This window comes from Somniosus microcephalus, unplaced genomic scaffold (assembly GCF_052327205.1).
Source record: "Somniosus microcephalus isolate GS21.2 unplaced genomic scaffold, FLI_Smic_1.0 unresolved_chr9, whole genome shotgun sequence".
NCBI lineage: Eukaryota > Metazoa > Chordata > Chondrichthyes > Squaliformes > Somniosidae > Somniosus > Somniosus microcephalus.
The window spans coordinates 13,754,326-13,818,011 of record NW_028225187.1 but is presented as its reverse complement, the minus strand read 5'-3'; the positions used below and the strand labels follow the sequence as shown (position 1 = coordinate 13,818,011).

At 55.3% G+C, this 63,686-nt stretch overlaps 1 protein-coding gene across 1 annotated transcript; it reads left to right on the top strand.

The window, feature by feature from the left end:
* Positions 1-6,385: 6,385 nt before the first annotated feature.
* LOC147084790 (beta-2-glycoprotein 1-like) lies at positions 6,386-60,272 on the top strand. The gene is made up of 5 exons (XM_085979506.1): positions 6,386-6,496; positions 26,272-26,348; positions 44,206-44,385; positions 57,812-58,009; positions 59,895-60,272. The coding sequence occupies exons 3-5, from the start codon at positions 44,256-44,258 to the stop codon at positions 60,002-60,004; spliced, it is 438 nt and encodes a 145-aa protein (XP_085835632.1). The 5' UTR covers positions 6,386-6,496; positions 26,272-26,348; positions 44,206-44,255; the 3' UTR covers positions 60,005-60,272.
* The last annotated feature ends 3,414 nt before the right edge of the window (positions 60,273-63,686 follow it).

Sequence of the window (63,686 nt, the reverse complement as noted above, 5' to 3'; positions counted from 1 at the left end):
CCCACAGTTTGGAGACTGAGGGAGGGGAGGGAGTCCCAACAGTTTGGGGACTGAGGGAGGGGAGGGAGTCCCACAGTTTGGAGACTGAGGGGAGGGGAGGGAGTCCCACAGTTTGGGGACTGAGGGAGGGGAGGGAGTCCCACAGTTTGGAGACTGAGGGAGGGGAGGGAGTCCCACAGTTTGGAGACTGAGAAGGGGAGGGAGTCCCACAGTTTGGAGACTGAGGGAGGGGAGGGAGTCCCACAGTTTGGAGACTGAGGGAGGGGAGGGAGTCCCACAGTTTGGAGACTGAGGGAGGGAGGGAGTCCCACAGTTTGGAGACTGAGGGAGGGGAGGGAGTCCCACAGTTTGGAGACTGAGGGAGGGGAGGGAGTCCCACAGTTTGGAGACTGAGGAGGGGAGGGAGTCCCACAGTTTGGAGACTGAGGGAGGGGAGGGAGTCCCACAGTTTGGAGACTGAGGGAGGGGAGGGAGTCCACAGTTTGGAGACTGAGGGAGGGAGAGGGAGTCCCACAGTTTGGAGACTGAGGGAGGGGAGGAAGTCCCCACAGTTTGGAGACTGAGGGAGGGGAGGGAGTCCCACAGTTTGGAGACTGAGGGAGGGGAGAGGAGTCCCACAGTTTGGAGACTGAGGGAGGGGAGGGAGTCCCACAGTTTGGAGACTGAGGGAGGGGAGGGAGTCCCACAGTTGGAGACTGAGGGAGGGGAGGGGAGTCCCACAGTTTGGAGACTGAGGGAGGGGAGGGAGTCCCACAGTTTGGAGACTGAGGAGGGGAGGGAGTCCCACAGTTTGGAGACTGAGGGAGGGGAGGGAGTCCCACAGTTTGGAGACTGAGGGAGGGGAGGAGTCCCACAGTTTGAGACGGAGGGAGGGAGGGAGTCCCACAGTTTGGAGACTGAGGGAGGGGAGGGAGTCCCACAGTTTGGAGACTGAGGGAGGGGAGAGAGTCCCACAGTTTGGAGACTGAGGGAGGGGAGGAGTCCCACAGTTGGAGACTGAGGGAGGGGAGGGAGTCCCACAGTTTGGAGACTGAGGGAGGGGAGGGAGTCCCACAGTTTGGAGACTGAGGGAGGGAGGGAGTCCACAGTTTGGAGACTGAGGGAGGGGAGGGAGTCCCACAGTTTGGAGACTGAGGGAGGGGAGGGAGTCCCACAGTTTGGAGACTGAGGGAGGGGAGGGAGTCCCACAGTTTGGAGACTGAGGGAGGGGAGGGAGTCCCACAGTTTGGAGACTGAGGGAGGGGAGGGAGTCCCACAGTTTGGAGACTGAGGGAGGGGAGAGGGAGTCCCACAGTTTGGAGACTGAGGGAGGGGAGGGAGTCCCACAGTTTGGAGACTGAGGGGAGGGGAGGGAGTCACACAGTTTGGAGACTGAGGGAGGGGAGGAGTCCCACAGTTTGGAGACTGGGGAGGGGAGGGAGTCCCACAGTTGGAGACTGAGGGAGGGAGGAGTCCCACAGTTTGGAGACTGAGGGAGGGGAGGGAGTCCCACAGTTTGGAGACTGAGGGAGGGGAGGGAGTCCCACAGTTTGGAGACTGAGGAGGGGAGGGAGTCCCACAGTTTGGAGACTGAGGGAGGGGAGGGAGTCCCACAGTTTGGAGACTGAGGGAGGGGAGGGAGTCCACAGTTTGGAGACTGAGGGAGGGGAGGGAGTCCCACAGTTTGGAGACTGAGGGAGGGGAGGGAGTCCCACAGTTTGGAGACTGAGGGAGGGGAGGGCGTCCCACAGTTTGGAGACTGAGGGAGGGAGGGAGTCCACAGTTTGGAGACTGAGGGAGGGGAGGGAGTCCCACAGTTTGGAGACTGAGGGAGGGGAGGGGAGTCCCACAGTTTGGAGACTGAGGGAGGGGAGGGAAGTCCCACAGTTTGGAGACTGAGGGAGGGGAGGGAGTCCCACAGTTTGGAGACTGAGGGAGGGGAGGGAGTCCACAGTTTGGAGACTGAGGAGGGAGGGAGTCCCACAGTTTGGAGACTGAGGGAGGGGAGGGAGTCCCACAGTTTGGAGACTGAGGAGGGGAGGGAGTCCCCACAGTTTGGAGACTGAGGGAGGGGAGGGAGTCCCACAGTTTGGAGACTGAGGAGGGGAGGGAGTCCCACAGTTTGGAGACTGAGGGAGGGGAGGGAGTCCCACAGTTTGGAGACTGAGGGAGGGGAGGGAGTCCCACAGTTTGGAGACTGAGGGAGGGGAGGGAGTCCCACAGTTTGGAGACTGAGGGAGGGGCCGGAGGGAGAGTCCCACAGTTTGGAGACTGAGGGAGGGAGGGAGTCCCACAGTTTGGAGACTGAGGGAGGGGAGGGAGTCCCACAGTTTGGAGACTGAGGAGGGGAGGGAGTCCCACAGTTTGGAGACTGAGGGAGGGGAGGGAGTCACACAGTTTGGAGACTGAGGGAGGGGAGGGAGTCCCACAGTTTGGAGACTGAGGGAGGGAGGGAGTCCCACAGTTTGGAGACTGAGGGAGGGGAGGGAGTCCCACAGTTTGGAGACTGAGGGAGGGGAGGGAGTCCCACAGTTTGGAGACTGAGGGAGGGGAGGGAGTCCCACAGTTTGGAGACTGAGGGAGGGGAGGGAGTCCCACAGTTTGGAGACTGAGGGAGGGGAGGGAGTCCCACAGTTTGGAGACTGAGGGAGGGGAGGGAGTCCCACAGTTTGGAGACTGAGGGAGGGGAGGGAGTCCCACAGTTTGGAGACTGAGGGAGGGGAGGGAGTCCCACAGTTTGGAGACTGAGGGAGGGGAGGGAGTCCCACAGTTTGGAGACTGAGGGAGGGGAGTGAGTCCCACAGTTTGGAGACTGAGGGAGGGGAGGGAGTCCCACAGTTTGGAGACTGAGGGAGGGGAGGGCGTCCCACAGTTTGGAGACTGAGGGAGGGGAGGGAGTCCCACAGTTTGGAGACTGAGGGAGGGGAGGGAGTCCCACAGTTTGGAGACTGAGGGAGGGGAGGGAGTCCCACAGTTTGGAGACTGAGGGAGGGGAGGGAGTCCCACAGTTTGGAGACTGAGGGAGGGGAGGGAGTCCCACAGTTTGGAGACTGAGGGAGGGGAGGGAGTCCCACAGTTTGGAGACTGAGGGAGGGGAGGAGTCCCACAGTTTGGAGACTGAGGGAGGGGAGCGAGTCTCACAGTTTGGAGACTGAGGGAGGGGAGCGAGTCCCACAGTTTGGAGACTGAGGGAGGGGAGGGAGTCCCACAGTTTGGAGACTGAGGGAGGGGAGGGAGTCCCACAGTTTGGAGACTGAGGAGGGGAGAGAGTCCCACAGTTTGGAGACTGAGGGAGGGGAGGGAGTCCCACAGTTTGGAGACTGAGGGAGGGGAGGGAGTCCCACAGTTTGGAGACTGAGGGAGGGGAGGGAGTCCCACAGTTTGGAGACTGAGGGAGGGGAGGAGTCCCACAGTTTGGAGACTGAAGGAGGGGAGGGAGTCCCACAGTTTGGAGACTGAGGGAGGGGAGGGAGTCCCACAGTTTGGAGACTGAAGGAGGGGAGGGAGTCCCACAGTTTGGAGACTGAGGGAGGGGAGGGAAGTCCCACAGTTTGGAGACTGAGGGAGGGGAGGGAGTCCCACAGTTTGGAGACTGAGGGAGGGGAGGGAGTCCCACAGTTTGGAGACTGAGGGAGGGGAGGGAAGTCCCACAGTTTGGAGACTGAGGGAGGGGAGGGAGTCCCACAGTTTGGAGACTGAGAGAGGGGAGGGAGTCCCACAGTTTGGAGACTGAGGGAGGGGAGGGAGTCCCACAGTTTGGAGACTGAGAGAGGGGAGGGAGTCCCACAGTTTGGAGACTGAGGGAGGGGAGGGAAGTCCCACAGTTTGGAGACTGAGGAGGGGAGGGAGTCCCACAGTTTGGAGACTGAGGGAGGGGAGGGAGGTCCCACAGTTTGGAGACTGGGGGAGGGGAGGGAGTCCCACAGTTTGGAGACTGAGGGAGGGGAGGGAGTCCCACAGTTTGGAGACTGAGGGAGGGGAGGGAGTCCCCACAGTTTGGAGACTGAAGGAGGGGAGGGAGTCCCACAGTTTGGAGACTGAGGGAGGGGAGGGAGTCCCACAGTTTGGAGACTGAAGGAGGGGAGGGAGTCCCACAGTTTGAGACTGAAGGAGGGGAGTGAGTCCCACAGTTTGGAGACTGAGGGAGGGGAGGGTGTCCCACAGTTTGGAGACTGAGGGAGGGGAGGGTGTCCCACAGTTTGGAGACTGAAGGAGGGGAGGGAGTCCCACAGTTTGGGGACTGAGGGAGGGGAGGAGTCCCACAGTTTGGAGACTGAGGGAGGGGAGGGAGTACCACAGTTTGGAGACTGAGGGAGGGGAGGGAGTCCCACAGTTTGGAGACTGAGGGAGGGGAGGGAGTCCCGCAGTTTGGAGACTGAGGGAGGGGAGGGAGTCCCGCAGTTTGGAGACTGATGGAGGGGAGGGAGTCCCACAGTTTGGAGACTGAAGGAGGGGAGGGAGCCCCACAGTTTGGAGACTGAGGGAGGGGAGGGAGACCCACAGTTTGGAGACTGAGGGAGGGGAGGGAGTCCCACAGTTTGGAGACTGAAGGAGGGGAGGGAGCCCCACAGTTTGGAGACTGAGGGAGGGGAGGGAGTCCCACAGTTTGGAGACTGAGGGAGGGGAGGGAGTCCCACAGTTTGGAGACTGAGGGAGGGGAGGGTGTCCCACAGTTTGGAGACTGAGGGAGGGGAGGGTGTCCCACAGTTTGGAGACTGAAGGAGGGGAGGGAGTCCCACAGTTTGGAGACTGAGGGAGGGGAGGGAGTCCCACAGTTTGGAGACTGAAGGAGGGGAGGGAGCCCCACAGTTTGGAGACTGAGGGAGGGGAGGGAGACCCACAGTTTGGAGACTGAGGGAGGGGAGGGAGTCCCACAGTTTGGAGACTGAGGGAGAGGAGGGAGTCCCACAGTTTGGAGACTGAGGGAGGGGAGGGAGTCCCACAGTTTGAGGACTGAGGGAGGGGAGGGAGTCCCACAGTTTGGAGACTGAGGGAGGGGAGGGAGTCCCACAGTTTGGAGACTGAAGGAGGGGAGGGAGTCCCACAGTTTGGAGACTGAGGGAGGGGAGGGAGTCCCACAGTTTGGAGACTGAGGGAGGGGAGGGAGTCCCACAGTTTGGAGACTGAGGGAGGGGAGGGAGTCCCACGGTTTGGAGACTGAGGGAGGGGAGGAAGTCCCACAGTTTGGAGACTGAGGGAGGGGAGGGAGTCCCACAGTTTGGAGACTGAAGGAGGGGAGGGAGTCCCACAGTTTGGAGACTGTGTGAGGGGAGGGTGTCCCACAGTTTGGAGACTGAGGGAGGGGAGGGAGTCCCACAGTTTGGAGACTGAGGGAGGGGAGAGAGTCCCACAGTTTGGAGACTGAGGGAGGGGAGGGAGTCCCACAGTTTGGAGACTGAGGGAGGGGAGGGAGTCCCACAGTTTGGAGACTGAGGGAGGGGAGGGAGTCCCACAGTTTGGAGACTGAGGGAGGGGAGGGAGTCCCACAGTTTGGAGACGGAGGGAGGGGAGGGAGTCCCACAGTTTGGAGAGTGAGGGAGGGGCAGGAGTCCCATAGTTTGGAGACTGAGGGAGGGGAGGGAGTCCCACAGTTTGGAGACTGAGGGAGGGGAGGGAATCCACAGTTTGGAGACTGAGGGAGGGGAGGAAGTCCCACAGTTTGGAGACTGAGGGAGGGGAGGGAGTCCCACAGTTTGGAGACTGAGGGAGGGGAGGGAGTCCCACAGTTTGGAGACTGAGGGAGGGGAGGGAGTCCCACAGTTTGGAGACTGAGGGAGTGGAGGGAGTCCCACAGTTTGGAGACTGAGGGAGGGGAGGGAGTCCCACAGTTTGGAGACTGAGGGAGGTGAGGGAGTCCCACAGTTTGGAGACTGGGGGAGGGGAGGGAGTCCCACAGTTTGGAGACTGAGGGAGGGGAGGGAGTCCCACAGTTTGGAGACTGAGGGAGGGGAGGGGAGTCCCACAGTTTGGAGACTGAGGGAGGGGAGGGAGTCTCACAGTTTGGAGACTGAGGGAGGGGAGGGAGTCTCACAGTTTGGAGACTGAGGGGAGGGGAGGGAGTCCCACAGTTTGGAGACTGAGGGAGGGGAGGGAGTCCCACAGATTGGAGACTGAGGGAGGGGAGGGAGTCCCACAGATTGGAGACTGAGGGAGGGGAGGGAGTCCCACAGTTTGGAGACTGAGGGAGGGGAGGGAGTCCCACAGATTGGAGACTGAGGGAGGGGAGGGAGTCCCACAGTTTGGAGACTGAGGGAGGGGAGGGAGTCCCACAGTTTGGAGACTGAGGGAGGGGAGGGAGTCCCACAGTTTGGAGACTGAGGGGAGGGGAGGAGTCCCACAGTTTGGAGACTGAGGGAGGGGAGGGTGGTGAACTAAATCGATAAACGTCATTCCGTTTGATTGCAGCTGAGCTGAAGCATTCCGGGCCCTGCGGAAAGCCACCAGAGGCGGCCGATGGTTTCTACGAGGGTTTGGGGTCAAGCGCCGACCGTGAGGTTCAGTATAGCTGCAATCCTGGGTAAGTCCCGCGGTGGTTGGATCAATGTGGGGGTCCTCTGAGATGCGAACACTGGGCCGCCCCCCTGTCGTCAGTCCCCACTCCTGTCCGCCCGAGCTCTGATCGCCTCAACACGAGACACCATCCTCTCACCCCCTCCAGGGTTGCAACCCCATCCCCAGAGGGAGGGGCGATGTTGTCTCCCTTGTAACATCTCCCTGTGATATTTGTGACCCGTCGCTCTGACCTTATCAACCTTGGGAGTGTTTGATGGGACAGTGTAGAGGGAGCTTTACTCTGTATCTAACCCGTGCTGTACCTGCCCTGGGAATGTTTGATGGGACAGTGTAGAGTTAGCTTTATTCTGTATCTAACCTGTGCTGTACCTGCCCTGGGAGTGTTTGATGGGATAGTGTAGAGGGAGCTTTACTCTGTATCTTACCCCGTGCTGTACCTGCCCTGGGAGTCTTTGATGGGACAGTGTAGAGGGAGCTTTACTCTGTATCTTACCCCGTGCTGCACCTGCCCTGGGAGTGTTTGATGGGGACAGTGTAGAGGGAGCTTTACTCTGTATCTAACTCCGTGCTGTACCTGCCCTGGGAATGTTTGATGGGACAGTGTAGAGTTAGCTTTATTCTGTATCTAACCTGTGCTGTACCTGCCCTGGGAGTGTTTGATGGGATAGTGTAGAGGGAGCTTTACTCTGTATCTTACCCCCGTGCTGTACCTGCCCTGGAGTCTTTGATGGGACAGTGTAGAGGGAGCTTTACTCTGTATCTAACCCGTGCTGCACCTGCCCTGGGAGTATTTGATGAGACAGTGTAGCGGGAGCTTTACTCTGCATCTAACCCGTGCTGCACCTGCCCTGGGAGTGTTTGATGGGACAACGTAGAGGCAGCTTTACTCTGTATCTTACCCCGTGCTGTACCTGCCCTGGGAGTGTTTGATGGGACAGTGCAGAGGGAGCTTTACTCTGCATCTAACCCCGTGCTGTACCTGCCCTGGGAGTGCTTAATGGGATAGTGTAGAGGGAGCTTTACTGTATCTAACCCCGTGCTGTACCTGCCCTGGGAGTGTTTGATGGGAAAGTGTAGAGGGAGCTTTACTCTGTATCTAACACGTGCTGTACCTGCCCTGGGAGTGTCTGATGGGACAGTGTAGAGGGAGCTTTACTCTGTATCTAACCCCGTGCTGTACGTGCCCTGGGAGTGTTTGATGGGACAGTGTAGAGAGAGCTTTACTCTGTATCTAACCCCGTGCTGTACCTGCCCTGGGAGTGTTTGATGGGACAGTGTAGAGGGAGCTTTACTCTGTATCTAACCCGTGCTGTACCTGCCCTGGGAGTGTTTGATGGGACAGTGTAGAGGGAGCTTTACTCTGTATCTAACCCGTGCTGTACCTGCCCTGGGAGTGTTTGATGGGACAGTGTAGAGGGAGCTTTACTCTGTATCTAAGCTGTGCTGTACCTGCCCTGGGAGTGTTTGATGGGACAGTGTAGAGGTAGCTTTACTCTGTATCTAACCCGTGCTGTACCTGCCCTGGGAGTGCTGGATGGGACAGTGTAGAGGGAGATTTACTCTGTATCTAACCCCGTGCTGCACCTGGCCTGGGTGTGTTTGATCAGACAGTGTAGAGGGAGCTTTACTCTGTATCTAACCCGTGTTATACCTGCCCTGGGAGTGTTTGATGGGACAGTGTAGAGGGAGCTTTACTCTGTATCTAACACGTGCTGTACCTGCCCCGGGAGTGTTTGATGGGTCAGTGTAGAGGGAGCTTTAGTCTGTATCTAACCCGTGCTGTACCTGCCCTGGGAGTGTTTGATGGGACAGTGTAGAGGGAGCTTTACTCTGCATCTAACCCCGTGCTGTACCTGCCCTGGGTGTGTTTGATCAGACAGTGTCGACGGAGCTTTACTCTGTATCTAACCCGTGCTGTACCTGCCCTGGGAGTGTTTGATGGGACAGTGTAGAGGGAGCTTTACTCTGTATCTAACCCGTGCTGTACCTGCCCTGGGAGTGTTTGATGGGACAGTGTAGAGGGAGCTTTACTCTGTATCGAACACATGCTGCAACTGCCCTGGGAGTGTTTGATGGGACAGTGTAGAGGGAGTTTTACTCTGCATCTAACCCCGTGCTGTACCTGCCCTGGGAGTGTTTGATGGGACATTGTAGAGGGAGCTTTACTCTGTATCTAACCCGTGCTGTACCTGCCCTGGGAGTGTTTGATGGGACAGTGTAGAGGGAGTTTTACTCTGCATCTAACCCCGTGCTGTACCTGCCCTGGGAGTGTTTGATGTGATAGTGTAGAGGGAGCTTTACTCTGTATCTAACCCCGTGCTGTTCCTGTCCTGGGTGTGTTTGATGGGACAGTGTAGAGGGAGCTTTACTCTGTATCTAACCCCGTGCTCTACCTGCCCTGGGAGTGTTTGATGGGACAGTGTAGAGGGAGCTTTACTCTGTATCTAACCCCGTGCTGTACCTGCCCTGGGAGTGTTTGATGGGGACAGTGTAGAGGGAGCTTTACTCTGTATCTAACCCCGTGCTGTACCTGCCCTGGGAGTGTTTGATGGGACAGTGTAGAGGGAGCTTTACTCTGTATCTAACCCGTGCTGTACCTGCCCTGGGAGTGTTTGATGGGACAGTGTAGAGGGAGCTTTACTCTGTATCTAACCCCGTGCTGGACCTGCCCTGGGAGTGTTTGATGGGACAGTGTAGAGGGAGCTTAAGCCTGTTCCACCTTAAGAGATGTACTACTTTCTCAGGCTGCTGTAGACGTAATACCGGGGGTGAACACACCGGTATATAAGCACTGTGCAGTAATCTTGTATTCAGTGTCGTCCCTACCTCCAACCAGTAAAGACCTGTTTTATTGTTACTGATTAAGTCTGAGTATTAATTACTTGAACAACTCACAGACTTAACAGTGTAGAGGGAGCTTTACTCTGTATCTAACCCGTGCTGTACTTGCCCTGGGAGTGTTTGATGGGATAGTGTAGAGGGAGCTTTACTCTGTATCTTACCCCGTGCTGTACCTGCCCTGGGAGTGTTTGATGGGACAGTGTAGAGGGAGCTTTACTCTGTATCTAACTCCGTGCTGTACCTGCCCTGGGAGTGTTTGATGGGACAGTGTAGAGGGAGCTTTACTCTGTATCTAACCCGTGCTGTACCTGCCCTGGGAGTGTTTGATGGGACAGTGTAGAGGGAGCTTTACTCTGTATCTAACCCGTGCTGTACCTGCCCTGGGAATGTTTGATGGGACAGTGCAGAGGGAGCTTTACTCTGTATCTAACCTGTGCTGTACCTGCCCTGGGAGGGTTTGATAGGATAGTGTAGAGGGAGCTTTACTCTGTATCTAACCCCGTGCTGTACCTGCCCTGGGAGTGTTTGATGGGACAGTGCAGAGGGAGATTTACTCTGTATCTAACCCCATGCTGCACCTGCCCTGGGAGTGTTTGATGGGACAGTGTACAGGGAGCTTTACTCTGTATCTAACCCCGTGCTGTACCTGCCCTGGGTATGTTTGATCTGACAGTGTAGAGGGAGCTTTACTCTGTATCTAACCCCGTGCTGTACCTGCCCTGGGAGTGTTTGATGGGACAGTGTAGAGGGAGCTTTACTCTCTATCTAACCCGTGTTATACCTGCCCTGGGAGTGTTTGATGGGACAGTGTAGAGGGAGCTTTACTCTGTATCTAACCCGTACTGTACCTGCCCCGGGAGTGTTTGATGGGACAGTGTAGAGGGAGCTTTACTCTGTATCTAACCGGTGCTGTACCTGCCCTGGGAGTGTTTGATGGGACAGTGTAGAGGGAGTTTTACTCTGTATCTAACCCTGTGCTATACCTGCCCTGGGAGTGTTTGATGGGACAGTGTAATGGGAGCTTTACTCTGTATCTAACCCTTGCTGTACCTGCCCTGGGAGTGTTTGATGGGACAGTGTAGAGGGAGCTTTACTCTGTATCTCACCCGTGCTGTACCTGCCCTGGGAGTGTTTGATGGGACGGTGTAGAGGTAGCTTTACTCTGTATCTAACCCGTGCTGTACCTGCCCTGGGAGTGTTTGTTGGGACAGTGTAGAGGGAGCTTTACTCTGTATCTAACCCCGTGCTGTACCTGCCCTGGGAGTGTTTGATGGGACAGTGTAGAGGGAGCTTTACTCTGCATCTAACCCGTGCTGTACCTGCCCTGGATGTGTTTGATCAGACAGTGTCGAGGGAACTCTACTCTGTATCTAACCCGTGCTGTACCTGCCCTGGGAGTGTTTGATGGGACAGTGTAGAGGGAGATTTACTCTGTATCTAACCCGTGCTGTACCTGCCCTGGGAGTGCTGATGGGACAGTGTAGAGGGAGCTTTACTCTGTATCTAACCCGTGCTGTACCTGCCCTGGGAGTGTTTGATGGATCAGTGTAGAGGGAGCTTTACTCTGTATCTAACCCCGTGCTGTACCTGCCCTGGGAGTGTTTGATGGGACAGTGTATGTTGTGTCTGTAACCTGTTCCACCTTAAGAGAGCTTAAGCCTGTTCCACCTTAAGAGATGTACTACTTTCTCAGGCTGCTGTAGACGTAATACCGGGGGTGAACACACCGGTATATAAGCACTGTGCAGTAATCTTGTATTCAGTGTAGTCCCTACCTCCAACCAGTAAAGACCTGTTTTATTATTACTGATTATGTCTGAGTATTAATTACTTGAACAACTCACAGACTTAACACTGGCGACGAGTCAGGTTCTTACCCTGCGGCAGTTATTCCACGGCGGCTTCGTCCACAGACAGGACGTTGAAGAGAGGTTTCAAATCTCACCACCCCACTAGAAGCGACAGGCATTAGGGCCCTGAAGCCTCCATCAGCGACTGAAAACTGGAGGACAGAAGACATCCTGCAGCTTCTTTTTCAACCTCGGTGGTGGGTAAGCCGAGCAGCGTTGGCTGCAAAGACAGGGCTGGGGGAAGTCGGAGGTAGAAGGGCCATCGATCGCAATCCCTGATAAGGGCCGCACTCGGGCTGAAAGGCGCAGCGTCGGCATACACTGAAGGCGCGAGAGCCGCGGTGAAAAGCGCGGGCCATCGATCGCGGCGAAGATAAGGGCCGCACTCGGGGCTGAAGGGAGACGGCATCGGGGGACGGGTGAAGACCGCCAAGTGCGGGAAAACCGCCATTTTGTGGGCGGAGGACGACGGCAAGAGCGGGAAGCCGCCATCTTGGATAGCAGTAAAAAAAAAAAAAAATCTGAGAAATTGCAAATCTGATAAAGTACTACAATGCCTAAACACGGGAATATTAGCAACTTTGATAGTGACATCGAAGATTGGGCCATATCTGTTGAACGAGTTAAAAATTATTGTAAGGCCAATAAAATTCGTGAGGCTGATAAAGCACTAACATTATTAAATTTAATGGGTGCGAAGACATACGGGCAATTGAAACACCTGTTATCACCAGATGAACCGGCGGATAAGACGTTCGATGAGATTGTTACTGTCCTGAAAGATCATCTAAACCCCACGCCGCTGATGCTAGCGGAACGATTTAAATTTTACGACAGAAGGCAGCTACAGCATGAAAGCAATGCTGAGTATTTGCTGGAATTGCGTAAATTAGCGAAATATTGCCAGTTTGGAACGGGACTGACAGATGCACTACGAGACAAATTTGTGTGTGGTTTATTTAAACAGGATACACAAAAGCGACTGCTCGAGGAGAATGAGCTGACGCTTGAGAAGGCGGTCACTATGGCAGCAGCACACGAAGCCGCAGCGAGAGGCACGGCAGTAATGCAGCTATGGTCACCGGAGCTCAGTGCACACAAATTGGGTGTGAGTTCTGGCAAATGTTATCGTTGTGGAAAGACAACGCATGATCAGAACCAGTGTTGGTTTAAAAACCAAGAATGTAGAACTTGTGGTAGGCTTGGACATATAGCTAGAGTATGCAGGTCAGGGAAGAAGACCAGCAACAAGAAGTCACCGCAAGGAAAATACGCAAAAGTACACAAGGTGGCCGAACAGGAGTCCGATTCAGACGCTAGCAGTAATGAACTGGCTGGCTTAAGCAGTATTGAACTGGCTAGCTTAAGGGTACTCAACGTTGGTAAGGGTGCAGACCTCCAAACAATTTGGGTTACTCTTCAGATAGAAGGAGTCCAAGTAAAAATGGAATTGGACACTGGATCGGCATTGTCGGTCATGAATAAGAAAGATTACAGAAGGTTATTCCAACATATTCCCCTACAGGATACGGAGATTATATTGACAACCTACATGGGGCAGAGAGTGTACCCCATCGGGACAATAAAGGTTGCAGTGGCCAACAAGGGCGAAGGAAGTCAAATAATGGACTTATATGTGCTACCGGAGGGAGGTCCACCACTACTAGGCCGGGAGTGGTTTAGAAACATAAATATGGACTGGCATTCGCTAAAAGCCATAAAGAGTGAGAACTCGGTGCAGATAATCAGCCCAGACTCTAGAACTGATGATGGTAAGACCAACCCATGTGCAAAAGACAAAGTTTCAGCACAGAATTCCACTGAGCAACAACAACATAGTTTAACAGAGAATTCTGAGTCTGTCAAGTCTACTGATATGCACATTTTTGAGGGACACTGGGCTCGAACTCAACTCCATTTCAAACTACAACAGCAATTAGAACAAATGATTCGCCGTTTTGAGCAAGAGATGAATGAAATAAAAAAGTTCTTTGTTACAGAGTGGGAGAATCTGGAAAGGCAACAGAAGCAACTGATGGAGAAAATGGAGCAGGAGCACACCAACCATCTGCGCGAGGAGGCCGAACGAATCAAAGCTGATTCAGGTTCTGAAGGTGCGTGCCATAATCTGGTGTCAGAAGAGTTAACGGTCAGCCAACTCCTTCATATGCTGAGGGACAAGACTCTGAAATGGGAAAAACTTGAACACGAGCTGCGATCTTCAAAGGAAAAGGGTTCGGAGCTCTCAAAAGTCATTGAGATGGCTGATGTGACGACACAGACTGAAACGACTGCAACAGAGCAGCCATTGGATGCCAAAAGTACGCTGACTCACGTCAATGTAGAACAACAGACCGCTGAAACAGCTGCTCCGGTAGAGGGATTGCATAGTCCGATCAATCAATCTCCAAAGGAAGTTGAAGTATTAAAATCACAAATGAGGTCACTAGTAAACGACTTGCTGAAAGCCCAGAAAAAGCTGGATGCAGAGGTACACATGAAGAAGTCTCTTCAGGAAAGATATCTGGATTTGGAACAAGAGCTGGCTAACGTCCAGCTGGGTATGGAGGAAATAGACGACCCTCTCGCTGACCTGTCGGACGACTCCGAATATTACTATGTCCTGTCCTGCCCAACTTGTAACTTCGACTCCCACCATACAGAAATCATGGAGGAGCACCGAAAGTCTATGGAACATCGGGAGAAGGTGGCTCTACTACGGAAAAAGGAGGAAGAGAAGGAGGAACTGCGCATGCAGCTGGCAGCTGTGGCAGCTGACAGTGGAGCCCAGAGAGTCTCCAAGAAGCAGAAAAGGAAAAGTCGAAACAGAAGATGACCCATCTGAACCATTATTACCTCTACCAGATCACACACGTGGTCCCTCCGAACGGAGCCAAATCAGTTCGGAAGTTCAAACTGTTAAATCCATGGAAGGGCTATTGAATGAGTCACTCCAGCAACGTGAACCGACTACACCACAGAGACTGAATCTGTGAACTGTTTTCCGCAGAGACTGAATCTGTGATATGTTACGTTAAACATGAAGTTATATATGTATATATGTTATTACGTTATGTTAAATGGGGGGGATGACTATAAAGCGAAGAAGGGAGGAGTGTTGTGTATGTAACCTGTTCCACCTTAAGAGAGCTTAAGCCTGTTCCACCTTAAGAGATGTACTACTTTCTCAGGCTGCTGTAGACGTAATACCGGGGGTGAACACACCGGTATATAAGCACTGTGCAGTAATCTTGTATTCAGTGTAGTCCCTACCTCCAACCAGTAAAGACCTGTTTTATTGTTACTGATTAAGTCTGAGTATTAATTACTTGAACAACTCACAGACTTAACAGTGTAGAGGGAGCTTTATTCTGTATCTTACCCCGTGCTGTACCTGCCCTGGGAGTGTTTGATGGGACAGTGTAGAGGGAGCTTTACTCTGTATCTAACTCCGTGCTGTACCTGCCCTGGGAATGTTTGATGGGACAGTGTAGAGGGAGCTTTATTCTGTATCTAACCTGTGCTGCACCTGCCCTGGGAGTGTTTGATAGGATAGTGTAGAGGGAGCTTTACTCTGTATCTTACCCCGTGCTGTACCTGCACTGGGAGTGTTTGATGGGACAGTGTAGAGGGAGCTTTACTCTGTATCTAACCCCGTGCTGTACCTGCCCTGGGAGTGTTTGATGGGACAGTGCAGAGGGAGCTTTACTCTGTATCTAACCCGTGCTGTACCTGCCCTGGGAGTGTTTGATGGGACAGTGTAGAGGGAGCTTTACTCTGTATCTAACCCCGTGCTGTACCTGCCCTGGGAGTGTTTGATGGGTCAGTGTAGAGGGAGCTTTACTCTGTATCTAACCCCATGCTGTACCTGCCCTGGGAGTGTTTGATGGGACAGTGCAGAGGGAGCTTTACTCTGTATCTAACCCGTGCTGTACGTGCCCTGGGAGTGTTTGATGGGACAGTGTAGAGGGAGCTTTACTCTGTATCTAACCCCGTGCTGTACCTGCCCTGGGAGTGTTTGATGGGACAGTGTAGAGGGAGCTTTACTCTGTATCTAACTCCGTGCTGTACCTGCTGTTATTTTCATAAATAAATAGACGCTTTCATTATGAACAGCTAGCTTGAGCTAGTCATTTATTCAGCCATGTGGACTAGTGTACAGGCATCCATCTTGACTACTGCCTTGTGGGTAGCCCACTACCAAACATACAGCTCCACCTAGTGTACCATTCTAGAATGACATGTTACTGATCATTTCACCTGCCCTGGTAGTGTTTGATGGGACAGTGTAGAGGGAGCTTTACTCTGTATCTAACTCCGTGCTGTACCTTCCCTGGGAGTGTTTGATAGGACAGTGTAGAGGGAACTTTACTCTGTATCTAATCGATGCTGTACCTGCCTTGGGAGTGTTTGATGGGACAGTGTAGAGGGAGCTTTACTCTGTATCTAACCCGTGCTGTACCTGCCCTGGGAGTGTTTGATGGGGACAGTGCAGAGGGAGCTTTACTCTGCATCTAACCCCGTGCTGTACCTGCCCTGGGAGTGTTTGATGGGACAGTGTAGAGGGAGCTTTACTCTGTATCTAACCCGTGCTGTACCTGCCCTGGGAGTGTCAGATGGGACAGTGCAGAGGGAGCTTTACTCTGTATCTAACCCGTGCTGTACATGCCCTGGGAGTGTTTGATGGGAGAGTGTAGAGGGAGCTTTACTCTGTATCTAACCCCGTGCTGTACCTGCCCTGGGAGTGTTTGATGGCACAGTGTAGAGGGAGCTTTACTCTGTATCTAACCCCGTGCTGTACCTGCCCTGGGAGTGTTTAATGGGACAGTGAAGAGGGAGCTTTACTCTGTATCTAACCCCGTGCTGTACCTGCCCTGGGAGTGTTTGATGGGGCAGTGTAGAGGGAGCTTTACTCTGTATCTAACCCGTGCTGTACCTGCCCTGGGAGTGTTAGATGGGACAGTGTAGAGGGAGCTTTACTCTGTATCTAACCCCGTGCTGTACCTGCCCTGGGAGTGTTTGATGGGACAGTGTAGAGGGAGCTTTACTCTTTATCTAACCCCGTGCTGTACCTGCCCTGGGAGTGTATGATGGGACAGTGTAGTGGGAGCTTTACTCTGTATCTAACCCGTGCTGTACCTGCCCTGGGAGTGTTTGATGGGACAGTGTAGTGGGAGCTTTACTCTGTATCTAACCCCGTGCTGTACCTGCCCTGGGAGTGTTTGATGGGACAGTGTAGAGGGAGGTTTACTCTGTATCTAACCCGTGCTGTACCTGCCCTGGGAGTGTTTGATGGGACAGTGTAGTGGGAGCTTTACTCTGTATCTAACCCCATGCTGTACCGGCTGTTATGTTCATAAATAAATAGGCTTTCCATTATGAACAGCTAGCTTGAGCTAGTCATTTATTCAGCCATGTGGACTAGTGTGCAGGCATCCATCTTGAAAACTGCCTTGTGGGTAGCCCACTACTAAACATACAGCTCCACCTAGTGTACCATTCTAGAATGACATGTTACTGATCATTACACCTGCCCTGAGAGTGTTTGATGGGACAGTGTAGAGGGAGCGTTACTCTGTATCTAACCCGTGCTGTGCCTACCCTTGGAGTGTTTGATGGGACAGTGCAGAGGGAGCTTTACTCTGTCTCTAACCCCGTGCTGTACCTGCCCTGGGAGTGTTTGATGGGACAGTGTAGAGGGAGCTTTACTCTTTATCTAACCCCGTGCTGTACCTGCCCTGGGAGTGTATGATGGGACAGTGTAGTGGGAGCTTTACTCTGTATCTAACCCGTGCTGTACCTGCCCTGGGAATGTTTGATGGGACAGTGTAGAGGGAGCTTTACTCTGTATCTAACCCCGTGCTGTACCTGCCCTGGGAGTGTTTGATGGGACAGTGTAGTGGGAGCTTTACTCTGTATCTAACCCCGTGCTGTACCTGCCCTGGGAGTGTTTGATGGGGAAAGTGTAGAGGGAGCTTTACTCTGCCGCTAACCCGTGCTGTACCTGCCCTGGGAGTGTTTGATGGGACAGTGTAGAGGGAGCTTTACTCTGCATCTAACCCCGTGCTGTACCTGCCCTGGGAGTGTTTAATGGGATAGTGTAGAAGGAGCTTTACTGTATCTAACCCCGTGCTGGACCTGCCCTGGGAGTGTTTGATGGGAAAGTGTAGAAGGAGCTTTACTCTGCATCTAACACCTGCTGCACCTGCCCTGGGAGTGTCTGATGGGACAGTGTAGAGGGAGCTTTACTCTGTATCTAACCCCGTGCTGTACGTGCCCTGGGAGTGTTTGATGGGACAGTGTAGAGGGAGCGTTACTCTGTATCTAACCCGTGCTGTACATGCCCCGGGAGTGTTTGATGGGTCAGTGTAGAGGGAGCTTTACTCTGTATCTAACCCATGCTGTACCTGCCCTGGGAGTGTTTGATGGGACAGTGTAGAGGGAGCTTTACTCTGCATCTAACCCCGTGCTGCACCTGCCCTGGGTGTGTTTCATCAGACAGTGTAGAGGGAGCTTTACTCTGTATCTAACCCGTGCTGTACCTGCCCTGGGAGTGTTTGATGGGACAGTGCAGAGGGAGCTTTACTCTGTATCTAACCCGTGTTATACCTGCCCTGGGAGTGTTTGATGGGACAGTGTAGAGGGAGCTTTACTCTGTATCTAACCCGTGATGTACCTGCCCCGGGAGTATGTGATGGGACAGTGTAGAGGGAGCTTTACTCTGTATCTAACCCGTGTTATACCTGCCCTGGGAGTGTTTGATGGGACAGTGTAGAGGGAGATTTACTCTGTATCTAACCCGTGCTGTACCTGCCCTGGGAGTATTTGATGGGACAATGTACAGGGAGCTTTACTCTGTATCTTACCCCGTGCTGTACCTGCCCTGGGTGCGTTTGATGGGACAGTGTAGAGGGAGGTTTACTCTGTATCTAACCCCGTGCTGTACCTGCCCTGGGAGTGTTTGATCAGACAGTGCAGAGGGAGCTTTACTCTGTATCTAATCCATGCTGTGCCTGCGCTGGGAGTGTTTGATGGGACAGTGTAGAGGGAGCTTTACTCTGTATCTAACCCCGTGCTGTACCTGCCCTGGGAGTGTTTGATGGGACAGTGTAGAGGGAGCTTTACTCTGTATCTAACCCATGCTGCACCTGCCCTGGGAGTGTTTGATGGGACAGTGTAGAGGGAGTTTTACTCTGCATCTAACCCCGTGCTGTACCTGCCCTGGGAGTGTTTGATGTGAAAGTGTAGAGGGAGCTTTACTCTGTATCTAACCCCGTGCTGTTCCTGTCCTGGGAGTGTTTGATGGGACAGTGTAGAGGGAGCTTTACTCTGTATCTAACGCCGTGCTGTACCTGCCCTGGGAGTGTTTGATGGGACAGTGTAGAGGGAGCTTTACTCTGTATCTAACCCGTGCTGTACCTGCCCTGGGAGTGTTTGATGGGACAATGTAGAGGGAGCTTTACTCTGTATCTTACCCCGTGCTGTACCTGCCCTGGGAGTGTTTGATGGGACATTGTAGAGGGAGCTTTACTCTGTAGCTAACCCGTGCTGTACCTGCCCTGGGAGTGTTTGATGGGACAGTGTAGAGGGAGTTTTACTCTGCATCTAACCCCGTGCTGTACCTGCCCTGGGAGTGTTTGATGTGATAGTGTAGAGGGAGCTTTACTCTGTATCTAACCTCGTGCTGTACCTGCCCTGGGAGTGTTTGAGGGGACACAGTGTAGAGGGAGCTTTACTCTGTATCTAACCCCGTGCTGTTCCTGTCCTGGGAGTGTTTGATGGGACAGTGTACAGGGAGCTTTACTCTGTATCTAACCCGTGTTATACCTGCCCTGGGAGTGTTTGATGGGACAGTGCAGAGGGAGCTTTACTCTGTATCTAACCCGTACTGTACCTGCCCCGGGAGTGTTTGATGGGACAGTGTAGAGGGGGCTTTACTCTGTATCTTACCCCGTGCTGTACCTGCCCTGGGAGTGTTTGATGGGACAGTGTAGAGGGAGCTTTACTCTGTATCTAACCCCGTGCTATACCTGCCCTGGGAGTGTTTGATGGGACAGTGTAATGGGAGCTTTACTCTGTATCTAACCCTTGCTGTACCTGCCCTGGGAGTGTTTGATGGGACAGTGTAGAGGGAGCTTTACTCTGTATCTCACCCGTGCTGTATCTGCCCTGGGAGTGTTTGATGGGACGGTGTAGAGGGAGCTTTACTCTGTATCTAACCCGTGCTGTACCTGCCCTGGGAGTGTTTGTTGGGACAGTGTAGAGGGAGCTTTACTCTGTATCTAACCCCGTGCTGTACCTGCCCTGGGAGTGTTTGATGGGACAGTGTAGAGGGAGCTTTACTCTGTATCTAACCCCGTGCTGTACCTTCCCTGGGAGTGTTTGATGGGACAGTGTAGAGGGAGCTTTACTCTGTATCTAACCCAGTGCTGTACCTGCCCTGGGAGTGTTTGATGGGACAGTGTAGAGGAAGCTTTACTCTGTATCTAACCCCGTGCTGTACCTGCCCTGGGTGTGTTTGATCTGACAGTGTAGAGGGAGCTTTACTCTGTATCTAACGCCGTGCTGTACCTGCCCTGGGAGTGTTTGATGGGACAGTGTAGAGGGAGCTTTACTCTGTATCTAACCCGTGCTGTACCTGCCCTGGGAGTGTTTGATGGGACAGTGTAGAGGGAGCTTTAGTCTGTATCTAACCCCGTGCTGTACCTGCCCTGGGAGTGTTTGATGGGACAGTGTAGAGGGAGCTTTACTCTGTATCAAACCCCGTGCTGTGCCTGCCCTGGGAGTGTTTGATGGGACAGTGTAGAGGGAGCTTTACTCTGTATCTAACCCGTGCTGTACCTGCCCTGGGAGTGTTTGATGGGACAGTGTAGAGGGAGCTTTACTCTGTATCTAACCCAGTGCTCTACCTGCCCTGGGAGTGTTTGATGGGACACAGTGTAGAGGGAGCTTTACTCTGTATCTAACCCCGTGCTGTTCCTGTCCTGGGAGTGTTTGATGGGACAGTGTAGAGGGAGCTTTACTCTGTATCTAAACCCGTGCTCTACCTGCCCTGGGAGTGTTTGATGAGACGGTGTAGAGGGAGCTTTACTCTGTATCTAACCCGTGCTGTACCTGCCCTGGGAGTGTTTGTTGGGACAGTGTAGAGGGAGCTTTACTCTGTATCTAACCCCGTGCTGTACCGGCCCTGGGAGTGTTTGATGGGACAGTGTAGAGGGAGCTTTACTCTGGATCTAACCCCGTGCTGTACCTGCCCTGGGAGTGTTTGATGGGACAGTGTAGAGGGAGCTTTACGCTGTATCAAACCCCGTGCTGCACCTGCCCTGGGAGTGTTTGATGGGACAGTGCAGAGGGAGCTTTACTCTGTATCTAACACGTGTTATACCTGCCCTGGGAGTGTTTGATGGGACAGTGCAGAGGGAGCTTTACTCTGTATCTAACCCGTGCTGTACCTGCCCTGGGAGTGTTTGATGGGACAGTGTAGAGGGAGCTTTACTCTGTATCTAACCCGTGTTATACCTGCCCTGGGAGTGTTTGATGGGACAGTGTAGAGGGAGCTTTACTCTATATCTAACCCCGTGCTGTACCTGTCCTGGGAGTGTTTGATGGGACAGTGTAGAGGGAGCTTTACTCTGTATCTAACCCCGTGCTGTACCTGTCCTGGGAGTGTTTGATGGGACAGTGTAGAGGGAGCTTTACTCTATATCTAACCCCGTGCTGTACCTGTCCTGGGAGTGTTTGATGGGACAGTGCAGAGGGAGCTTTACTCTGTATCTAACCCGTGCTGTACCTGCCCTGGGAGTGTTTGATGGGACAGTGTAGAGGGAGATTTACTCTGTATCTAACACGTGTTATACCTGCCCTGGGAGTGTTTGATGGGACAGTGCAGAGGGAGCTTTACTCTGTATCTAACCCGTGCTGTACCTGCCCTGGGAGTGTTTGATGGGACAGTGTAGAGGGGGCTTTACTCTGTATCTTACCCCGTGCTGTACCTGCCCTGGGAGTGTTTGATGGGACAGTGTTGAGGGAGCTTTACTCTGTATCTAACCCCGTGCTATACCTGCCCTGGGAGTGTTTGATGGGACAGTGTAATGGGAGCTTTACTCTGTATCTAACCCTTGCTGTACCTGCCCTGGGAGTGGTTGATGGGACAGTGTAGAGGGAGCTTTACTCTGTATCTCACCCGTGCTGTACCTGCCCTGGGAGTGTTTGATGGGACGGTGTCGAGGGAGCTTTACTCTGTATCTAACCCGTGCTGTACCTGCCCTGGGAGTGTTTGTTGGGACAGTGTAGAGGGAGCTTTACTCTGTATCTAACCCCGTGCTGTAACTGCCCTGGGAGTGTTTGATGGGACAGTGTAGAGGGAGCTTTACTCTGTATCTAACCCCGTGCTGTACCTGCCCTGGGAGTGTTTGATGGGACAGTGTAGAGGGAGCTTTACTCTGTATCTAACCCCGTGCTGTACCTGCCCTGGGAGTGTTTGATGGGACAGTGTAGAGGGAGCTTTACTCTGTATCTAACCCCGTGCTGTACCTGCCCTGGGAGTGTTTGATGGGACAGTGTAGAGGGAGCTTTACTCTGTATCAAACCCCGGGCTGCACCTGCCCTGGGTGTGTTTGATCAGACAGTGTAGATTGAGCTATACTCTGTATCTAACCCGTGCTGCACCTGCCCTGGGAGTGTTTGATGGGACAGTGTAGAGGAAGCTTTACGCTGTATCTAACCCCGTGCTGTACCTGCCCTGGGTGTGTTTGATCTGACAGTGTAGAGGGAGCTTTCCTCTGTATCTAACCCGTGCTGTACCTGCCCTGGGAGTGTTTGATGGGACAGTGTAGAGGGAGCTTTACTCTGTATCTAACCCGTGTTATACCTGCCCTGGGAGTGTTTGATGGGACAGTGTAGAGGGAGCTTTACTCTGTATCTAACCCGTGCTGTTCCTGCCCCGGGAGTGTTTGATGGGACAGTGTAGAGGGAGCTTTACTTTGTATCTAACCCGTGCTGTACCTGCACTGGGAGTGTTTGATGGGACAGTGTAGAGGGCGCTTTACTCTGTATCTTACCCCGTGCTGTACCTGCCCTGGGAGTGTTTGATGGGACAGTGTAGAGGGAGTTTTACTCTGTATCTAAACCCGTGCTATACCTGCCCTGGGAGTGTTTGATGGGACAGTGTAATGGGAGCTTTACTCTGTATCTAACCCGTGTTATACCTGCCCTGGGAGTGTTTGATGGGACAGTGTAGAGGGAGCTTTACTCTATATCTAGCCCGTGATGTACCTGTCCCGGGAGTGTTTGATGGGACAGTGTAGAGGGAGCTTTACTCTGTATCTAAGCTCTGCTGTACCTGCCCTGGGAGTGTTTGATGGGACAGTGCAGAGGGAGCTTTACTCTGTATCTAACCCGTGCTGTACCTGCCCTGGGAGTGTTTGATGGGACAATGTAGAGGGAGCTTTATTCTGTATCTTACCCCGTGCTGTACCTGCCCTGGGAGTGTTTGATGGGACAGTGTAGAGGGAGCTTTACTCTGCATCTAACCCTGTGCTGTACCTGCCCTGGGAGTGTTTGATGGGATAGTGTAGAGGGAGCTTTACTCTGTATCGAACCCCGTGCTGTACCTGCCCTGGGAGTGTTTGATGGGACAGTGTAGAGGGAGCTTTACTCTGTATCTAACTCGTGCTGTACCTGCCCTGGGAGTGTCTGATGGGACAGTGTAGAGGGAGCTTTACTCTATATCTAACCCCGTGCTGTACCTGCCCTGGGAGAGTTTGATGGGACAGTGTAGAGGGAGCTTTACTCTGTATCTAACCCGTGCTGTACCTGCCCTGGGAGTGTTTGATGGGACAGTGTAGAGGGAGCTTTACTCTGTATCTAACCCCGTGCTGTACCTGCGCTGGGAGTGTTTAATGGGACAGTGTAGAGGGAGCTTTACTCTGTATCTAACCCATGCTGCACCTGCCCTGGGAGTGTTTTGATGGGATAGTGTAGAGGGAGCTTTACTCTGTATCTAACCCGTGCTGTACCTGCCCTGGGAGTGTTTGATGGGACATTGTAGAGGGAGCTTTACTCTGTAGCTAACCCGTGCTGTACCTACCCTGGGAGTGTTTGATGTGATAGTGCAGAGGGAGCTTTACTCTGTATCTAACCTCGTGCTGTACCTGCCCTGGGAGTGTTTGATGGGACACAGTGTAGAGGGAGCTTTACTCTGTATCTAAACCCGTGCTCTACCTGCCCTGGGAGTGTTTGATGGGACGGTGTGAGAGGGAGCTTTACTCTGTATCTAACCCGTGCTGTACCTGCCCTGGGATTGTTTGTTGGGACAGTGTAGAGGGAGCTTTACTCTGTATCTAACCCGTGCTGTACCAGCCCTGTGAGTGTTTGATGGGACAGTGTAGAGGGAGCTTTACTCTGTATCTAACCCCGTTGCTGTACCTGCCCTGGGAGTGTTTGATGGGACAGTGTAGAGGAGCTTTACTCTGTATCAAACCCCGTGCTGCACCTGCCCTGGGAGTGTTTGATGGGACAGTGTAGAGGGAGCTTTACTCTGTATCAAACCCTGTGCTGCACCTGCCCTGGGTGTGTTTGATCAGACAGTGTAGATTGAGCTTTACTCTGTATCTAACCCCGTGCTGTACCTGCCCTGGAGTGTTTGATGGGACAGTGTAGAGGGAGCTTTACTCTGTATCTAACCCGTGTTATACCTGCCCTGGGAGTGTTTGATGGGACAGTGTGGAGTAGCTTTACTCTTGTATCTAACCCGTGCTGTACCTGCCCCGGGAGTGTTTGATGGGACAGTGTAGAGGGAGCTTTACTCTGTATCTAACCCGTGCTGTACCTGCCCTGGGAGTGTTTGATGGGACAGTGTAGAGGGAGCTTTACTCTGCATCTAACCCCGTGCTGTACCTGCCCTGGGTGTGTTTGATCAGACAGTGTAGAGGAGCTTTACTCTGCATCTAACCCGTGCTGTACCTGCCCCGGTAGTTTTTGATGGGACAGTGTAGGGGGAGTTTTACTCTGTATCTAACCCGTGCTGTACCTGCCCTGGGAATGTTTGATGGGACAGTGTAGAGGGAGCTTTAGTCTGCATCTAACCCCGTGCTGTCCTGCCCTGGGAGTGTTTGATGTGATAGTGTAGAGGGAGCTTTACTCTGTATCTAACCCCGTGCTGTACCTGCCCTGGGAGTGTTTGATGGGACAGTGTAGAGGGAGCTTTCCTCTGTATCTAACCCGTGCTGTACCTGCCCTGGGAGTGTCTGATGGGACAGTGTAGAGGGAGCTTTACTCTGTATCTAACCCCGTGCTGTACCTGCCCTGGGAGAGTTTGATGGGACAGTGTAGAGGGAGCTTTACTCTGTATCTAAGCTGTGCTGTACCTGCCCTGGGAGTGTTTGATGGGACAGTGTAGAGGGAGCTTTCCTCTGTATCTAACCCGTGCTGTACCTGCCCTGGGAGTGTTTGATGGGACAGTGTAGAGGGAGCTTTACTCTGTATCTAACCCCGTGCTGTACCTGCGCTGGGAGTGTTTGATGGACAGTGTAGAGGGAGCTTTACTCTGTATCTAACCCCGTGCTGTACCTGCGCTGGGAGTGTTTGATGGGACAGTGTAGAGGGAGCTTTACTCTGTAACTAACCCGTGCTGCACCTGCCCTGGGAGTGTTTGATGGGACAGTGTAGAGGGAGCTTTACTCTGCATCTAACCCCGTGCTGTACCTGCCCTGGGAGTGTTTGATGTGATAGTGTGGAGGGAGCTTTACTCTGTATCTAACCCCGTGCTGTACCTGCCCTGGGAGTGTTTGATGGGACAGTGTAGAGGGAGCTTTACTCTGTATCTCACCCCGTGCTGTACCTGCGCTGGGTGCGTTTGATGGGACAGTGTAGAAGGAGCTTTACTCTGTATCTAACCCCGTGCTGTACCTGCCCTGGGTGTGTTTGATCTGACAGTGTAGAGGGAGCTTTACTCTGTATCTAACCCGTGCTGTACCTGCCCTGGGTGTGTTTGATCAGACAGTGTAGAGGGAGCTTTACTCTGTATCTAAGCTGTGCTGTACCTGCCCTGGGAGTGTTTGATGGGACAGTGTAGAGGGAGCTTTACTCTGTATCTAACCCCGTGCTGTACCTGCCCTGGGAGTGTTTGATGGGACAGTGTAGAGGGAGCTTTACTCTGTATCTAACCCGTGCTGTACCTGCCCTGGGAGTGTTTGATGGGACAGTGTCGAGGGAGTTTTACTCTGTATCGAACTCCGTGCTGTACCTGCCCTGGGAGTGTTTGATGGGACAGTGTATAGGGAGCTTTACTCTGTAACTAACCCGTGCTGTACCTGCCCTGGGAGTGTTTGATGGGACAGTGTAGAGGGAGCTTTACTCTGTAACTAACCCGTGCTGTACCTGCCCTGGGAGTGTTTGATGGGACAGTGTAGAGGGAGCTTTACCCTGTAACTAACCCGTGCTGTACCTGCCCTGGGAGTGTTTCTTGGGACAGTGTAGAGGGAGCTTTACTCTGTATCTAACCCCGTGCTGTACCTGCCCTGGGAGTGTTTGATGGGACAGTGTAGAGGGAGCTTTACTCTGTATCTAACCCGTGCTGTACCTGCCCTGGGAGTGTTTGATGGGTCAGTGTAGAGGGAGCTTTACCCTGTAACTAACCCGTGCTGTACCTGCCCTGGGAGTGTTTGATGGGTCAGTGTAGAGGGAGCTTTACTCTGTATCTAACCCGTGCTGTACCTGCCCTGGGAGTGTTTGATGGGACAGTGTAGAGGGAGCTTTACTCTGTATCTAACCCGTGCTGTACCTGCCCTGGGTGTGTTTGATGGGACAGTGTAGAGGGAGCTTTACTCTGTATCTAACCCGTGCTGTACCTGCCCTGGGAGTGTTTGTTGGGACAGTGTAGAGGGAGCTTTACTCTGTATCTAACCCGTGCTGTACCTGCACTGGGAGTGTTTGATGGGACAGTATAGAGGGAGCTTTACTCTGTAAGGGCCCCTCTCTCTCTAATGGAGGATTGGATGGGCCAGTGGGTCAGACACTGTCTCTCACCCCTCTGGGTCTGGGAGTTACACCACCCGTTTACTCCCTCTCTATCTGACCTCCCCAACAGGTTCTACCTTCAAGGAACTAAGTCCAACTCCTGCCAGGAAAATGGGACCTGGACCCACGTCGCCCCCGTCTGTAAACGTAAGTTCGTGGCTCCGCTGTCTCTGAGGTTAGAGAGTTAAGAGAACGCGGGCAGCACTGGGCAAGATGCTGGAGCATTAGGACAATGTTTTGGTCACCATTCGATGGTCAGGGGGAGTTTGACCAGGTAGAGAAGGACTGAAGATACAAGAGCAAAAACTCTCATCTATCCCGGGCCTTTAGTGTAGTAAAACGTCCCAGGGTGCTTCACAGGAGCGATTATCAAACAGAATCTGACACCGAGCCACATAAGGAGATATTAGGGCAGGTGACCGAAAGTTGGGTCAAAGAGGTCGGTTTTAAGGAGCGTCTTAAAGGAGGAGAGAGAGGCGGAGAGGTTTAGGGACGGAATTCCAGAGCTCGGGGCCCAGGCAGCTGAAGGCACGGCCGCCAATGGTGGAGCGATGGAAATCGGGGATGCTCAAGACGCCAGAATTGGAGGAGCGCAGAGATCTCGGGAGGATGCAGGGCTGGAGGTGGTTACAGAGATTGGGAGGGGGCGAGGGCCATGGAGGGATTTGAACAGGAGGATGAGAATTGTAGGGGCTGGAGGAGGTTACAGAGATAGGGAGGGGGTGAGGGCCATGGAGGGATTTGAACAGAAGGATGAGAATTGTAGGGGCTGGAGGAGGTTACAGAGATAGGGAGGGGGTGAGGGCCATGGAGGGATTTGAACAGTAAGATGAGAATTGTAGGGGCTGGAGGAGATTACAGAGATAGGGAGGGGGGCGAGGGGCCATGGAGGGATTTGAACAGGAGGTAGAGAATTGTAGGGGCTGGAGGAGGTTACAGAGATAGGGAGGGGACGAGGGGCCATGGAGGGATTTGAACAGGAGGATGAGAATTGTAGGGCTGGAGGAGGTTACAGTGATTGGGAAGGGGCGAGGGCCATGGAAGGATTTGAACAGGAGGATGAGAATTGTAGTGCTGGAGGAGGTTACAGAGATAGGGAGGGGGCGAGGGCCATGGAGGGATTTGAACAGGAGGATGAGAATTGTAGGGCTGGAGGAGGTTACAGAGATAGAGAGGGGAGAGGGCCATGGAGGGATTTGAACAGGAGGATGAGAATTGTAGGGGCTGGAGGAGGTTACAGAGATAGGGAGGGGCGAGGGCCATGGAGGGATTTGAACAGTAGGATGAGAATTGTAGGGGCTGGAGGAGGTTACAGAGATAGAGAGGGGAGAGGGCCATGGAGGGATTTGAACAGTAGGATGAGAATTGTAGGGGCTGGAGGAGGTTACAGAGATAGAGAGGGGAGAGGGCCATGGAGGGATTTGAACAGGAGGATGAGAATTGTAGGGGCTGGAAGAGGTTACAGAGATAGGGAGGGGCGAGGGCCATGGAGGGATTTGAACAGTAGGATGAGAATTGTAGGGGCTGGAGGAGGTTACAGAGATAGAGAGGGGAGAGGGCCATGGAGGGATTTGAACAGGAGGATGAGAATTGTAGGGGCTGGAGGAGGTTACAGAGATAGGGAGGGGGCGAGGGCCAGGGAGGGATTTGAACAGGAGGATGAGAATTGTAGAGGCTGGAGGAGGTTACAGAGATAGGGAGGGGGCGAGGGGCCATGGAGGGATTTGAACAGGAGGATGAGAATTGTAGGGCTGGAGGAGGTTACAGAGATAGGGAGGGGGGCGAGGGGCCATGGAGGGATTTGAACAGGAGGATGAGAATTGTAGGGGCTGGAGGAGGTTACAGAGACAGGGAGGGGGCGAGGGGCCATGGAGGGATTTCAACAGGAGGATGAGAATTGTAGGGGCTGGAGGAGGTTACAGAGATAGGGAGGGGGCGAGGGCCAGGGAGGGATTTGAACACGAGGATGAGAATTGTAGGGCTGGAGGAGATTACAGAGATAGGGAGGGGGCGAGGGACATGGAGGGATTTGAACAGGAGGATGAGAATTTTAGAAGCTGGAGGAAGTTACAGAGATAGGGAGGGGGCGAGGGGCCAGGGAGGGATTTGAACAGGAGGATGAGAATTGTAGGGCTGGAGGAGATTACAGAGATAGGAAGGGGGGCGAGGGACATGGAGGGATTTGAACAGCAGGATGAGAATTGTAGAGGCTGGAGGAGATTACAGAGATAGGGAGGGGGCGAGGGCCATGGAGGGATTTGAACAGGAGGATGAGAATTGTAGGGGCTGGAGGAGATTACAGAGATATGGAGGGGGGCGAGGGCCATGGAGGGATTTGAACAGGAGGATGAGAATTGTAGGGGCTGGAGGAGATTACAGAGATAGGGAGGGGGCGAGGGCCATGGAGGGATTTGAACAGGAGTATGAGGATTGTAGGGCTGGAGGAGCTTACAGAGATAGGGAGGGATATGAGCAGGAGAATGAAAATTGTAGGGGCTGGAGAAGGTTAAAGAGATAGGGAGGGCGAGGGGCCATGGAGGGATTTGGACAGGAGGATGAGAATTGTAGGGACTGGAGGAGGTTACAGAGATAGGGAGGGGACGAGGGGCCATGGAGGGATTTGAACAGGAGGATGAGAATTGTAGGGCTGGAGGAGGTTACAGTGATTGGGAGGGGGCGAGGGCCATGGAAGGATTTGAACAGGAGGATGAGAATTGTAGGGCTGGAGGAGGTTACAGAGATAGGGAGGGGGCGAGGGCCATGGAGGGATTTGAACAGGAGGATGAGAATTGTAGGGCTGGAGGAGATTACAGAGATAGAGAGGGGAGAGGGCCATGGAGGGATTTGAACAGGAGGATGAGAATTGTAGGGACTGGAAGAGGTTACAGAGATAGGGAGGGGCGAGGGCCATGGAGGGATTTGAACAGTAGGATGAGAATTGTAGGGGCTGGAGGAGGTTACAGAGATAGAGAGGGGAGAGCGCCATGGAGGGATTTGAACAGGAGGATGAGAATTGTAGGGGCTGGAGGAGGTTACAGAGATAGGGAGGGGGTGAGGGCCAGGGAGGGATTTGAACAGGAGGATGAGAATTGTAGGGGCTGGAGGAGGTTACAGAGATAGGGAGGGGGCGAGGGCCATGGAGGGATTTGAACAGGAGGATGAGAATTGTAGGGGCTGGAGGAGGTTACAGAGATAGGGAGGGGGCGAGGGCCATGGAGGGATTTGAACAGGAGGATGAGAATTGTAGGGGCTGGAGGAGGTTACAGAGATAGGGAGGGGGCGAGGGGCCATGGAGGGATTTGAACAGGAGGATGAGAATTGTAGGGGCTGGAGGAGGTTAGAGAGATAGGGAGGGGGCGAGGGCCATGGAGGGATTTGAACAGGAGGATGAGAATTGTAGGGGCTGGAGGAGGTTACAGAGATAGGGAGGGGGGCGAGGGCCATGGAGGGATTTGAACAGGAGGATGAGAATTGTAGGGGCTGGAGGAGGTTACAGAGATAGGGAGGGGGCGAGGGCCATGGAGGGATTTGAACAGGAGGATGAGAATTGTAGGGGCTGGAGGAGGTTACAGAGATAGGGAGGGGGGCGAGGGGCCGTGGAGGGATTTGAACAGGAGAATGAGAATTGTAGAGGCTGGAGGAGGTTACAGAGATAGGGAGGGGGCGAGGGGCCATGGAGGGATTTGAACAGGAGGATGAGAATTGTAGAGGCTGGAGGAGGTTACAGAGATAGGGAGGGGGCGAGGGGCCATGGAGGGATTTGAACAGGAGGATGAGAATTGTAGGGGCTGGAGGAGGTTACAGAGATAGGGAGGGGGCGAGGGGCCATGGAGGGATTTGAACAGGAGGATGAGAATTGTAGAGCTGGAGGAGGTTACAGAGATAGGGAGGGGGCGAGGGGCCATGGAGGGATTTGAACAGGAGGATGAGAATTGTAGGGGCTGGAGGGGGTTACAGAGATAGGGAGGGGGCGAGGGCCATGGAGGGATTTGAACAGGAGGATGAGAATTGTAGGGGGCTGGAGGAGATTACAGAGTTAGGGAGGGGGGCGAGGGGCCATGGAGGGATTTGAACAGGAGGATGAGAATTGTAGGGCTGGAGGAGGTTACAGAGATAGGGAGGGGGTGAGGGGCCATGGAGGGATTTGAACAGGAGGTAGAGAATTGTAGGGGCTGGAGGAGGTTACAGAGATATGGAGGGGGGCGAGGGCCATGGAGGGATTTGAACAGGAGGATGAGAATTGTAGGGGCTGGAGGAGATTACAGAGATAGGGAGGGGGCGAGGGCCATGGAGGGATTTGAACAGGAGTATGAGGATTGTAGGGCTGGAGGAGCTTACAGAGATAGGGAGGGGGCGAGGGCCATGGAGGGATTTGAACAGGAGGATGAGAATTGTAGGGCTGGAGGAGGTTACAGAGATAGGGAGGGGGCGAGGGCCATGGAGGGATTTGAACAGGAGGATGAGAATTGTAGGGCTGGAGGAGATTACAGAGATAGAGAGGGGAGAGGGCCATGGAGGGATTTGAACAGGAGGATGAGAATTGTAGGGGCTGGAAGAGGTTACAGAGATAGGGAGGGGCGAGGGCCATGGAGGGATTTGAACAGTAGGATGAGTATTGTTGGGGCTGGAGGAGGTTACAGAGATAGAGAGGGGAGAGGGCCATGGAGGGATTTGAACAGGAGGATGAGAATTGTAGGGGCTGGAGGAGGTTACAGAGATAGGGAGGGGGCGAGGGGCCATGGAGTGATTTGAACAGGAGGATGAGAATTGTAGGGCTGGAGGAGGTTACAGAGATAGGGAGGGGGGCGAGGGGCCATGGAGGGATTTGAACAGGAGGATGAGAATTGTAGGGCTGGAGGAGGTTACAGAGATAGGGAGGGGGGCGAGGGACATGGAGGGATTTGAACAGGAGGATGAGAATTTTAGAAGCTGGAGGAAGTTACAGAGATAGGGAGGGGGCGAGGGCCAGGGAGGGATTTGAACAGGAGGATGAGAATTGTAGGGGCTGGAGGAGATTACAGAGATAGGGAGGGGGGCGAGGGACATGGAGGGATTTGAACAGCAGGATGAGAATTGTAGAGGCTGGAGGAGGTTACAGAGATAGGGAGGGGGTGAGGGGCCATGGAGGGATTTGAACAGGAGGTAGAGAATTGTAGGGGCTGGAGGAGATTACAGAGATAGGGAGGGGGCGAGGGCCATGGAGGGATTTGAACAGGAGTATGAGGATTGTAGGGCTGGAGGAGCTTACAGAGATAGGGAGGGGGCGAGGGGCCACGGAGGGATTTGAGCAGGAGAATGAAAATTGTAGGGCTGGAGGAGCTTACAGAGATAGGGAGGGGGCGAGGGGCCATGGAGGGATTTGGACAGGAGGTTGAGAATTGTAGGGATGGAGGAGGTTACAGAGATAGGGAGGGGGCGAGGGCCATGCAGGGATTTGAACTGGAGGATGAGAATTGTAGGGGCTGGAGGAGGTTACAGAGATAGGGAGGGGACGAGGGGCCATGGAGGGATTTGAACAGGAGGATGAGAATTGTAGGGCTGGAGGAGGTTACAGTGATTGGGAGGGGGCGAGGGCCATGGAAGGATTTGAACAGGAGGATGAGAATTGTAGGGCTGGAGGAGGTATATGGAGACCAGAACTTTGCACAATGCTCTAAGTGTGGTCTAACCAAGGTATACGGAGACCAGAACTGTGCACAGCGCTCCAAGTGTGGTCTAACCAAGGTATATGGAGACCAGAACTGTGCACAATGCTCCAAGTGTGGTCTAACCAAGGTATATGGAGACCAGAACTGTGCACAGTGCTCCAAGTGCGGCCTGACCAAGGTATATGGAGGCCAGAACTGCGCACAGTGCTCCAAGTGCGGCCTGACCAAGGTATATGGAGACCAGAAATGTGCACAGCGCTCCAAGTGTGGTCGAACCAATGTATATGGTGACCAGAACTGTGCACAGTGCGCCAAGTGTGGTCTAACCAAGGTATATGGAGACCAGAACTGTGCACAGAGCTCCAAGTGTGGTCTAACCAAGGAGTATGGTGACCAGAACTGTGCACACTGCTCCAAGTGCGGTCTAACCAAGGGATATGAAGACCAGAACTGTGCACAGTGCTCCAAGTGTGGTCTAACCAAGTTATATGGAGACCAGAACTGTGCACAGTGCTCCAAGTGTGGTCTAACCAAGGTATATGGTGACCAGAACTGTGCACAGTGCTCCAAGTGTGGTCTAACCAAGGTATATGGAGACCAGAACTGTGCACAGTGCTCCAAGTGTGGTCTAACCAAGGTGTATGTTGACCAAAACTGTGCACACTGCTCCAAGTGCAGTCTAACCAAGGGATATGGAGACCAGAACTGTGCACAGTGCTCCAAGTGTGGTCTAACCAAGTGATACGGAGACCAGAACTGTGCACAGTGCTCCAAGTGTGGTCTAACCAAGGTATATGGAGACCAGAACTGTGCACAGTGCTCCAAGTGTGGTCTAACCAAGGGATATGGAGACCAGAACTGTGCACAATGCTCTAAGTGTGGTCTAACCAAGGTATATGGAGACCAGAACTGTGCACAGTGCTCTAAGTGTGGTCTAACCAAGGTATATGGAGACCAGAACTGTGCACGGTGCTCCAAATGTGGTCAAACCAAGGTATATGGAGACCAGAACTGTGCACAGTGCTCCAAGTGTGGTCTAACCAAAGGATATGGAGACCAGAACTGTGCACAGTGCTCCAAGTGTGGTCTAACCAAGGTATATGGAGACCAGAACTGTGCACAGTGCTCCAAGTGTGGTCTAACCAAGGTATATGGAGACCAGAACTGTGCACAGTGCTCCAAGTGTGGTCTAACCAAGGTATATGGAGATCAGAACTGTGCACAGTGCTCCAAGTGTGGTCTAACCAAGGTATATGGAGACCAGAACTGTGCACAGTGCTCCAAGTGTTGTCTAACCAAGGTATATGGAGACCAGAACTGTGCACAGCGCTCCAAGTGTGGTCTAACCAAGGTATATGGAGACCAGAACTGTGCACAGTGTTCCAAGTGTGGTCTAACCAAGGGATATGGAGACCAGGACTGTGCACAGTGCTCCAAGTGTGGTCTAACCAAGGTATATGGAGACCAGAACTGTGCACAGTGCTCCAAGTGTGGTCTAACCAAGGTATATGGAGACCAGAACTGTGCACAGTGTTCCAAGTGTGGTCTAACCAAGGGATATGGAGACCAGGACTGTGCACAGTGCTCCAAGTGTGGTCTAACCAAGGTATATGGAGACCAGAACTGTGCACAGTGCTCTAAGTGTGGTCTAACCAAGGTATATGGAGACCAGAACTGTGCACAGTGCTCTAAGTGTGTTCTAACCAAGGTATATGGAGACCAGAACTGCACACACTGCTCCAAGTGTGGCCTGACCAGGGTCCTATATATGTTTAACACATCTTCCCCACTTTTGAATTCTGTCCCCCTAGAGATAAATCCCAGAGCTTTGTTAACAGTTTTAATTGCTTTGCTGACCTCCGCTGCTACTTTTAGTGATTTGTTCACCTGTCTCCCTCGATCCCCTTGCCGGAGAAGGTGCAGGTAGGAGAAGATTTACAAGGATGATCCCAGAAATGCAAGGGTTTACATATCAGGAAAGGATGGACAGGCTGGGTCTCTTTTCTCTTGAAAAGAGAACATAAGAACATAAGAAATAGGAGCAGGAGTAGGTCAATCGGCCCCTCGAGCCTGCTCCGCCATTCAATAAGATCATGGCTGATCTGATCCTAACCGCCAATCCACTATCACAGAACCATCTCCTGAATCTAACAGAATTCGACACACGAAATAGGAGCAGGATCAGGCTACACGGCCCCTGGGCCCGCTCCGCTACCCACAGGGCCATGACCGATCCGAACCTAGACTCATGTCCAAATTCCTGCCCGCTCCCCGTAACCCTTAATTCCCTTTACTTCTAGGAAACTGTCTATTTCTGTTTTAAATTTATGTAATGATGTAGCTTCTGCAGCTTTTTGGGGCAGCATATTCCATGGACCTACCACCCTCTGAGTGAAGTAGTTCCTCCTCATCTCAGTCTTGAAAGAGCAGCCCCTTATTCTAAGACTATGCCCCCTAGTTCTAGTTTCACCCATCATCGGGAACATCCTCCCCGCATCCACCCGATCCAACCCCTTCACAATCTTATATGTTTCAATAAGATCGCCTCTCATTCTAATAAGTAATAATAATAATCAACTTTTATTGTCATTGTTAGTGCACAAGTGCAGTCCAACGAAATGTAGGCTTGCGGCTCCCGAGAGTGTACATTTAGATTAAGACATTTAAACATTCAACATTCATTTGGCTTGTGATACATAAACGTAACCATAATAAAGTTCATTGGCAGACGTGCAGGCTTTCGAGTTTATTTGTGGAGTTCAGTAGGATGACAGCCCTGGGAAAGAAGCTGTTCCTAAATCTGGTCGTACGGGTGCGAATGCATCTGTAGCGTCTCCCAGATGGCAGGAGGGCGAACAGACTGTGGCTGGGGTGGGTAGGGTCTTTGATGATGGACCGTGACCTCCGTAAACAGCGTTTCTGGTAGATGAGGGGTGACCTAATAGAGGTCTTTCAAGTGATGAAAGGTTTTGATAAGAGTGGGTAGAGAGAGAATGTTTCCACTTGTGGGGAGGGGCATAACTAGAGGCCATCAATATAAGATAGTCACCAAGAAACCCAATCGGGAATTCAGGAGAAACTTCTTCACCCAGAGAGTGGTGAGAATGTGGAACTTGCTACCACAGGGAGTGGTTGAGGCCAATAGCGTAGATGCATTTAACGGGAGGCTGGATAAGCAGATGAGGGAGAAGGGAATAGAGGGTTATTGAGATAGGGTTAGATGGGGAACGATGGGAGGAGGCTCGAGTGGAGCGTAAACACCAGCATGGACTGGATGGGCCGAATGGCCTGTTTCTGCGCCTTATATTCTATGTAATTCAGTTTTTATTTTCTACGGTCATAGTCATAGGCCTAGAAATTCACGGGGCGCCAGCCTTGCCAGGGCGCCGGAAGTAGCGCCCCGGAAGAAGTCGCGGCCGCCCGCCGCAAATTCAGTTTGCGCGCCGCTACTCGAGGCGCCCCGCATATCCTCTTGGGGCGCTGCAACTGAACGTCGCGGCACAACATGCCGCAGCGCCACACGCTGCGGCACGGCGCGCTGCGGTACAGCAGGCCTTCCTCCCCTTCTTAAAGGGGAGGGGCCTGCTGCAGCGCGATCAAAGATCGCGAGTGCTGGCAAAAGAGCCCGGCACCGAGGAGAGGTGATGGCAGGCGGCCAGCAAAAAAAATGGCCGCCCCGCACCTCAGCGCCTCTACCGCCGCAGGTAGGCCCCCCTCAACCGGTCGCAAGTTGCGACCGGCGTTAAAGCAGGGGGTGCTACCAAATTTGGCGATCGGGGCGGTAGCGGGACGCTGCACACACCGATGACGTCATCGGTGGCGGCGCAGCGCTAACGGCTAGCACCGCCATTAGCGTCCCGCTAAATTTCGCGGGAGGCGTGGCCAGTGGCGCTACAGCCACTGCCTGCCTCTTTAGGCGCTAACAAGTGGCGCTACTCACCCAATTTCTCCCCCGTAGGGTCATAGAGTTATACCGCACAGAGAGAGGCCCTTCGGCCCGTCGTGTCCGCGCCAGCCATCAAGCCCTGTCTATTCTAATCCCATTTTCCAGCACTTGGTCCGTAGCCTTGTATGCTATGGCGTTTCAAGTGCTCATCTAAATGCTTCTTGAATGTTGTGAGGGTTCCTGCCTCTACCACCCTTTCAGGCAGTGAGTTCCAGATTCCAACCACCCTCTGGGTGAAAAAGTTTTTCCTCAAATCCCCTCTAAACCTCCTGCCCCTTACCTTGAAACTATGCCCCCTGATTATTGACCCCTCTGCTAAGGGGAAAAGTTCCTTTCTATCTACCCTATCTATGCCCCTCATAACATTGTACACCTCAATCAGGTCCCTCCCTCAGCCTTCTCTGCTCCAAGGAAAACAACCCCAGCCTGTCCAGTCTCTCTTCATAGCTGAAGCGCTCCAGCCCAGGTAACACCCTGGTGAATCTCCTCTGCACCCTCTCCAATGCAATCACATCCTTCCTATACGGCACAGAAGGAGGCCATTCGGCCCATCGAGTCGGTGCCGGCTCTCTGTAGAACAATCCAGTCAGTCCCATTCCCCCGCTCTATCCCCGTAGCCCTGCAAGTTTATTTCCCTCAAGTGCCTATCCAGCCTCCCCTTGAAAACATCGAGTGTCTCCGCTTCCACCACTTCCGTCGGCAGCGAGTTCCAGGTCCTCACCACTCGCTGCGTTAAAAAGTTTTTCCTCACATCCCCCCTGTATCTCTTGCCCAGAACCTTAAATCTGTGTCCCCTAGTCCTTGTACAATCAACTAGTGGGAGCAGCCTTTCCCCGTCTAGCCTATCCAAACCCGTCATAATCTTGTACACCTCGATCAAATCGCCCCTCAACCTCCTTTGCTCGAATGAAAACAAATCCCGCTTCTCCAACCTGTCCTTGTAGCTAAGATCCCCCATCCCCGGAATTATTCTGGTAAATCTCCTCCGCACCCTCGCAAGGGCCTTCACATCCTTCCTAAAGTGTGGTGACCAGAACTGGACGCAATACGCCAGTTGTGGCCTAACCAGCGCTTTATAAAGGTTCAGCATAACTTCTCTACTTTTGTACTCAATACCTCTATTTATGAAGCCCTAGATCCCATATGCTTCGCTAACCGCTCTCTCAATATGTCCCGCCACCTTCAGGGACTGATGCACATTAACTAGTGGGGTATCGCAGAGATTGGTCCTTGGACCCCAGCTATTCACAATATATATTAATGATCTGGACGAGGGAACTAGATGCAATATCTCCAAGTTTGCAGACGACACAAAGCTGGGTGGGCGTGTGTGCTGTGAGGAGGATGCCGAGAAACTCCAGTATGATTTGGACAGGTTGGGTGATTGGGCAGATGCAATATAACGTGGATAAATGCGAGGTTATCCACTTTGGTGTCAAAAACAGGAAGGCAGATTATTATCTGAATGGCAATAGATTGGGAGAAGGGGAAGTGCAACGGGAACCTGGGTGTCCTTGTGCACCAGTCGCTGAAAGTAAGCATGCAGGTGCAGCAGGCGGTTAAGAAGGCAAATGGTATGTTGGCCTTCGTAGCGAGAGGGTTTCAGTACAGGAACAAGGATGTCTTGCTGCAGTTGTACAGGGCCTTGGTGAGACCACACCTTGAGTATTGTGTGCAGTTTTGGTCGCCTTATCTGAGGAAGGATGTTCTTGCCATGGAAGGAGTGCAGCGAAGATTCACCAGACTGATACCTGGGATGGCAGGAATGACGTATGAGGAGAGATTGGGTCGCTTGGGCTTATACTCGCTGGGGTTTAGAAGAATGAGAGGGGATCTCATTGAAACTTATAAAATTCTAACAGGACTAGACAGACTAGATGCAGGAAGGATGTTCCCGATGGCGGGGGAGTCCAGAACCAGGGGTCACAGTCTAAGGATAAGGGGTAAGCCATTTAGGACTGAGATGAGGAGAAATTTATTCACCCAGAGAGTGGTGAACCTGTGGAATTCTCTACCACAGAAGGCAGTGGAGGCCAATTCATTAAATATATTCAAGAAGGAGTTGGATATATTTCTTAAGGCTAAAGGGATCAAGGGGTATGGGGAGAAGGCAGGGACAGGGTACTGAATTTGGATGATCAGCCATGATCTCATTGAATGGCGGAGCAGGCTCGAGGGACCGAATGGCCGACTCCTGCTCCCATCTTCTATGTTTCTATGGCTGGGGAGTCTCGAACCAGGGGTCACAGTCTCAGGATAAGGGGTCGGCCATTGAGGACTGAGATGAGGAGAAATTTCTTCACTCTTCACGATAAAGAAAGAGAGACTTGCATTTCTATAGCGCCTTTCACGACCACCAGACGTCTCAAAGCGCTTTGCAGCCAATGAAGTACTTTGTGAAGTGTGGCCACTGTTGTAATGTAGGAAACGCGGCAGCCAATTTGCGCACAGCAAGCTCCCGCAAACAGCAATGTGGTAATGACCGGATCATCTGTTTTAGTGATGTTGGTTGAGGGATAAATATTGGCCCCAGGACACCGGGGAGAACTCCCGCCCCCGCCCCTGCTCTTCTTCGAAATAGTGGCCGTGGGATCTTTTACGTCCACCTGAGAGGGCAGACGGGGCCCCGGTTTAATGTCTCATCCCGAAAGACGGCACCTCCGACAGTGCGGCACTCCCTCAGTACTGGCACCGGGGAGTGTGGGCCTGGATTATGGGGCTCGAGTCCTAGAGTATATACATCTACCTCCGACAGTGCAGCGGCTCCCTCAGTACTGGCACCGGGGAGTGTGGGCCTGGATTATGTGTCTCGAGTCCTAGAGTATATACATCTACCTCCGACAGTGCAGCGCTCCCTCAGTACTGGCACCGGGGAGTGTGGGCCTGGGTTATGGGGCTCGAGTCCTAGAGTATATACATCTACCTCCGACAGTGCAGCGCTCCCTCAGTACTGGCACCGGGGAGTGTGGGCCTGGATTATGGGGCTCGAGTTCCCGAGTATATACATCTACCTCCGACAGTGCAGCGCTCCCTCAGTACTGGCACCGGGGAGTGTGGGCCTGGATTATGGGGCTCGAGTCCTAGAGTATATACATCTACCTCCGACAGTGCAGCTCTCCCTCAGTACTAGCACTGGGGAGTGTGGGCCTGGATTATGGAGCTCGAGTCCTAGAGTATATACATCTACCTCCAACAGTGCAGCGCTCCCTCAGTACTGGCACCGGGGAGTGTGGGCCTGGATTATGTGTCTCGAGTCCTAGAGTATATACATCTACCTCCGACAGTGCAGCTCTCCCTCAGTACTAGCACTGGGGAGTGTGGGCCTGGATTATGGAGCTCGAGTCCTAGAGTATATACATCTACCTCCAACAGTGCAGCGCTCCCTCAGTACTGGCACCGGGGAGTGTGGGCCTGGACTATGGGGCTCGAGTCCTAGAGTATATACATCTACCTCCGACAGTGCAGCGCTCCCTCAGTACTGGCACCGGGGAGTGTGGGCCTGGATTATGGAGCTCGAGTCCTAGAGTATATACATCTACCTCCGACAGTGCAGAGCTCCCTCAGTACTGGCACCGGGGAGTGTGGGCCTGGATTATGGAGCTCGAGTCCCAGAGTATATACATCTACCTCCAACAGTGCAGCACTCCCTCAGTACTGGCACTGGGGAGTGTGGGCCTGGATTATGGAGCTCGAGTCCTAGAGTATATACATCTACCTCCGACAGTGCAGCACTCCCTCAATACTGGCACCGGGGTGTGTGGGCCTGGATTATGGGGCTCGAGTCCCAGAGTATATACATCTACCTCCGACAGTGCAGCGCTCCCTCAGTACTGGCACCGGGGAGTGTGGGCCTGGATTATGGAGCTCGAGTCCTAGAGTATATACATCTACCTCCGACAGTGCAGAGCTCCCTCAGTACTGGCACCGGGGAGTGTGGGCCTGGATTATGGGGCTCGAGTCCTAGAGTATATACATCTACCTCTGACAGTGCAGCGCTCCCTCAGTACTGGCACCGGGGAGTGTGGGCCTGGATTATGGAGCTCGAGTCCCAGAGTATATACATCTACCTCCAACAGTGCAGCACTCCCTCAGTACTGGCACTGGGGAGTGTGGGCCTGGATTATGGAGCTCGAGTCCTAGAGTATATACATCTACCTCCGACAGTGCAGCACTCCCTCAGTACTGGCACCGGGGAGTGTGGGCCTGGATTATGGGGCTCGAGTCCTAGAGTATATACATCTGCCTCCGACAGTACAGCGCTCCCTCAGTACTGGCACCGGGGAGTGTGGGCCTGGATTATGGAGCTCGAGTCCTAGAGTATATACATCTACCTCCGACAGTGCAGCGCTCCCTCAGTACTGGCACCGGGGAGTGTGGGCCTGGATTATGGGGCTCGAGTCCTAGAGTATATACATCTACCTCCGACAGTGCAGCGCTCCCTCAGTACTGGCACCGGGGAGTGTGGGCCTGGATTATAGAGCTCGAGTCCTAGAGTATATACATCTACCTCCGACAGTGCAGCGCTCCCTCAGTACTGGCACCGGGGAGTGTGGGCCTGGATTATGGGGCTCCAGTCCTAGAGTATATACATCTACCTCCGACAGTGCAGCACTCCCTCAGTACTGGCACCAGGGAGTGTGGGCCTGGATTATGGGGCTCGAGTCCTAGAGTATATACATCTACCTCCGACAGTGCAGCGCTCCCTCAGCACTGGCACCGGGGAGTGTGGGTGGGCCTGGATTATGGGGCTCAAGTCCCAGAGTATATACATCTACCTCCGACCGTGCAGCGCTCCCTCAGTATTGGCACCGGGGAGTGTGGGCCTGGATTATGGGGCTCGAGTCCTAGAGTATATACATCTACCTCCGACAGTGCAGTGCTCCCTCAGTACTGGCACCGGGGAGTGTGGGCCTGGATTATGGGGCTTGAGTCCTAGAGTATATACATCTACCTCCGACAGTGCAGCGCTCCCTCAGTACTGGCACCGGGGAGTGTGGGCCTGGATTATGGGGCTCGTGTCCTAGAGTATATACATCTACCTCCGACAGTGCAGCACTCCCTCAGTACGGGCACCGGGGAGTTTGGGCCTGGATTATGGGGCTCGAGTCCCAGAGTATATGCATCTACCTCCGACAGTGCAGCGCTCCCTCAGTACTGGCACCGGGGAGTGTGGGCCTGGATTATAGAGCTCGAGTCCTAGAGTATATACATCTACCTCCGACAGTGCAGCGCTCCCTCAGTACTGGCACCGGGGAGTGTGGGCCTGGATTATGGGGCTCGAGTCCTAGAGTATATACATCTACCTCCGACAGTGCAGCGCTCCCTCAGTACTGGCACCGGGGAGTGTGGGCCTGGATTATGGGGCTCGTGTCCTAGAGTATATACATCTACCTCCGACAGTGCAGTGCTCCCTCAGTACTGGCACCGGGGAGTTTGGGCCTGGATTATGGGGCTCGAGTCCTAGAGTATATACATCTACCTTCGACAGTGCAGCGCTCCCTCAGTACTGGCACCGGGGAGTGTGGGCCTGGATTATGGGGCTCGAGTCCTAGAGTATATACATCTACCTCCGACAGTGCAGCGCTCCCTCAGTACTGGCACCGGGGAGTGTGGGCCTGGATTATAGAGCTCGAGTCCTAGAGTATATACATCTACCTCCGACAGTGCAGCGCTCCCTCAGTACTGGCACCGGGGAGTGTGGGCCTGGATTATGGGGCTCCAGTCCTAGAGTATATACATCTACCTCCGACAGTGCAGCACTCCCTCAGTACTGGCACCAGGGAGTGTGGGCCTGGATTATGGGGCTCGAGTCCTAGAGTATATACATCTACCTCCGACAGTGCAGCGCTCCCTCAGCACTGGCACCGGGGAGTGTGGGTGGGCCTGGATTATGGGGCTCAAGTCCCAGAGTATATACATCTACCTCCGACCGTGCAGCGCTCCCTCAGTATTGGCACCGGGGAGTGTGGGCCTGGATTATGGGGCTCGAGTCCTAGAGTATATACATCTACCTCCGACAGTGCAGTGCTCCCTCAGTACTGGCACCGGGGAGTGTGGGCCTGGATTATGGGGCTTGAGTCCTAGAGTATATACATCTACCTCCGACAGTGCAGCGCTCCCTCAGTACTGGCACCGGGGAGTGTGGGCCTGGATTATGGGGCTCGTGTCCTAGAGTATATACATCTACCTCCGACAGTGCAGCACTCCCTCAGTACGGGCACCGGGGAGTTTGGGCCTGGATTATGGGGCTCGAGTCCCAGAGTATATGCATCTACCTCCGACAGTGCAGCGCTCCCTCAGTACTGGCACCGGGGAGTGTGGGCCTGGATTATAGAGCTCGAGTCCTAGAGTATATACATCTACCTCAGACAGTGCAGCGCTCCCTCAGTACTGGCACCGGGGAGTGTGGGCCTGGATTATGGGGCTCGAGTCCTAGAGTATATGCATCTACCTCCGACAGTGCAGCGCTCCCTCAGTACTGGCACCGGGGAGTGTGGGCCTGGATTATGGGGCTCGAGTCCTAGAGTATATACATCTACCTCCGACAGTGCAGCGCTCCCTCAGTACTGGCACCGGGGAGTGTGGGCCTGGATTATGGGGCTCGTGTCCTAGAGTATATACATCTACCTCCGACAGTGCAGTGCTCCCTCAGTACTGGCACCGGGGAGTTTGGGCCTGGATTATGGGGCTCGAGTCCTAGAGTATATACATCTACCTTCGACAGTGCAGCGCTCCCTCAGTACTGGCACCGGGGAGTGTGGGCCTGGATTATGGGGCTCGAGTCCTAGAGTATATACATCTACTTCCGACAGTGCAGCGCTCCCTCATTACTGGCACCGGGGAGTGTGGGCCTGGATTATGGAGCTCGAGTCCTAGAGTATATACATCTACCTCCGACAGTGCAGCGCTCCCTCAGCAATGGAGTGTCAGCCTAGATTTTTGGGGTCAAGTCCCATGGAGTGGGGACTTGAACCCACAAGCTTCTGACTCAGAGGCGAGAGTGCTACCCACTGAGACACAGGCTGACACAAGAGGGGAGTTCAGAGGGAGGGAGGGAGGGAGGGAGGAAGGAAGGAAGGATTGAAGGAAAGAAGGAAACACAAAAACAGAAAAATAGGAGCAGGAGTCGGCCATTCGGCCTATCGAGCCTGCTCCGCCATTCAATATGATCCTGGCTGATCCTCTATCTCAATCCCATATTCCCGCTCTCTCCCCATACCCCTTGATGCCTTTTGTGTCTAGAAATCTATCCATCTCCTTCTTAAATATATTCAGTGACTTGTCCTCCACAGCCTTCTGTGGTGGAGAATTCCACAGGTTCACCACCCTCTGAGTGAAGAAATTTCTCCTCCTCTCAGTCCTAAATGTCCTACCCCGTATCCTGAGACTGTGACCCCTCGTTCTAGACCCCCCAGCCAGGGGAAACATCCTCCCCGCATCCAGTCTGTCCAGCCCTGTCAGAATTTTATACGTTTCAATGAGATCCCCTCTCATTCTTCTAAACTCCAGTGATTACAGGCCTAGTCGACCCAATCTCTCCTCATACGACAGTCCTGCCATCCCAGGAATCAGTCTGGTGAACCTTCGCTGCACTCCCTCTACGGCAAGTATATCCTTTCTTAGGTAAGGAGACCAAAACTGCACACAGTGCTCCAGGTGTGGTCTCACCAAGGCCCTGTACAACTGTAGTAAGGAAGGAAAGAAGGAAGGAAGGAAAGGTTGGCTAAGAGAGAAAGAGACAGCGAAGGAAAGAAAGAAAGAAAGAAAGAGAGAGAGACAGAGAGAGAGAGAGAGACAGAGAGAGAGAGAGAGACAGAGAGAGAGAGAGAGAGAGAGAGAGACAGAGAGAGAGAGACAGAGAGAGAGAGAGAGAGACAGAGAGAGAGACAGCGAGAGAGAGAGACAGAGACAGAGAGAGAGAGAGAGAGAGAGAGAGACAGAGGGAGAGAGACAGAGAGAGACAGAGAGAGAGAGACACACAGAGAGAGAGACAGAGAGAGAGAGACAGAGAGCGAGAGAGAGAGAGAGAGAGACAGAGAGCGAGAGAGACAGAGAGAGAGAGAGACAGAGAGAGAGAGAGAGAGACAGAGAGAGAGAGAGACAGAGAGAGAGAGAGAGACAGAGAGAGAGAGAGACAGAGAGAGACAGAGAGAGAGAGAATGGGAGAGGGAGAGAGAGAGAGAGAGACAGAGAGAGAGAGAGAGAGACACAGAGAGGGAAAGGAGACGAGAGAGACAGAGAGAGACAGAGAGAGGGAAAGGAGACGAGAGAGAGCCGTGGCTGGTGCCCGTGTGTGTCGAGCGATGAAGGGCACCCAGCGAGACGCTGAGAGAGGTAATGGGACGGAGGGAGAGGTCTACTGGGGCTGCTCGGTCCCGATCTAACTCTGTCCGTTCCTGCTCCCCCCCAGCGCGATACTGTCAGCCCCCGAAGGAGATTGAGAACGGGGTGCTGGTGGCGATGGAGAAGGGTCGGTACCGAGTGGACGAGATCATCTACTACCTCTGCAAGAAAGGCTTCTTCCTCGACGGTTCCAACGCGGTGACCTGCACCGTGAACGCCGTCTGGTCCGCAAGACCTGTGTGCCAAGGTGAAAGCTGGTCCTCAAAAACCCATCAACAACCTGCATTTATATAGCGCCTTTAACGTAGTAAAACGTCCCTGGGCGCTTCACAGGAGCGATTATCAAACAAAATCTGACCCCGAGCCACATAAGGAGATATTAGGACAGGTGACCAAAAGCTGGGTCAAAGACGTCAGTTTTAAGGAGCGTCTTAAAGGAGGAGAGAGAGGCGGAGGGGTTTAGGGAGGGAATTCCAGAGCTCAGGGCCCAGGCAGCTGAAGGCACGGCCACCAATGGTGGAGCGATGGAAATCGGGGATGCTCAAGAGGGCAGAATTGGAGGAGCGCAGAGATCTCGGAGGGTTGTAGGAGCTGGAGGAGGTTACAGAGATAGGGAGGGGGGCGAGGGGCCATGGAGGGATTTGAGGAGGATGAGAATTGTAGGGCTGGAGGAGGTTACAGAGATAGGGACGGGGTGAGGGCCATGGGGGGGATCTGAACAGGAGGATGAGAATTGTAGGGCTAGAGGAGGTTACAGAGATAGGGAGGGGGAGAGGGGCCATGGAGGGATTTGAACAGGAGGATGAGAATTGTAGGGGCTGGAGGAGGTTACAGAGATAGGGAGGGGGCGAGGGCCATGGAGGGATTTGAGGAGGATGAGAATTGTAGGGCTGGAGGAGGTTACAGAGATAGGGAGGGGGCGAGGGCCATGGAGAGATTTGAACAGGAGGATGAGAATTGTAGGGGCTGGAGGAGGTTACAGAGATAGGGAGGGGATGAGGGCCATGGAGGGATTTGAACAGGAGGATGAGAATTGTAGGGCTGGAGGAGGTTACAGAGATAGGGAGGGGGCGAGGGCCATGGAGGGATTTGAACAGGAGGATGAGAATTGTAGGGGCTGGAGGAGGTTACAGAGATAGGGAGGGGGCGAGGGGCCATGGAGGGATTTGAACAGGAGGATGAGAATTGTAGGGGCTGGAGGAGGTTACAGAGATAGGGAGGGGGCGAGGGGCCATGGAGGGATTTGAACAGGAGGATGAGAATTGTAGGGGCTGGAGGAGGTTACAGAGATAGGGAGGGGGCGAGGGCCATGGAGGGATTTGAACAGGAGGATGAGAATTGTAGGGGCTGGAGGAGGTTACAGAGATAGGGAGGGGGCGAGGGGCCATGGTGGGATTTGAACAGGAGGATGAGAATTGTAAGGCTGGAGGAGGTTACAGAGATAGGGAGGGGGGCGAGGGCCATGGAGGGATTTGAACAGGAGGATGAGAATTGTAGGGCTGGAGGAGGTTACAGAGATAGGGAGGGGGCGAGGGGCCATGGAGGGATTTGAACAGGAGGATGAGAATTGTAGGGGCTGGAGGAGGTTACAGAGATAGGGAGGGGGCGAGGGGCCATGGTGGGATTTGAACAGGAGGATGAGAATTGTAGGGGCTGGAGGAGGTTACAGAGATAGGGAGGGGGCGAAGGCCATGGAGGGATTTGAACAGGAGGATGAGAATTGTAGGGGCTGGAGGAGGTTACAGAGATAGGGAGTGGGGTGAGAGGCCATGGAGGGATTTGAACAGGAGGATGAGAATTTTGAAATCGAGGTGTTGCCGGATCGGGAGCCAGTGTAGGTCAGCGAGCACAGGGGGTGATGGGTGAACGGGACTCGGTGCGAGTTAGGACACGGGCAGTCGAGTTTTGGATGACCTCAAGTTTACGTAGGGTGGAATGTGGGAGGCCAGCCTGGAGTGCGTTGGAATAGTTGAGTCTGGAGGTAACAAAGGCAGGGATGAGGGTTTCAGCAGCGGATGAGCTGAGGCGGGGCGGAGACGGGCGAGATTACGGAGGTGGAAGTAGACGGGCTTGGAAATGGAGTGGAGATGTGGTCGGAAGCTCATTTCCGGGTCAAATATGACACCAAGGTTGCGTAGAGTGTGGTTCAGCCTCAGACAGATGTTAGGGAGAGGGATGGAGTCAGTGGCTCGGGAACGGAGTTGGTGGCGGGGAGCGAAAACAATGGCTTCGGTCGTCCCGATATTTAATCAGAGGAAATTTCTGTTCATCCAGAACTGGATGTCGGACAAGCGGTCTCACAATTGAGAGACCGTGGAGGGAAGTTTTGCTACAGCTATACAAAGCCCTGGTTCGTAGAATCATAGAGTGATACAACACAGAAGGAGGCCATTCGGCCCATCGTGCCTGTGCCAGCTCTTTGGTCGAGCTCTCCAATTAGTCCCACTCCCCACTCGCTCGTTCCCCACAGCCCTGTAAAATTTTCCCCTTCAAGTATTTCTCCAATTCCCCTTTAGAAAGTTACTATTGAATCTGCTTCCACCGCCCTTTCAGTCAGCGCGTTCCAGATCACAACAACTCGCTGCGTAAAGAAATGTTTCCTCATCTCCCCTCTGGTTCTTTTGCTGATTATCTTCAATCTGTGTCCTCTGGTTACCGACCCTCCTGCCACTGGAAACAGTTTCTCCTTATTTACTCCATCAAAACCCTTCATGATTTTGAACACCTCTATCAAATCTCCCCTTAACCTTCTCTGCTCCAAGGAGAACAACCCCAGCTTCTCCAGTCTCTCCACATCACTGAAGTCCCTCATCCCTGGTACCATTCTGGTCAATCTCCCCTTAACCTTCTCTGCTCTAAGGAGAACAACCCCAGCTTCTCCAGTCTCTCCACATCACTGAAGTCCCTCATCCCTGGTACCATTCTGGTCAATCTCCCTTTAACCTTCTCTGCTCCAAGGAGAACAATCCCAGCTTCTCCAGTCTCTCCACATCACTGAAGTCCCTCATCCCCGGTACCATTCTGGTCAATCTCCCCTTAACCTTCTCTGCTCTAAGGAGAACAACCCCAGCTTCTCCAGTCTCTCCACATCACTGAAGTCCCTCATCCCTGGTACCATTCTGGTCAATCTCTCCTTAACCATCTCTGCTCCAAGGAGAACAATCCCAGCTTCTCCAGTCTCTCCACATCACTGAAGTCCCTCATCCCTGGTACCATTCTGGTCAATCTCTCCTTAACCTTCTCTGCTCTAAGGAGAACAACCCCAGCTTCTCCAGTCTCTCCACATCACTGAAGTCCCTCATCCCTGGTACCATTCTGGTCAATCTCCCCTTAACCTTCTCTGCTCCAAGGAGAACAACCCCAGCTTCTCCAGTCTCTCCACATCACTGAAGTCCCTCATCCCTGGTACCATTCTGGTCAATCTCCCCTTAACCTTCTCTGCTCTAAGGAGAACAATCCCAGCTTCTCCACATCACTGAAGTCCCTCATCCCTGGTACCATTCTGGTCAATCTCCTCTTAACCTTCTCTGCTCTAAGGAGAACAACCCCAGCTTCTCCAATCTCTCCACATCACTGAAGTCCCTCATCCCTGGTACCATTCTGGTCAATCTCCCCTGAACCTTCTCTGCTCTAAGGAGAACAATCCCAGCTTCTCCCGTCTCTCCACATCACTGAAGTCCATCATCCCTGGTCCCATTCTGGTCAATCTCCCCTTAACCTTCTCTGCTCTAAGGAGAACAACCCCAGCTTCTCCAGTCTCTCCACATCACTGAAGTCCCTCATCCCTGGTACCATTCTGGTCAATCTCCCCTTAACCTTCTCTGCTCTAAGGAGAAGAATCCCAGCTTCTCCAGTCTCTCCACATCACTGAAGTCCCTCACCCCTGGTAACATTCTGATACCCATTGACCCTCACCCACAGGGACCGAGAGGCTCCCGTCTCCCTCAGTACCCACTGACGCTCACCCAGAGGGACCAAGAGACTCCCGTCTCCATCAGTACCCACTGACCCTCGCCCACAGGGACCGAGAGTCTCCCGTCTCCCTCAGTGCCCACTGACTCTCACCAACAGGGACCGAGAGGCTCCTGTCTCCCTCAGTATCCACTGACCCTCGCCCACAGGGACCGAGAGGCTCCTGTCTCCCTCAGTGCCAGCTGACTCTCACCCACAGGGACCGAGAGGCTCCTGTTTCCCTCAGTGCCCACACTGACCCTCGCCCACAGGAACCGAGAGGCTCCTGTCTCCCTCAGTGCCCACACTGACCCTCGCCCACAGGGACCAAGAGGCTCCTATCTCCCTCAGTACCCACACTGACCCTCGCCCACAGGGACCGAGAGGCTCCTGTCTCCCTCGGTACCCACTGACCCTCAACCACAGGGACCAAGAGGCTCCTGTCTCCCTCAGTGCCCACTGACCCTCACCCACAGGGACTGAGAGGCTCCTGTCTCCCTCAGTGCTCACTGACCCTCACCCACAGGGACCGAGAGGCTCCTGTCTCCCTCAGTGCCCACTGACCCTCACCCACAGGGACCGAGAGGCTCCTGTTTCCCTCAATGCCCACACTGACCCTCGCCCACAGGAACCGAGAGGCTCCTGTCTCCCTCAGTGCCCACACTGACCCTCGCCCACAGGGACCGAGAGGCTCCTGTCTCCCTCAGTACCCACACTGTCCCTCGCCCACAGGGACCGAGAGGCTCCTGTCTCCCTCAGTGCCCACACTGACCCTCGCCCACAGGGACCGAGAGGCTCATGTCTCCCTCAGTACCCACACTGACCCTTGCCCACAGGGACCGAGAGGTCCCTGTCTCCCTCAGTACCCACACTGACCCTCGCCGGACCGAGAGGCTCCTGTCTCCCTCAGTGCCCACTGACCCTCACCCACAGGGACCGAGAGGCTCCTGTCTCCCTCAGTGCCCACTGACCCTCACCCACAGGGACCGAGAGGCTCCTGTCACCCTCAGTACACACTGACCCTCACCCACAGGGACCAAGAGGCTCCTGTCTCCCTCAGTACCCACACTGACCCTCGCCCACAGGGACCGAGAGGCTCCTGTCTCCCTCAGTGCCCACTGACCCTCACCCACAGGGACCGAGAGGCTCCTGTCTCCCTCAGTGCCCACTGACCCTCACCCACAGGGACCGAGAGGCTCCTGTCACCCTCAGTACACACTGACCCTCACCCACAGGGACCAAGAGGCTCCTGTCTCCCTCAGTACCCACACTGACCCCCACCCACAGGGACCGAGAGGCTCCCGTCTCCCTCAGTACCCACTGACCCCCACCCACAGGGACTGAGAGGCTCCTGTCTCCCTCAGTGCCCACTGACTCTCACCCACAGGGACCGAGAGGCTCCTGTCTCCCTCAGTACCCACTGACCCTCACCCACAGGGACCGAGAGGCTCCTGTCTCCCTCAGGACCCACACTGACCCTCGCCGGACCGAGAGGCTCCTGTCTCCCTCAGTACCCACTGACCCTCACCCACAGGGACCGAGAGGCTCCTGTCTCCCTCAGTACACACTGACCCTCACCCACAGGGACCGAGAGGCTCCTGTCTCCCTCAGTACCCACTGACTCTCACCCACAGGGACCGAGAGGCTCCTGTCTCCCTCAGTACCCACTGACTCTCACCCACAGGGACCGAGAGGCTCCTGTCTCCCTCAGTACACACTGACCCTCACCCACAGGGACCGAGAGGCTCCTGTCTCCCTCAGTACCCACTGACCCTCACCCACAGGGACCGAGAGGCTCCTGTCTCCCTCAGTACCCACCCTGACCCTCACCCACAGGGACCGAGAGGCTCCTGTCTCCCTCAGTATCCACTGACCCTCGCCGGACCGAGAGGCTCCTGTCTCCCTCAGTGCCCACTGACCCTCACCCACAGGGACCGAGAGGCTCCTGTCTCCCTCAGTACCCACACTGACCCTCGCCGGACCGAGAGACTCCTGTCTCCCTCAGTGCCCACTGACCCTCACCCACAGGGACCGAGAGGCTCCTGTCTCCCTCAGTACCCACTGACCCTCGCCCACAGGGACCGAGAGGCTCCTGTCTCCCTCAGTATTAACTGACCCTCACCCACAGGGACCGAGAGGCTCCTGTCTCCCTCAGTACCCACTGACTCTCACCCACAGGGACCGAGAGGCTCCTGTCTCCCTCAGTACCCACTGACCCTCACCCACAGGGACCGAGAGGCTCCTGTCTCCCTCAGTCCCCACTGACCCTCACCCACAGGGACCGAGAGGCTCCTGTCTCCCTCAGTACCCACTGACCCTCACCCACAGGGACCGAGAGGCTCCTGTCTCCCTCAGTACCCACTGACCCTCACCCACAGGGGCCGAGAGGCTCCTGTCTCCCTCAGTACCCACTGACTCTCACCCACAGGGACCAAGAGGCTCCTGTCTCCCTCAGTACCCACTGACCCTCACCCACAGGGACTGAGAGGCTCCTGTCTCCCTCAGTGCTCACTGACCCTCACCCACAGGAAACAAGAGGCTCCTGTCTCCCTCAGTACCCACTGACCCTCACCCACAGGGACCGAGAGGCTCCTGTCTCCCTCAGTACCCACACTGACCTTGCCCACAGGGACCGAGAGGCTCCTGTCTTCCTCAGTACCCACACTGACCCTCGCCGGACCGAGAGGCTCCTGTCTCCCTCAGTACCCCCACTGACCCTCACCCACAGGGGGCCGAGAGGCTCCTGTCTCCCTCAGTACCCACTGACTCTCACCCACAGGACCGAGAGGCTCCTGTCTCCCTCAGTACCCACTGACCCTCACCCACAGGGGCCGAGAGACTCCTGTCTCCCTCAGTACCCACACTGACCCTCACCCACGGGGCCGAGAGGCTCCTGTCTCCCTCAGTACCCACTGACCCTCACCCACAGGGACCGAGAGGCTCCTGTCTCCCTCAGTACCCACTGACTCTCACCCACAGGGACCGAGAGGCTCCTGTCTCCCTCAGTACCCACTGACCCTCACCCACAGGGGCCGAGAGGCTCCTGTCTCCCTCAGTACCCACTGACTCTCACCCACAGGGACCAAGAGGCTCCTGTCTCCTCAGTGCCCACTGACCCTCACCCACAGGGACTGAGAGGCTCCTGTCTCCCTCAGTACCCACTGACCCTCACCCACAGGGACCGAGAGGCTCCTGTCTCCATCAGTACCCACTGACTCTCACCCACAGGGACCGAGAGGCTCCTGTCTCCCTCAGTGCTCACTGACCCTCACCCACAGGAAGCAAGAGGCTCCTGTCTCCCTCAGTACCCACTGACCCTCACCCACAGGGACCGAGAGGCTCCTGTCTCCCTCAGTACCCACACTGACCCTTGCCCACAGGGACCGAGAGGCTCCTGTCTCCCTCAGTACCCACTGGACTCTCATCCACAGGGACCGAGAGGCTCCTGTCTTCCTCAGTGCCCACTGACCCTCACCCACAGGGACCGAGAGGCTCCTGTCTCCCTCAGTACCCACTGACCCTCACCCACAGGGACCGAGAGGCTCCTGTCTCCCTCAGTGCCCACTGACCCTCACCCACAGGGACCGAGAGGCTCCTGTCTCCCTCAGTACCCACTAACTCTCATCCACAGGGACCGAGAGGCTCCTGTCTTCCTCAGTGCCCACTGACCCTCACCCACAGGGACCAAGAGGCTCCTGTCTCCCTCAGTACCCACTGACCCTCACCCACAGGGACTGAGAGGCTCCTGTCTCCCTCAGTGCCCACTGACCCTCACCCACAGGGACCGAGAGGCTCCTGTCTCCCTCAGTACACACTGACCCTCACCCACAGGGACCGAGAGGCTCCTGTCTCCCTCAGTACCCACTGACCCTCACCCACAGGGACTGAGAGGCTCCTGTCTCCCTCAGTACCCACACTGACCCTCGCCGGACCGAGAGGCTCCTGTCTCCCTCAGTGCCCACTGACCCTCACCCACAGGGACTGAGAGGCTCCTGTCTCCCTCAGTGCCCACTGACCCTCACCCACAGGGACCGAGAGGATCCTGTCTCCCTCAGTACCCACACTGACCTTGCCCACAGGGACCGAGAGGTCCCTGTCTCCCTCAGTACCCACACTGACCCTCGCCGGACCGAGAGGCTCCTGTCTCCCTCAGTGCCCACTGACCCTCACCCACAGGGACCGAGAGGCTCCTGTCTCCCTCAGTGCCCACTGACCCTCACCCACAGGGACCGAGAGGCTCCTGTCACCCTCAGTACACACTGACCCTCACCCACAGGGACCAAGAGGCTCCTGTCTCCCTCAGTACCCACACTGACCCTCGCCCACAGGGACCGAGAGGCTCCTGTCTCCCTCAGTGCCCACTGACCCTCACCCACAGGGACCGAGAGGCTCCTGTCTCCCTCAGTGCCCACTGACCCTCACCCACAGGGACCGAGAGGCTCCTGTCACCCTCAGTACACACTGACCCTCACCCACAGGGACCAAGAGGCTCCTGTCTCCCTCAGTACCCACACTGACCCCCACCCACAGGGACCGAGAGGCTCCCGTCTCCCTCAGTACCCACTGACCCCCACCCACAGGGACTGAGAGGCTCCTGTCTCCCTCAGTGCCCACTGACTCTCACCCACAGGGACCGAGAGGCTCCTGTCTCCCTCAGTACCCACTGACCCTCACCCACAGGGACCGAGAGGCTCCTGTCTCCCTCAGGACCCACAGTGACCCTCGCCGGACCGAGAGGCTCCTGTCTCCCTCAGTACCCACTGACCCTCACCCACAGGGACCGAGAGGCTCCTGTCTCCCTCAGTACACACTGACCCTCACCCACAGGGACCGAGAGGCTCCTGTCTCCCTCAGTACCCACTGACTCTCACCCACAGGGACCGAGAGGCTCCTGTCTCCCTCAGTACCCACTGACTCTCACCCACAGGGACCGAGAGGCTCCTGTCTCCCTCAGTACACACTGACCCTCACCCACAGGGACCGAGAGGCTCCTGTCTCCCTCAGTACCCACTGACCCTCACCCACAGGGACCGAGAGGCTCCTGTCTCCCTCAGTACCCACCCTGACCCTCACCCACAGGGACCGAGAGGCTCCTGTCTCCCTCAGTATCCACTGACCCTCGCCGTACCGAGAGGCTCCTGTCTCCCTCAGTGCCCACTGACCCTCACCCACAGGGACCGAGAGGCTCCTGTCTCCCTCAGTACCCACACTGACCCTCGCCGGACCGAGAGGCTCCTGTCTCCCTCAGTGCCCACTGACCCTCACCCACAGGGACCGAGAGGCTCCTGTCTCCCTCAGTACCCACTGACCCTCGCCCACAGGGACCGAGAGGCTCCTGTCTCCCTCAGTATTAACTGACCCTCACCCACAGGGACCGAGAGGCTCCTGTCTCCCTCAGTACCCACTGACTCTCACCCACAGGGACCGAGAGGCTCCTGTCTCCCTCAGTACCCACTGACCCTCACCCACAGGGACCGAGAGGCTCCTGTCTCCCTCAGTCCCCACTGACCCTCACCCACAGGGACCGAGAGGCTCCTGTCTCCCTCAGTACCCACTGACCCTCACCCACAGGGGCCGAGAGGCTCCTGTCTCCCTCAGTACCCACTGACTCTCACCCACAGGGACCAAGAGGCTCCTGTCTCCCTCAGTACCCACTGACCCTCACCCACAGGGACTGAGAGGCTCCTGTCTCCCTCAGTGCTCACTGACCCTCACCCACAGGAAGCAAGAGGCTCCTGTCTCCCTCAGTACCCACTGACCCTCACCCACAGGGACCGAGAGGCTCCTGTCTCCCTCAGTACCCACACTGACCCTTGCCCACAGGGACCGAGAGGCTCCTGTCTTCCTCAGTACCCACACTGACCCTCGCCGGACCGAGAGGCTCCTGTCTCCCTCAGTACCCACTGACCCTCACCCACAGGGGCCGAGAGGCTCCTGTCTCCCTCAGTACCCACTGACTCTCACCCACAGGGACCGAGAGGCTCCTGTCTCCCTCAGTACCCACTGACCCTCACCCACAGGGGCCGAGAGACTCCTGTCTCCCTCAGTACCCACACTGACCCTCACCCACGGGGCCGAGAGGCTCCTGTCTCCCTCAGTACCCACTGACCCTCACCCACAGGGACCGAGAGGCTCCTGTCTCCCTCAGTACCCACTGACTCTCATCCACAGGGACCGAGAGGCTCCTGTCTCCCTCAGTACCCACTGACCCTCACCCACAGGGGCCGAGAGGCTCCTGTCTCCCTCAGTACCCACTGACTCTCACCCACAGGGACCAAGAGGCTCCTGTCTCCCTCAGTGCCCACTGACCCTCACCCACAGGGACTGAGAGGCTCCTGTCTCCCTCAGTACCCACTGACCCTCACCCACAGGGACCGAGAGGCTCCTGTCTCCATCAGTACCCACTGACTCTCACCCACAGGGACCGAGAGGCTCCTGTCTCCCTCAGTACCCACACTGACCCTCACCCACAGGGACCGAGAGGCTCCTGTCTCCCTCAGTACCCACTGACCCTCACCCACAGGGACCGAGAGGCTCCTGTCTCCCTCAGTACCCACACTGACCCTTGCCCACAGGGACCGAGAGGCTCCTGTCTCCCTCAGTACCCACTGACTCTCATCCACAGGGACCGAGAGGCTCCTGTCTTCCTCAGTGCCCACTAACTCTCATCCACAGGGACCGAGAGGCTCCTGTCTTCCTCAGTGCCCACTGACCCTCACCCACAGGGACCAAGAGGCTCCTGTCTCCCTCAGTACCCACTGACCCTCACCCACAGGGACTGAGAGGCTCCTGTCTCCCTCAGTGCCCACTGACCCTCACCCACAGGGACCGAGAGGCTCCTGTCTCCCTCAGTACACACTGACCCTCACCCACAGGGACCGAGAGGCTCCTGTCTCCCTCAGTACACACTGACTCTCACCCACAGGGACTGAGAGGCTCCTGTCTCCCTCAGTACCCACACTGACCCTCACCCACAGGGACCGAGAGGCTCCTGTCTCCCTCAGTACCCACACTGACCCTCGCCGGACCGAGAGGCTCCTGTCTCCCTCAGTGCCCACTGACCCTCACCCACAGGGACTGAGAGGCTCCTGTCTCCCTCAGTGCCCACTGACCCTCACCCACAGGGACCGAGAGGATCCTGTCTCCCTCAGTACCCACTGACCCTCACCCACAGGGACCGAGAGGCTCCTGTCTCCCTCAGTACCCACTGACCCTCGCCCACAGGGACCGAGAGGCTCCTGTCTCCCTCAGTACCCACTGACCCTCGCCCACAGGGACCGAGAGGCTCCTGTCTCCCTCAGTACCCACTGACTCTCACCCACAGGGACCGAGAGGCTCCTGTCTCCCTCAGTACCCACTGACCCTCACCCACAGGGACCGAGAGGCTCCTGTCTCCCTCAGTACCCACTGACTCTCACCCACAGGGACCGAGAGGCTCCTGTCTCCCTCAGTACCCACTGACTCTCACCCACAGGGACCGAGAGGCTCCTGTCTCCCTCAGTACCCACTGACTCTCACCCACAGGGACCGAGAGGCTCCTGTCTCCCTCAGTACCCACTGACCCTCACCAACAGGGACCGAGAGGCTCCTGTCTCCCTCAGTACCCACTGACTCTCACCCAAAGGGACCGAGAGGCTCCTGTCTCCCTCAGTACCCAGTGACCCTCACCCACAGGGACCGAGAGGCTCCTGTCTCCCTCAGTACACACTGACCCTCACCCAAAGGGACCGAGAGGCTCCTGTCTCCCTCAGTACCCACTGACCCTCACCCACAGGGACCGAGAGGCTCCTGTCTCCCTCAGTACCCACTGACTCTCACCCACAGGGACCGAGAGGCTCCTGTCACCCTCAGTACCCACACTGACCCTCGCCCACAGGGACCGAGAGGCTCCTGTCTCCCTCAGTACCCACTGACCCTCACCCACAGGGACTGAGAGGCTCCTGTCTCCCTCAGTACCCACACTGACCCTCACCCACAGGGACCGAGAGGCTCCTGTCTCCCTCAGTACCCACTGACCCTCACCCACAGGGACTGAGAGGCTCCTGTCTCCCTCAGTACCCACACTGACCCTTGCCCACAGGGACCGAGAGGCTCCTGTCTCCCTCAGTACCCACACTGACCCTCGCCGGACCGAGAGGCTCCTGTCTCCCTCAGTGCCCACTGACCCTCACCCACAGGGACCGAGAGGCTCCTGTCTCCCTCAGTACCCACTGACCCTCGCCCACAGGGACCGAGAGTCTCCTGTCTCCCTCAGTACCCACTGACTCTCACCCACAGGGACCGAGAGGCTCCTGTCTCCCTCAGTACACACTGACCCTCACCCACAGGGACAGAGAGGCTCCTGTCTCCCTCAGTACCCACTGACCCTCGCCCACAGGGACCGAGAGGCTCCTGTCTCCCTCAGTACCCACTGACTCTCATCCACAGGGACCGAGAGGCTCCTGTCTCCCTCAGTACCCACTGACCCTCACCCACAGGGGCCGAGAGGCTCCTGTCTCCCTCAGTACCCACTGACTCTCACCCACAGGGACCAAGAGGCTCCTGTCTCCCTCAGTGCCCACTGACCCTCACCCACAGGGACTGAGAGGCTCCTGTCTCCCTCAGTACCCACTGACCCTCACCCACAGGGACCGAGAGGCTCCTGTCTCCATCAGTACCCACTGACTCTCACCCACAGGGACCGAGAGGCTCCTGTCTCCCTCAGTACCCACACTGACCCTCACCCACAGGGACCGAGAGGCTCCTGTCTCCCTCAGTACCCACTGACCCTCACCCACAGGGACCGAGAGGCTCCTGTCTCCCTCAGTACCCACACTGAACCTTGCCCACAGGGACCGAGAGGCTCCTGTCTCCCTCAGTACCCACTGACTCTCATCCACAGGGACCGAGAGGCTCCTGTCTTCCTCAGTGCCCACTGACCCTCACCCACAGGGACCAAGAGGCTCCTGTCTCCCTCAGTACCCACTGACCCTCACCCACAGGGACTGAGAGGCTCCTGTCTCCCTCAGTGCCCACTGACCCTCACCCACAGGGACCGAGAGGCTCCTGTCTCCCTCAGTACACACTGACCCTCACCCACAGGGACCGAGAGGCTCCTGTCTCCCTCAGTACACACTGACTCTCACCCACAGGGACTGAGAGGCTCCTGTCTCCCTCAGTACCCACACTGACCCTCACCCACAGGGACCGAGAGGCTCCTGTCTCCCTCAGTACCCACACTGACCCTCGCCGGACCGAGAGGCTCCTGTCTCCCTCAGTGCCCACTGACCCTCACCCACAGGGACTGAGAGGCTCCTGTCTCCCTCAGTGCCCACTGACCCTCACCCACAGGGACCGAGAGGATCCTGTCTCCCTCAGTACCCACTGACCCTCACCCACAGGGACCGAGAGGCTCCTGTCTCCCTCAGTACCCACTGACCCTCGCCCACAGGGACCGAGAGGCTCCTGTCTCACTCAGTACCCACTGACCCTCGCCCACAGGGACCGAGAGGCTCCTGTCTCCCTCAGTACCCACTGACCCTCCCCCACAGGGACCGAGAGGCTCCTGTCTCCCTCAGTACCCACTGACTCTCACCCACAGGGACCGAGAGGCTCCTGTCTCCCTCAGTGCCCACTGACCCTCACCCACAGGGACCGAGAGGCTCCTGTCTCCCTCAGTACACACTGACCCTCACCCCCCGGGCTCCTGTCTCGAGACTACCAGTATTATTCTCTCTCCATAGCTGCGTGCAAAGATATTCCGCAGAGGAGTCGTGTCTTGTACAAGGGTCAGCAGCTGTGGCTGTCTTCAATCCCTGGGGGTACACTCATGCACGGCGATGAAGTCTTCTTCTACTGCCTGGACGAGACCAAGCTTTGCAGTTACAGGGAGCGGAGTCAATGTTTGAATGGACACCTTCACATCCCAGCCTGTTACAAAGGTAATACTCATTCTCCTTTCTTCAATTCGTTCCTGGGATGTGGCCGGCATTTGTGTGCACTTTTGGTCGCCTTATCTGAGGAAGGATGTCTTGCTGCAGTTGTACAGGGCCTTGGTGAGACCACACCTTGAGTATTGCGTGCAGTTTTGGTCGCCTTATCTGAGGAAGGATGTTCTTGCCATGGAGGGAGTGCAGCGAAGATTCACCAGGCTGATACCTGGGATGGCAGGAATGACGTATGAGGAGAGATTGGGTCGATTGGGCTTGTACTCGCTGGAGTTTAGAAGAATGAGAGGGGATCTCATTGAAACTTATAAAATTCTAACAGGACTAGACAGACTAGATGCAGGAAGGATGTTCCCGATGGTCGGGGGAGTCCAGAACCAGGGGTCACAGTCTAAGGATAAGGGGTAAACATTTAGGACAGAGATGAGGAGGAATTTCTTCACCCAGAGAGTGTTGAACCTGTGGAATTCTCTACCACAGAAGGCAGTGGAGGCCAATTCATTAAATATATTCAAGAAGGAGTTGGATATATTTCTTAAGGCTAAAGGGATCAAGGGATATGGGGAGAAGGCAGGGACAGGGTACTGAATTTGGATGATCAGCCATGATCTCATTGAATGGCGGAGCAGGCTCGAGGGGCCGAATGGCCTACTCCTGCTCCTATCTTCTATGTTTCTATGTATCTATATTTATCGCCCATCCCCTAGTTACCCTCGAGAAGGTGGTGGTGAGCCGCCTTCTTGAACCGCTGCAGTCCGTGTGGTGAAGGTACTCCCACCCTAGTTACCCTCGAGAAGGTGGTGGTGAGCCGCCTTCTTGAACCGCTGCAGTCCGTGTGGTGAAGGTACTCCCACAGCGCCGTTAGGGAGGGAGTTCCAGGATTTGGACCCAGCGACGACGAAGGAACGGCCGACAGATTTCCAAGTCAGGATGGTGTGTGTGACTTGGAGGTGGAACTTAGAAACATAGAAACATAGAAGATAGGAGCAGGAGTTGGCCATTCGGCCCCTCGAGCCTGCTCCGCCATTCAATGAGATCATGGCCGATCATCCAAATTCAGTACCCTGTCCCTGCCTTCTCCCCATATCCCTTGATCCCTTTAGCCTTAAGAAATATATCTAACTCCTTCTTGAATATATTTAATGAATTGGCCTCAACTGCCTTCTGTGGTAGAGAATTCCACAGGTTCACCACTCTCTGGGTGAAGAAATTCCTCCTCATCTCTGTCCTAAATGGCTTACCCCTTATCCTTAGACTGTGACCCCTGGTTCTGGACTCCCCGACCATCGGGAACATCCTTCCTGCATCTAGTCCTGTCAGAATTTTATAAGTTTCAATGAGATCCCCTCTCATTCTTCTAAACTCCAGCGAGTATAAGCCCAATCGACCCCAATCTCTCCTCATACGTCATTCCTGCCATCCCAGGTATCAGTCTGGTGAATCTTCGCTGCACTCCCTCCATGGCAAGAACATCCTTCCTCAGATAAGAACCTGGACGTGGTGGTGTTCCCATGCGCCTGCTGCCCTTGTCCTTCGAGATGGTAGAGGTCACGGGTTTGGGAGGTGCTGTCGAAAGGATTCTCCATTTCGAGTCTAATTTCCCCTCTCCTCCTGCGCGCTGACCCCTCGCTGGAGAGGTCAGGGGTCTCCCCACGGACGCCGACCCCTCACTGGTATCTCACCTCAGTTAAGTACCGGGTCCCGCAGGGCGAGAGGGACCAGTGTGCGGTCCACTGCCCCCACACCGAATCAGAGAGAGGAGCCATTCGGCCCCTCCATCTCGGGGCTGGATTTGACCCTCATGGTCACAGGGGGGGGTGAGATGTTAATCCTTGACCCTGTGATGATAAGCCCTGTGTGTGTCTTTACCGTCCCACAGAGCCAACCTGGGTGCGATTCACCCTATTCCCTTGGAAGATCGCCTCGGAAATACAAGCCTGCAGTCAGGAAGAGCAGCAGGTCGAGAATTCAGCCACCACCAGATTCTGATTCACTCCTACATCCAATCCCTTCGATTCCGTCATTGCCTCTGAGCCGAAAGAGTCTGGCATGGACGTCTTTCCAACAAAGCGTTCCCGCCAAACGGACCAACGTGAAGGGTGAAATCGCATCGATCTACCAGAGCTTCATCAAGTAGTCATATCCCTGAACCCCACCTACCCACCTTCTCCCCATATCCCCAACCCCACCTACCCACCTTCTCCCCTTATCCCCAACCCCACCTACCCACCTTCTCCCCATATCCCTCAACCCCACCTACCCACCTCTCCCCATATCCCCAACCCCACCTACCCACCTTCTCCCCATCTCCCCCAACCCCACCTACCCACCTCTCCCCATAGCCCCAACCCCACCTACCCACCTCTCCCCATATCCCTCAACCCCACCTACCCACCTCCCCCATATCCCCCAACCCCACCTACCCACCTCTCCCATATCCCCAAACCCCACCTACCCACCTTCTCCCATATCCCCAACCCCACCTACCCACCTTCTCCCCATATCCCCCAACCCCACCTACCCACCTTCTCCCCATACCCCAACCCCACCTACCCACCTCTCCCATACCCTCAACCCCACCACCCACCTCTCCCCCATATCCCCAACCCCACCTACCCACCTTCCCCCATCCCCAAACCCCACCCCCACCTCCCCCATATCCCCAACCCCACCTACCCACCTTCCCCCATACCCCCAACCCCACTACCCACCTCTCCCCATATCCCCAACCCCACCTACCCACCTCCCCCATATCCCCCAACCCCACCTACCCACCTCTCCCCATAGCCCCAACCCCACCTACCCACCTTCTCCCATACCCCAACCCCACCTACCCACCTCTCCCCATATCCCTCAACCCCACCTACCCACCTCCCCATACCCCCACCCCACCTACCCACCTCCCCCATATCCCCAACCCCACCTACCCACCTTCCCCCATATCCCCAACCCACCTACCCACCTCTCCCCAATCCCCCAACCCCACCTACCCCACCTCCCACATACCCCCCAACCCCACCTACCCACCCCCCCATACCCCCAACCCCACCACCCACCTCCCACATATCCCCCAACCCACCTACCCACCTCTCCCCATTCCCCCCAACCCCACCACCCACCTTCCCCCATACCCCCAACCCCACCTACCCACCTTCTCCCCATATCCCCCAACCCCACCTACCCACCTCTCCCCATAGCCCTACCCCACCTACCCACCTTCTCCCCATATCCCCCAACCCCACCTACCCACCTCTCCCCATATCCCCCAACCCCACCTACCCACCTTCTCCCCATATCCCTTAATCCACCTACCCACCTTCTCCCCATATCCCCCAACCCCACCTACCCACCTTCTCCCCATATCCCCAACCCCACCTACCCACCTCTCCCCATATCCCTTAACCCCACCTACCCACCTTCTCCCCATATCCCCCAACCCCACCTACCACCTTCTCCCCATATCCCCAACCCCACCTACTCACCTTCTCCCCATATCCCCCAACCCCACCTACCCACCTTCTCCCCATATCCTCAACCCCACCTACCCACCTTCTCCCATATCGCCCAACCCCACCTACCCACCTTCTCCCCATATCCACAACCCCACCTACCCACCTCTCCCATATCCCTTAACCCCACCTACCCACCTTCTCCCCATATCCCCCAACCCCACCGACCCACCTTCTCCCCATATCCCTCAACCCCACCTACCCACCTTCTCCCCATATCGCCCAACCCCACCTACCCACCTTCTCCCCATATCCCCAACCCCACCTACCCACCTTCTCCCCATATCCCTTAACCCCACCTACCCACCCTCTCCCCATATCCCCAACCCCACCACCCACCTTCTCCCCATATCCCCAACCCCACCTACCCACCTCTCCCCATACCCCCAACCCCACCTACCCACCTCTCCCCATATCCCCCAACCCCACCTACCCACCTTCTCCCCAATCCCCAAACCCACCTACCCACCTCTCCCCATACCCCAACCCCCACCCAACCACCTTCTCCCCATACCCCCAACCCCACCTACCCACCTTCTCCCCATATCCCCAAACCCACCTACCCACCTCTCCCCATATCCCCAACCCCACCCATCCACCTTCTCCCCATACCCCCAACCCCACCTACCCACCTTCTCCCCATATCCCCAACCCCACCTACCCACCTCTCCCTATCCCCCAACGCCACCCACCCACCTCTCCCCATATCCCCCAACCCCACCTACCCACCTCTCCCCATATCCCCCAACCCCACCTACCCACCTCTCCCCATATCCCCCAACCCCACCCACCCACCTCTCCCCATATCCCCAACCCCACCTACCCACCTTCTCCGTATCCCCCAACGCCACCCACCCACCTCTCCCCATATCCCCCAACCCCACCTACCCACCTCTCCCCATATCCCCAACCCCACCCACCCACCTTCTCCCCATATCCCCAACCCCACCCACCCACCTTCTCCCCATCTCCCCCAACCCCACCTACCCACCTTCTCCCCATATCCCCCAACCCCACCTACCCACCTTCTCCCCATATCCCCAACCCCACCGACCCCCTTCCCCATATCCCCAACCCCACCTACCCACCTCTCCCCATATCCCCCAACCCCACCTACCCACCTTCTCCCCATATCCCCACCCCACCTACCCACCTCTCCCCATATCCCCCAACCCCACCTACCCACCTCTCCCCATATCCCCAACCCCACCGACCCACCTATCCCCATATCCCCAACCCCACCTACCCACCTCTCCCCAATCCCCCAACCCCACCTACCCACCTCTCCCCATATCCCCAACCCCACCTACCCACCTTCTCCCCATATCCCCCAACCCCACCTACCCACCTTCTCCCCATATCCCCAACCCCACCTACCCACCTTCTCCCCATATCCCCCAACCCCACCTACCCACCTTCTCCCCATATCCCCCAACCCCACCTACCCACCTTATCCCCATATCCCCAACCCCACCTACCCACCTTCTCCCCATATCCCCCAACCCCACCTACCCACCTTCTCCCCATATCCCTCAACCCCACCTACCCACCTTCTCCCCATATCCCCCAACCCCACCCGCACACCTTCTCCCCATATCCCCCAACCCCACCTACCCACCTTCTCCCCATATCCCCCAACCCCACCTACCCACCTTCTCCCCATATCCCCCAACCCCACCCACCCACCTTCTCCCCATATCCCTCAACCCCACATACCCACCTTCTCCCCATATCCCCCAACCCCACCTACCCACCTTCTCCCCATATCCCCCAACCCCACCCGCACACCTTCTCCCCATATCCCCCAACCCCACCTACCCACCTTCTCCCCACCTCCCCCAACCCCACCTACCCACCTTCTCCCCATATCCCCAACCCCACCCACCCACCTTCTCCCCATATCCCCAACCCCACCTACCCACCTTCTCCCCATATCCCCAACCCCACCCACCCACCTTCTCCCCATATCCCCAACCCCACCTACCCACCTTCTCCCCATATCCCTCAACCCCACCTACCCACCTTCTCCCCATATCCCCAACCCCACCTACCCACCTTCTCCCCATATCCCCCAACCCCACCCACCCACCTTCTCCCCATATCCCCCAACCCCACCTACCCACCTTCTCCCCATATCCCCCAACCCCACCTACCCACCTTCT

Excerpts from the sequence above, each read along its gene's own strand:
- LOC147084790 (XM_085979506.1), top strand. The coding sequence starts at position 44,256 with ATGGAGAAGGGTCGGTACCGAGTGGACGAGATCATCTACTACCTCTGC. Across the intron at positions 44,386-57,811 it reads CGCAAGACCTGTGTGCCAAG|CTGCGTGCAAAGATATTCCG; the intron begins GTGAAAGCTGGT and ends CTCTCTCCATAG. Across the intron at positions 58,010-59,894 it reads CATCCCAGCCTGTTACAAAG|AGCCAACCTGGGTGCGATTC; the intron begins GTAATACTCATT and ends ACCGTCCCACAG.